Below are 72,089 nucleotides of genomic sequence, written 5' to 3'. Positions count from 1 at the left end.
GTTTATCTTGAAGAAATTTTTTCTGGGATTGGTATTTCGTTGTGCATACTTTGATTAGCGCATGATCCGCAACAGTTTGTTCTAGTAGTGACTGAAATCTTTATTGCTCAAGTGGACTAATTGTAAATGAATGTGGAGACATCAAGCTTTGGAATAAGATTTCATGTGATGCATCGCAAATGTCATTAATAATCAAGTGCAAATTAATCAACTGCTTACATCAAAATCATTGGCAATTATGTTGTAAGCCGTCTGTGAAACAATAGTTGGAGAATAAACAGCAAATTAAGAAGACTCAATCAGACTAACTCTAAAATCACAACATGACAACTAACACATTCATCCAAAAATTGAGGCGCACCCTTAGAAGCTGGCTGAGTGTGATGGTTGTCAGGTTATGATTTTTGTAGTTAGTCTGACCAAATCAGTTTCCAATTGGTAAACCCCATAATGAATACACAACCAACAACCCTCAACATGGCCAAACAAGTGCATTATTTCAAATAATATATCATGAACAATGGGTACTAAATTTGACTTATAAACAAATAAAATAACACCCAAAATGACATTTGTTAATTAAATAAGCCACCATCAACAATTCATAAATATGTGCAACCATCCACATAAATCATTAATTCAAAGCAACTACTTGGGTGAAAATAGCGCAAGCATTAATAGATCCTCATGGTAGAAATTTGATAAGGAGCATCAAGCATACTTGGAAAAAAATAATTAAAATGAATCCTAAAGATAGACTCAGGTCTGCCTGACTCAACTACCTTACTGTTAATGATTCTAGATACGACAGTGTAGACCTGTCGTCCAGATGATTGCAGCTGTCTTTCCATATCTGTGCTTGCGAAGGAAATCCTTTTACTTGTCGAACACCGAATGGCATCCGGACGGTATTGCCACGTCGTCCAGACGGATGCACTTGAATGCTGGATTCTTCTGGAACTCTGAAGAGAGTTCGGACGCGTTGCTACTACGTCAGTACGGATGCAAGCTTTAGCAGTTCGAATTTTTTAGACACTGATGGGCGTCCGGACGCATGTATGAGCTGTCCGGATGGAAGCTTGGGATCTAACTTCTCTGACTTGGAATCTGCAGAATCTTCTTTGAACTTGTTGAAGTACATATCTAAAATGAAGACTCTGAAATAAACGACATCCCTGATTATGTATCAACATTACATACAAGTGATTTTGTCAAACAGAATGCAACCAATTACAAACTAACAAACTTTCCCTTTAGCCATTCTGGGACAAAAATCACTTGACCGGTTAAAAATACAATCCTGGTCAAAAACAAAAAATACTCCCCATTTTTGTCTCAAAATGACAAAGGGTAAAATAGAGTATAGAAAAACCACAAATACTCTCCCTTAAAGTCTCAACTGGACAAGGGTAAACAGAGTATAAATAAAATCCAGAGTTTAAAAAATATTACAATAATCCAATAAAATCAATTGTCTCAAAATAAATCAAAAACAACAAAACAAAACATAAAATCAATCCTCATCAGGATGATGATGCTTTAGGCACTCCTGGATATCAAGCTGGCACTGCTCAACTCGAGTGCTGGTAGAACGGACCTCTCGCTGGATGGAGCTGATATCTCTCTGCACCATACTAAAAGCAGCAAATAGCTGAGTGAATCCTGCATCATACTGAGGAGGAGGGGCAGTCTGAGATGATGAGGCTCTTGTAGGTATCTCAACTTGGACTGGAGGTGGCTAAGGCGCTTCATCGTGACCTTCGAACTGCTGTTGGGCATTAGACTTCATGAGAGTCTGGCTGCCAAGAGGGTTCTGAATCAGCATCATTGGCTCGGTGGAGACATTTATCCTGGACTGAACAATGAGCTTCGTGATCAAGCATGCAAAAGGAAGCCTAGTAGTGTGCTCATCTCTGGACTTGAGCATAATAGAGAGGATGTGCTTGCATAAGTAAAAAGGCAACCTCATAACCAGGGCATAAAGGAATTGAGCCCTCTTCAAAATAAGCTCACTTCTGTGGACAGTAGGCCAGAAATTGTGTAAGACAATTTGAAAAATTAAATGGACTTCTAATTTAACAGTGTTTGTGAACAATGTGCAACAAAATATTAAATGCGGAATTAAATGAGGCAAATATTTTGTTGACGAAGTGGAAACTCAATTAAGAGAAAAACCACTCCGGGGCAGCCAAACCCAGGATATCCACTATTCAGAAGACAAAGCTAGTTACAAAGTAGTAGCACTCACATACCCCTGATGCAGTGGTCGTACCTTGAACTCTAACCTGTAACCCAACACGAACGCCTCCCAACCAGGTCTCCTACCTAAAAGGGTCTTCAATGAAATCCTTTACCTTAGGGCCAACCCCTAAGATAGACTTCACAGCTGATCAAATCACACACTGGCAAAGCTAGAGAGCTAGCAGATCTTCAATATCTCCCTAAACACCCTCTCTAAGCTGTGGAGAATTCACCACCGAATTCTATGTTGAAAGCATGCCTCAAGCCTCTTATTTATAGGCTTTGGAAACCCAAAATTGAGTAAAAAATGGAGTCTGAGGCACGCGCGTCTGGACGGGATCCAGGGCCGTCCGGACGGGCCAAGTTTTTCTTGTCCGGAAGATAATTCTGAAATTTTCTACAGGGCCGTCCGGACAGGCAAATCTTTCTGTCCGGACGAGTATAATGGACGTTAGGACATTCAATTTACAGATCGTTAGCTTTCCAATGACGCCAATTTCGTTCCAATCCGATATTTGAGTAAAATGTTATGTCCAAAATACCGGAGGGTGTCCGGACGGCTTGACTGAGCATCCAGACGGTCAACTGCAATCGCCTTTCCAAAGTAGCACTGAAAGCTTCCATAACAAGGCCACGTCCAGACGGTGTTGCCCTAACATCCAGACGGTTGCACTTCAGCTGTACGTAATTACCATAATAAGGCTTGGAGCGTCCGGACCCTGAAGGCTGATGTCCGGACGGTTGAACTGGTGCACGTAATTTCTATATTTGAAGCTTGATCGTCTGGACCATGAAGACTGACGTCCGGACAGTTGAACTTAGAGTGAACGACTTGCCTTATGGAGGACATCGTCCGGACGGGATCACACATCGTTCGGACGGTAGCAGCCGTCTTCCCATAACTGTGTCTTGAGGCAGAAACCCTAATACTTGTCAAACACTGAATGGCGTCCGGACGGTATAACCACGTCGTCCAGACGGATGCGCTGGAACACTGGGATCTTCTCGAACTCTGAAGAGCGTCAGGACGATTTGCCATTACGTCCGGACGGATGCAACCTTGAACTGTTCGAAGCTTCTAGACACTGATGGGCGTCCGGACAGAAAGATCTTGTCGTCCGGATGGATTATGCTTTGATAGATGAGCGTCCGGAAGGAATACCACGTCGTCCGAACGAATATTGCTGACTGATGAGCGTCCGGACGGTAGACCACGTCGTTCGAACGGCTGACAGGGAACCGGAATAAACTTCCTTGAAAACTTCACAGAATCTTCTTGAAGAACATAGCTGAAGAGTAGACTCTGGATAAAGCAGCATCCCTGTGAAAGTAGCAACATTACATAGAAGTGATTTTGTCCAACAGAATGTAGCCAACACAAAAACTAACACAATTTTTGCGAGCAGGCGGTGTGGGGGAGAAAAAGCACCTATCTTGATGTGAGCATGAGCTCGCTCATGACCCTGTGGATGAGCATGAAAGTACTCCCTCAGCTGCTCCAAGGTAGGGGCTCCATGTCCTCTGAGAATGGACTGGCTGAAATGGGCAGGACTGGAACATCAATAAGATCATTGATCACCTGAGGATCAATCTGAAGCAAGTGGCCTTGAACATAAGTATGAAGAATGATCCCCTGGTCCTCATCTAGAACCACCTCCATGTACCCATAAAACTGCCTCACCAACTTGGGATAGACTGTGTAAGCACAGTTGTACAGGTATCCCCAATGATTGTCTCTTATCAGCTCAGCAATAAAATCTAGGGGTGCTACCATAACATCTGCTCTGAGCACATTCCTCTCTGGAATAGCCTGCCTGTTTTCTATTTTTACCAAGGAGGCAGCGCGACCTTTTTCTGTCCTCTGTTGGACCCTGCGCTAAGAATTGTCTCCAGATAAATGTTGTAAGAATAACCCAAAAAGATTGCCAAAAATAACACCAATGAAATTAGATACTGTTAATCCAAAAAAAAAAATCCGGCATTATAACAGTAGTAATTTGGACTTTCCAACAAAAAAAATACAGTTAAGTAATAATATCCCAACATAGTCCAAATACATGATATAACAATTATTCCAACCTCAATAGCAGAGAAAAAAAATCAATAATGTGCAATATCTAACTCAATACATATCTTAAACATTTAATAGTTAAAAGAACTGAAAAGAATGCAAAAGATAGAGCAAAATACTCGAAATGGAGAGATAAAGCACAAAGGGACAAAATTGGATGAGAACTCGTTAGAAAACACGAGAAAAAGAAATCCAAAATATCAAAAGAACAAGGAAAAATCGTGAGAAAAAAAATGGAATGCGACAGCTAGGGAGAAAGAGATGCGATTTAAAACCTGTAGGTTAACCGTCCGGACGCACGCTGCTATGTCATCCTTCGGTAGAACTGCGCGCGGCCAAACGTGACACTTGATTGTCCGGCCGTCTGAACCGTACCCGTCCAGACGCTTCACACAGAAAATTTGAAACTGGAGGAAAATTTGCAAAAAAAATATTTTTTTTTCCTAAAAATAGCTTCAAAACACGCATGTATAATCAACTGATAAAGCAGTCAAATAGCATTTCAAAAATATGCAAGGATATAATTGAGAGTTAAGTTTTCAATAAGCACAAATTTCTCTATAGATAGAAAATTTAAATAGATTACTCAACTCATGCAATGCGTGCGTGTGTGTAAAAGCTTTCTTAATAAGGTATGAAGTTTGCTGATATAACTTAAAGCAACTGAATTTTCTAAATAAGAGAGAAAATTAATTGAGAGATCAGTCAAAAGTCAAACCTTATTTTACTAGAGCTTAGCCACCCTCATCTAATACACATCCCCTAAGATGCAGCACTTTTTTTTTACTTCGTCCTTTAGTGACCGTCTATTTCCATAATGATTTGGTCACCGATTGTTTCTTTAAGGACAAGTTTAAGAACTGATTTATAGCACAATAAGCAATAGATCTTTTTATTTATTCATATTTCTTGATTTTTGAATGCTTTTTATCACTTGGTGCTGCAACTTAGAAAGAATGCCGAAATTTTTAGGGTCTAGGTTCAACTAGTGAGTTGGTTAATTTGACCGTCTTAGCAAAAAAATCTCTCTCATCAGAATTTTCAGAAGCTAAAAGTCAAAGAGAAAAAAAAAAATATATATATATATATATATATACACTTTAGGGGAGCCTTGAATAGTGCACAAAATCATCGCATGAAAAAGGTAACTATCCAGCATTAAGATGCACATGAAAACTTGGCAGATATTAGGCATAAACTCTCAATTATATGAAAGCATAGTCAATCAATGCATAATGAACTGAGATATCAGGCAGAAATACATGCAATATCTGAAAAAGCTATCAAAAGAAAAATAAAATTCTTTGCATATTCTTCCCTTTTTTTTTTTCTTTTTCTTTTTTTATATAAAAAAAAGAAACAAAAACAACAAAAACATGCTCTAAGAAAAAGAACCAAAAATTAAACAGAGCATGTGTGGCAAGATCAAACTTGTCCTCAATGAGAGAGGTTTAGAATTACAAAGACAGAAAGAAAAACAGCCGTCCGATGTGCTTTTTCTGTCATCCCCAAAAAGTACCTACAGTAGTTTCTCAAGAACAACAAGAGAAATAGGGGGATACAACAATAGTGGTTCCTAGACTGCAAGACAAATAAAATATGTCATGGAGAAAATAATGTAATCAAACCTAATGCTCTAGGATTAGGAACCAAATCTTAGGCATGTGAACCCTCATCATCTAGGTGAGTCCATTCCACCTCAAAGGGTGAATGTATTCATCCTTTCTAACCCATGCCTGTCTTCCCTGTGGTGGTTGATGATAGGACTTCATCTGGTGATCCATCCACTGTATCATACTCTGCATCCATATAGGTAGCTCCCTATGGTATTGATCATCCTTAAGCTTCTGCGGCTTCTTCATGAAGTGTCTTGATTTGTTAGTCTTGGGTTTGCCATTCTGATTGGCAGGTACAAATCGATGTTGATGCCGCTGATGCTGAGGAGCCTGATGCCATAGGGCCTGATGTTGAGGAGCCTGATGCCATAGAGCTTGATACTGAGGAGCCTGCTACCATGGAGCCTGATGCTGAGCCAGAGGTCTAGTGCCGAATGTAGCTTGTCTTGGCACCTCTTTCTTGATTGTTGATCTCTAAGCTTTGAGAAGGGAGCACTAAGGTCGAATGTGCCCACTTAACCCACAGTGGTGGCATATAGGAGGCCGTCTAATTGTGGGGAGCTTCTGAGTGGCCTTTGCAGTAGCCGAAATATCTCCACAAATAGCTTCCTTTTGTTTATCCCTCATAGTGGTTGGAGGCTCGGGGACTGTGGGCTTGAAAAAAACAGTCATAGAAGTAGAGGGGATATCAAAGGAAGAAGCTACATACTCGAGTCCGGTCTTGTCTGTTAGGCTCTTCTGGATTGACAGCATATGTGTTAACTTCTCATCGGTGACCCTCTTCAACTGTAGCTGTGTCTCTAGTAGCTTCTCCTCTAGATCTTGTATCTTGAGCAACAATGAACTCTTCTTAGTCTGTAAACTGTTCAGTTCATGGATGTGCTGCTTACAAGTCTCCCTCAACTTTTCAAACTCTACACAGAAGATTTTATAGGCCTCTTTGAGTTCTTCCCTGTCTTCATCATTGTGCTCGGAGTAGTAAGAATCCTCCTCATCTTCATGTGAAGCCACAAAGGTTAGAAATTGATCTTGAGTAGGAATTTCTTCTTCTTCAAACTCATCACTGAGAGTCGCATTGTAAGCCTTTCCTTTTCCCTGCTTGAGATTCCCACAGTTGGCCCGTATGTGCCCAAAGCCTGAGCATTCAAAACATCTAGGGGCCTCTTGGGTCTTTCTTCTCAGCTTCTTCAGGTTCAGACTCTCTGGGGGCCTTCTTCAGTCTTTCGGAGAATTTCTTCTTGAATTTGTCATTCTTCATTAATCTTCTGATGTTTTTGGCCTGCATTGCCACTGCATCTTCTTCATTCTCTGAGTCTTCCTCATATGAGACTTTGGCTTTCTTCTTAGATGCCTTGAGGGCAATAGTCTTCATCTTCTTGACTAAAGGCAAGAAAAGCTCATAGGTTTCAAGAGATCCCACAAGCTCTTCAATCTTCATCTCTTCTAAATCATTGCTTTCTTCAATGGTAGTCACCTTGATTTTAAAATGCTCAAGCAAAGATCTTATAATTTTTCGGATGAGCTTTACATCTGAGATGGACTTCCCAAGACTCACCATCGAGTTTCTTAGGTCGCACATCTTAGAGTCAAACTCTCCGAATGTTTCATCTTCATGCATCTTAATCTCTTCTGTTAGTATTATTGGCCTCATTCTGTTTGGACAACATCACTTGTGTGTATAGATGTTGTTTTATCAGGGATTCCACTATTCAGTGTGATGTCAGAAGATTCTCACTACTTTCAAGATAGAAGTTTTCGGTTCCCTGCCAACCGTCCGGACTATCGTGCCATCCCGTCCGGGCGCCCATCTGACCACTGTTCCATCCGTCCGGACGACGTGCCATACTGTCCGGATGCCAGTCAGACCAAGCATCATTTGTCCGGACGACGTGCATTTTCCGTTCGAACCTCTACTATATCGAGAAGCTACTGTTCCAGCCTGAATCCGTCCGGACGTCTCAGCAGCCCGTCTGGACGCCTTTCATTGATCGATCAGCTTCAGATTCTTTCCAAGTTCAAAATAAGGGAAGATTGATATACCCGTCCGGAAGCGCTCATATATAAGGCAAGAATCGCAATTCAAATATCACCGTTCGGACGTCAGTCAGCCTTGGTCCGGACGCGAGTGCAACTAATATGAAAATTGCCAATTCGACTTCAACCGTTCAGACGCCTACCCCTCATGGTCCGGACGCGCGCATAGTAGATATGGAAATTGCGTGTTGAAGTTCAGCTGTCCGGACGCTCATCCCCCATGGTCCAGATGCGCGAAACCTTATAAGGAAATTACTTGCAGCGGACGTGCGACCTTCCGGACTACAGTGTCTCACCGTCCGGACGCGGCTCTTAAACAGGAAAGATTTTCAGCGAAATTCTCAAAAAATCCTGTCGCACTAGTGTCCGTCCGAACGGCCCAGGTTCACCGTCCAGACGGCGTCCATACATATTACAGCAGTCGCCCATTCTGCACCTCAGCCTATAAATAGAGGCCCCTGGGCATTGAGAACTGCAAGAATTCGGTATTGAATTCCACAAGTGCTCAGAGAAGTTATTTTGAAGATTATTGAGCTGATCTAGTTTCCTCTGAAGCCATTGCAAGTGTGTTGTTGCTGTGCTACATCTGAAGTCTATCTTAGGGGTTGGCCCTAAGGTAAATGATTCCATTGAAGACCCCTTCAGGTAGGAGACCTAGTTAGGAAGCGTTTGTGTTGGGTTACACGTTAGAGAGCAAGGTACGACCACTGCATCGGGTATATGTGAGTGTTACTATCTTGTATCTAGCTTTGTCTTCTGAATAGTGGATATTTTGGGTTTGGCTGCCCCGGAGTGGTTTTTCTCTTAACTGAGTTTCCACTTCGTTAACAAAAATTCTTGTGTCATTTATTTTCCGAATTGTTATTTTTGTTGACACGTTAAGCACACTCTTGCTATTTATTTTAGAAGTCAATTTCAATTTCTGTTTTTCATCTTCAAATGTAGAAATCAACATTTGAAGTTTGACAGATTTAACAAGTTTTGTGCCTTCATATGTTGTTTCTAAGATTTGCCATGCTTCTAGAGCAGTTCCATAGTTTGAAATTTTTGTAAATTCAGACGGTGAAAGAGCTTGACATAGAGCATGGAGGGCTTTATCATTGGCAAGTCATGTGTTTTTTTTTTTCAGTAACAAGCTCAATATTTGTATCCTCTGGTTGAGTCCAACCTGTTTCAACAATTTTGCAACAATCAATAGATTTTAAAAAGAAACGCATACGAGCTTTACAATAGCCATAGTTCGTGCCATCAAAGGCAGGAACAGTCATAAGATTTTATGACATGGCAAGATAAAATAAAAGTCAAACAGATAAACACTCAAGAAATAAATCTAAACAGAGTGTACCAAGCTTTGATTCCAATTGAAAAATAAAGATGACTTCTAATTTAACCGTGTGCCTGTACAATGTGTAGCAAAATAATGTAAATACGGAATTTAAATAACACAAATATTTTGTTAACGAAGTGGAAACTCAGTTAAGAGAAAAACCACTCCGGGGCAGCCAAACCCAGGAAATCCACTATCAGAAGACAAAGCTAGTACATAGACAATAACACTCACATACCCGATGCATTGATCGTATCTAACACTTCGACACGTAACCCAACGTGAAAGCCTCCCAACCAAGTCTCCTACTTGAAGAGGTCTACTATGGATTCCTTTACCTTAGAGCTCTACCCTAAGATAAACTTCAATTGAGGAGTACAGCAACAACACAACGGCAACGGCTTGAGACCAAACGGATCAGTACAATAACTCCTAAAATATACTTTCTAACCTCTAAAGAATCTAATACCAAATTCTGTAAATAATACATGCCTAGAGGCCCTCTATATATAGGCTGAAGAAGACCAAAATCAACTCTGATTCGGATTTATCTAAGCGGCATCCGGACGCAAGCTAAGGTCGTCCAGACAGTTAGCTGTGCAACCGGCTTTCCAAAAAGTGCTAATTTTCTTTCTTGAATAAGGCCGCGTCCGGACGGTTGCACTTCAGCTGTACGCAATTTCCATAATAAGGACTGGCGTCCGGATGGTTTTGGCCTGACTTCTGAATGGTTTTGTCCTTACGTCCGGACGGTTGCAATTCTTCTCCATGTCTTGCCTTATCAAGGATAGCGTTCGGATGGTGTAGACCTCCCATCTGGACGATTGCAATTGTCTTCCCATTTCTATGTCTACGAATGAAATCCTTTTACTAGTCGGACACTGAATGGCGTCCGGACGGTATTGCCACGTCATCTGGACGGATGCATTTGAATGTTGGATTCTTCTGGAAATTTGGACACGTTGATGCGATGTCCGGACAAATGCAAGCTTGAATTGTTCGAATCTTCTAGACGCTGATGGGCGTCCGGACGCATGTATGAGCCGTTCGGATGGAAGCTTGGGATACGGCATCTCTAACTTGGAATCTACACAGAATCTTCTTTGAACTTCTTGAAGTACATATCTGAAACAAACGACATCCCTGATTATGTAGCAACATTACATACAAGTGATTTTGTTAAACAGAATGTAGTCAATCACAAACTAACACAACTGATAATAAAACTCATAATGCATGTTTTGTATTTCATCTTGGATAAATGTTTTGTTTGACATTTGAAATTAATGCCATTCCTTTATCTTTTTTTTTTTAGCTAGGTATTAAATGTGATTTTACAATATAACATGTAGACTATGTGTGACTCCGAAATTTGCATCATTGTCAAGGTAGACCTGCCAACTACAACAAGAATAAAGTAAAGAAAACATATTCAAACATTGCCAACCTAAAAGAAGCGGTAGAAGCAACCTGTAATGGAAAGATGCTTTCAAAAGGGAAATGTTACCAACCTATATCAGCTTGCAATTGAGGGAAACACATACCTTGCCAAAAGGCACTTGTAAAAGTGCCTCATATAGTTCTTATCTGTTCTAGAAATGAGGAATCTCATGGGTCCAGCACCACAGGTACAATTCAACTCAAGCTCCATGACTATTGTTAACAACAAGTTGATGCTAATAAAACAATGACTATTTAAAATAGGAGTCCAACAATAAACCAAATTATACATAGAAAAATAGCAGTGCCATTTGTGCATGCACCATGGCATTCACAACAAGCTATAACAACAGTGCACCATACAAAACAACAGTGTCCAAAAGAGTGCAGAAATAGAATTACAAGCCTGACCATAAATTATATAACAAAACACATACAATATGATAATATTACCATAGTCATGCCCAGCCACAAGTTAATTTGGAGGGTGTATACTATCCCACTTCAACTGCGCAATCTTGTCCCTCATGTTGGCCATGGCAAGAGCAGCTTCATTTGAGAAGTCGTAGTGATTACTGTAACCACCACCATTGCCAAGCTCCACAGGAGGAGATAAATAAAAAATGCATCAGTGCGATCAACCAGGTGGATGAAGTTGTGCAGGGTGCAACATGTGTTAACAATAAGGGGTTGGCGACAAACTTTGTACCTTGGCATGCTTCATAATACATGGAAAAAAAAAATTCAACACACCAAAACAACATTCAATTACCATTTGTAAAGACAAATGACGATGGTTGAACAACTCCTTGAACCCCCTTGGGTCCCCACTAGCCCGAAAATCTTGTCAATTAAATCTTTCTCTCCGATAGGGAGGAAGATAACCATTTGTGTATAGGAAACCAGAATCAACCAAGTAAAACTACCCTGCGTTTAAAGAAACAAATTCAGGATACGTGTTAGTAGGTGTGAAGAGAACATATATATTGGAAATAATATGTGTCAGAGGTGTGAAGAGAAGAAATCAAACCATCCAGGGCGGTAGGAAATTCATTTTTTGGTCTAGTAACAGCATGGTAGAAGATCCTAGAGTCATTGGTTGTGCCCTCCCACCCGGTGTACACAAATGTGAACATCATATCAAAATCACAAGCACATGTGACATTTTGAGAAACAATAGACTTTTTTCCCTTAAAATCATTATGTTTCTTCGCAGGGACCTAGGCCTTTATGTGAGTACCATCAATGGCACCACACATTTCTATCAAGTAGGTAGATTAGTCATAAAAAAATCAGTTACGCTCCATATGTTAATGTGATAAATAACCGCTGGTAATTACCAAGAATAACTTTAAAAAGATAAGGCGATGGTTGGGGGATTCATACCTCAAACCAAGGAAAGTATTTTGGATTATTTTGAACGAATGGGTGCACACTGCTAACATGCGTGGGCCTTATGAGACTTTTTCCTAGGTTGCATAAAGGCTGCATGAGCCTCTTGAAGTGACAACAAATAATCTCGGTTGAATGTTGGAATCGGTCCACTGCTACTCTCATCCCTTGGTATTGCCCAGCTATTAGGCAGAATATGGCTAGTGCTTCCTCTACCCTAACGTACTGAGTGTCTTCTAAATACAATTCCCTTAGTGTATTGGTTAGGGAGAGAAAGGCATCCCTCTACATATGAAAAAGCTCGTAGCAAGTGCCTGGGTGACCACTCAACAGTTCTTGGACAAAAGCATCACCCTGCAATATTGACATGTGTTGGGATACCCTGTCAATATCTTATGCTTCTTCAAACATGTCCTCTATTTAAAGAAGAAACAAGAACATTTCTCCAAACCAGTAGTCGTCATCGAACACAATAGGTACCATAAAAAACAAAATTCGAGCCTTGTGTTCCATCCATCCTGATTTACAGCCATCGTGAAGCAAAGACATACAAAAGGAACAACAAAAATGGTCTATTAGTTTAGTATGCACGTTTGACTTATTTTACCTATATATTTATCTCTATTATCAAGTTTGTTAACAAGCTTGATTTAACCAAATTGTATATGAGTTGTATTCATGTGATCTAAAATGATCAGTTGATAATTTTTCTATAAAGGTCGATTCATCTATTAAATGTGTAGTAAATTTAAATGTAAACTTTTTTTTAAAAAAAATAAAAAAATATCATTAAATTTTGTTAAGTTTCACACAGGCACGACAAATAGAAAATGCATATGCTTTATACAAGTTCTAAACTTTGTCGTATGTTTTAGCTTTTATCATTTTTTCTATGTTCGTGCTTTTAGTGATTTTTAGCCTTCCTTGTCAAGCTGGGTTGAAGTCTTCATAAAATACATCAATTTAAGCATGGTCATGTTCAAAACTACTAGAGGGTATTAGACAAAAAGCTTGTTTAATTTAGCTATCAATTCATTACTTTCATTTCCTTTAGTCCACTTAAAACCATGATTTTGCTATTATCAAGTTTGGTGGGAAACGTGTATAATGGCTGATTAAAGTAATCAATTTTAGCATCATAGTTACGTAGCTAACAAAATCTTGTATATGAAACAATTAAGCAAATTATTCAGGGTGTTTTGTAGATAACATGTTAAACAATTTTTTGTTTTCAAGGAATTTATTTATTTATTTTCTTTCTCTCATTCTTTTTAATGGTAAAGGTGCGATTTCACAAAAATCTTTTTCCTACAAGCCCATCCTAATTAACACTATATGTTAGAATAGTTTCTGGTACAATGCGAATGGCACTTTCTTCGATATTTTCACGCTCCTACAATCAGTGCAAATCAACTAAAATGAAGATACCCGATCCGGGGTCTCACTCCGATGCCTAGGTCAGTCTCTGAGAGAAAAGTATGCTCAATGCACAATAATTTAGTCTTAGTTTTATACCTAGTATAAGGATCTATTTATGGACTAAGAGGTGGAGTCAAATCTGTATTAGGTCTTCTACTCCAACTTAACTTAAGAGAGCCGTCAGAGCTTGATTTGGAGTTGGATTCCTTATCAAACCTGGATTGAGATTCTAACCCATTCATCTTGGAGTAAGATTCGGTCCCGAATCTTTAGGGATTAGATTTGGACCAGGACTCCTATCCCAATTCAATTGGGAGTATGACTGTTGACCAAATTCTTCAAGAAGTCCTAATTGGACCCATATTGTGACTCCTACCCCAATTCAGCTTGGAGTAGGGTTCTAATCTGGATTCCATGAGATAAGATCTGAGTTCGGGGAACATGCTTGTCCTGAGGCTTGGCTGCAAAGGTTGAATCTTGGTCCTGGCATGTGTCCACTCTCAGGACTCAATCTGGATGTGTCGCCTGTCATGTATTCTCAGAAATAACCTTTTTTGAGAATGATTCGTTTGAGTGTCCATCTCCCGGATAAGCACATCCAGGAGTCTTTGCTGTCATGGCTTAAGGTCCATAATTCCCCTTAGGCTGGTACTACCTTGGAGGCCCATGATTCTTCAGATGGTCCTGTCTGAGTGGGATTATTCCTAACAGTTACCCCCTAATTTCCTTATCCGAGACATACTCAGATAATGAGAATTTTGTGTCTCAAAAAATCCGAACCTTGGCTTCTTCTCAAACTTGAACAGTCTTTAGCTTCTGACCCTTGAATGTCTCAAGTCTGAAGTTGCCGAGGGTGGTGCTCCTTAGTGAACTTTGTAATATTATCCTGGTAATGAATAAAATAGCTTCTTTATGTAATATCTTATGAAATTATGTAATGCCTTTGTGATTTCTGCAATCAAACTTGTTACCACGCAACATAATACATGTACCTCCAACGGTCAAATCTGACTTGTAAGCCTTTACCTTGTAAGCCTTTACCTATAAACCTGTAACCTGAAAACCAAGGGTTACCTGAAAATCGAGGGTTGTCTCCCTTCCTCCAGGGATGTCTCTATGCCTTCTTATTTTTTCTCAGGGTTTTCTCCCTATCTTCGAGGATGGCCCAATGCCTCTTGAAACCCTGCAAACCTATAAACTCGAAACCTTAAAACCGGGGGTTGTCTCCTTTCCTTCTGGCTAGGCTTCTTACCTTATTGTTTTTATTAGGGTTTTCTCCTTGCCTTTTTTTTTTTAATAAGGTTGTCTCCCTGCATTGTTTTCTCTGCAGGATTTTCTTCCTAGATTTGCCTTAGGGTTTTCTTTCTGTCTTGCTTTTGATAAGGTTGTCTCATTGCCTTATTTTCTCTGGAAGGTTTTCTCCTTGACTTTGCCTTAGGATTTTCTCTCTGTCTTGTTTTCTCTGCAGGGTTGTCTCCCTGGATTTGCCTTAGGGTTTTCTCCCTTTATTTTTTTCTCTGCATGGTTGTCTCTCTGGCTTGTTTTCTTTGCAGGGTTTTCTCTCTGTCTTGTCTTTGATAGGGTTGTCTCCCTGCCTTGTTTTCTCCCTGGATTTGCTTTAGGGATTTCTCCCTTTATTGTTTTCTCTACATGGTTGTCTCTTTGTCTTGTTTTCTCTGCAGGGTTTTCTCACTGGATTTGTTTTAGGGTTATCTCTCTGTCTTGTTTTCTCTACAGGGTTGTCTCCCTGGATTTTCCTTAGGGCTTTCTCCCTTTATTGTTTTCTCTGCATGGTTGTCTCTCTAGCTTGTTTTCTCTATAGGGTTTTCTCCCTGTCTTGTTTTTGACAGGGTTGTCTCCTTACCTTGTTTTCTCTCCAGGGTTTTCTCCCTGGATTTGCCTTAGGGTTTTCTCCCTGACTTTTTTCTCTACAGTGTTGTCTCCTTGGGGTTTTCTCCCTGTCTTGTTTTCTCTGCAAGGTTGTCTGCTTGGATTCAGGGGTGGCTCCATGCCTTATTGTTTTTCTTCAAGGTTGTCTCCTTGTTCTCATTTCTGTAAAAGAAACGGCACCAATGGGTCCACAGTCTCCAGACTGGGGACACTCCAATGCTTAAGTCAGCTTTATTCTTTTATTCAAAATATCAATATTTCCAAAATCTAGAGAATTTTCTGTCTACATTTAAATAGATCTGGATTATTGGAAAACAATAACATAGTTGATGAAAACATAAACGAAGAAAAGACAATACGTGGAGGTACTACAGGTAGTATCTTTTCAGGTGCTCTACTGATTGGAGATGGCAAGTACCTTGCCTGTGACTCTTGTCGACCATTACTACCAAATTTCAGCTATAAGTTCCTGGTTCTTCGGTTCTCTACGACATTGACTCATGTTTCTCTTTCTTCTTCGGTCATCTCTCCTTTCAACACACTTCCAAGGATCATTCTCCTAATCCCTATCATCTTGTTGAGAACGGTCTCGTGGATAGTAATCTCGAGGCTGATGGTCTCGGGGTTGGTGGTCCCGACAATTCTGGGGTCAATTATCCCTGTCATTTCTTGGCTGATTCCTCTACTCTCCCATAAATCAAACCAGCTTGCCATTCTTGATGAACTTCTCGATTAACAACCTTAGGGCTATACACCCTTCGATTTAATGACCTGCTTGTGCATGGTATTCACAATATTTGTCTTCATTCTTGTAAGGAGGATTATCTGGTATCTTCGACGGTCGACCAAACTTCATATTTTTATATGCCGGCATTGAGAGGTGTAAAGTCGTAGTGCTTTAAATTCTTTGCCAGCCTCTGCTCTTCCCAGATAACTTTTCTGGACTCTTTTCTCTTCTTTTTTAGGACTATCTCCTATGGTAGCCTTGAACTGGCCATAGCCTTTAAAGTCTCTTCTTGGTTGATAAACTTTTCTAACCTATACATTAGACCTTGTAGAGTGCTTTCTTGCTTCTAGGACAACTTCTTCATCAAGGGATCTTCGAGTGAAATGCTCTGATAAAGGGCCGCCAAATCCATATCCTCGTTTGGATCTTCAACGGCCATCTATTCCCTGTTGAACCAGGCTATGAACTCTTTAAAAGTTTCATTGCTACGTTGTTGTAGCGTTAATTGGTATCCCGAGGGCCTCTTTCGTGTCGGCAAAGCCAAAAATTGTTTCAAGAATATCCCGTCTAAATCCTCGAATTTAACGACAAACTTAGGAGGCAGCTTCTTGAACCAGTCCCGGGCATTCCCAGGGAGAGTAAAAGGGAAGGCCTAGCATGCCACTTCATCGGGTGTCCTGTGAAGATCTAGATAAGCTTGGAAATTCTCCAAGTGATCAAAAGGATCTCCATCTCTAGGATAACTCAGGATCTGAAGGACTTTGAACTTCTCGAGTAGCCGGAAGTTTGGTACCCATTAAGAGCTTGTCCATTACTATGGCTTTGCTTTTGTCCTTCCTTCCCATCTATTGAGCCATGTAAGTTCACATTTTTCTTCAAATTAGCTGTGACGTCCCACATCGCCTGGGAATGAGGATGTGCTTATATGTATAAATGTACCCTTTATGACACAACGCGTTTTAAAGCCGTGATGGCCATGAACCGATCAGAACTCCGCAGTTAAGCGTGCTGCTGCGAGAGCAATCTCAGAATGGGTGACCTCCTGGGAAGTCTGGTTTAGGGAGCCAAAAGCGGACAATATTGTGTCATTGGGGGTGGGTCGTTACATTAGCAACAATTTTGCTTAGATCTCCTGCATCTTCCCATTGGTCCCTGTGAAAATTGGCCCTTCTATTCCTTTGTTCTTGACAATTATCCTCCTAAAAATTGTCTTCTTGGCCGTTGGTATGGCTATTGCGCTCCTCTTCTTCATGCTCATCCCAATTCATCTTGAGATCGGATTATTCAGGATTCTGAGTAGCAACTCTGCATTCTACCGTCTTAGGGCCTTAATCTAGGCGTCCAACGCTGCTACGTGGTCCTAATCTCCACTGCCCAGGGGATGGAATGGTGGAGGCTGTGGTTTGTTCTAAACTTTTGGAGGTGGGTTAGGCTGAATGATCGTCTCTGGCTCGGTTCTTCTCTGCCGGTTGACTTGGCTGCTAGAACGTGTGTTCATTGCCATGATTTTTATTATTATTATTATTATTATTATTCTTTCCTGAGAAATAAATAATCGTTCCCACAGATGGAGCCAAACTATTAGAACAGTTTTCGATATGATGTGAACGACAAGTTATTTGATGAGTGTCAAATATTGTATATTTGGACCCCTTAATTTACATTTGTTAAACCTTTACCTTTGTTATTTTCTAACTTTTTTTGTTAGTTTTGGTGTTTCAGTGTTTGCAGGACATTGAGATAAAATTGTGGTATTTTTGTGGGATTTGCAAAGAAGCAGGAAAAGAAGTTTTCAGACCCATTCAAGCACGGGTGTTAGGGTTGACGTGGCAGTAATGTTGTAGAAACAAGGAAAGCTAAAGCACCTGGAGGGCCCTTGAGGGCATCAGCGCGATGTCGCTCGTGCGACTATTAGGGTTGACGTGGCAGATGCAAATTCCCTTGCTCCCGGTGGCTGCAAACACTCCAAACCTTAGCATTTTTTTCTCTTATTATTGAAGGGTAGAGGTGCCATTTTTTAAAATATGGTTCCAAACCCTAGCATTCTTTTCTCTTATTAGGGTTTTGAGGGGTAGAGGTGCCATTTGAAAATATGCGGTTTGTCCTAATGTTTTGCTGTAAAAACCCCATGATAGGCACCACTTTTTCATATAGTACATTGTATATACACATTTTTCAGAGCATGTTTTTAGCTCTGTTCTTTCTTTTTGCAATTTATTTATTTATTTTATATCTTTTCCATCTCTTTAGTTTCTTTTCTTTTATGTTTAATTTAGTTTAATTTCTGTCATTCTACCTTTTCCATTTCTTTTATTTTCTGTCTTAGTTTTATTTCATGTTTTCATTACAAGTTTGTTCGGTGTTTTTAGTCATGAGAGGCTAAAATCCTCAACTAAGGTTGAGACTGAAACCTCATCAAAAGACTTCGTTTCCTTCCAAATTGGCAGCAGAGATTGAAGAGAAACACATGTGTGTACGTGCGGCGCCTTAGAGATAGAGAGATATGTTTTTGTCTTGACCTAGTAGTACCCAAAAACCCTAGGAGCTTACTATATATATGTGTGTTGTCTTTGCTTGGAGGTGGTGGGCTGTGAACGTGTGCAGCAGCAGACTTCTTGTTTTCTTTACACGTTTTCTCTTATACTTTGAGTTTGAAAGTCTCTTTACATTATTTCTTTATTGCATTATTTTCTTTTTGTCTTTCAGTTTTTATGTTTTCAATTGAAGCTAGCGTTTTGTTTTTAGTCATGAGAGGCTAAAATCTTCAATTAAGGTTGAAGATGAAACCTCGTCATTGATAATGCACATTCTAGTTATTTTATTTCTATAATCCCCCTTTTTTTTTTATCAAAATATTGTTGAAGTCCAAATTCAATTAATTGATGTATATCTTTTGATTGAATAATTACTTATTTAAAGTTTGATATTCGATGCGTTTCAATCGATGGATACATCGAATCATTCAATTGAAAGAGGATATCCATTGTGATTTGTTTGTCAAAACAAATACATTGGATGATTTAATTTTAGTTGGTTATTCGTTGTGATTTAGTTAATGGTTGGATTCATTGAATGATTTGATATGCATTTTTATAGAACTTTGAATAATCAATAAGGCATAATTTTTTATCAGGTGTATGAATAAAATGCAAGAATGTGTTGTTTGATATGGCGAGGTGGATTCTAAAACCTTTTTTTTTTTTTTTTAATTGTTCTTATTTAGTTTTAATTTAGTTTATTATTTTGCTTGATAAAAATCCCAAAAATTCGGCACTAGGTTAAAATATGATTAATTTAATTAGAAATTGATTTTTGCAATGCAATTCCTTGTGAATTCGACCTCGCACTTGCACACACGATATTGCAAACCACTCGTGCTCTTGCGAATATAATTAAAACTCACAACATTATTCAATGTTCTTCACGCTCTCACGATCAGTACAAAACAACTAAAATTAAAAGACTCTGCCAAGGGTCTCACTCTGATTCCTAAGTCAATCTTGAGAGAAAAGTATGCTCAATGTACAAGAATTTAGTCTTAGGTTTATACATGGTATAAGGGCCTATTTATAGGCTAAGAGGTGGAGTCAAACCTGAATTTGGTCTTCTGCTCCAACTTGACCTAGAAGTGTCGTCAGAGCTAGATTTGGAGTTGGAATCCTTATCAAACCTGAATTTGGATTCTTTCCCAATTCGTCTTGGAGTATGATTCAGTCCCAAATCTTTAGGGATTAGATTTGGACCGGGAATCCTATCCCAATCAATTGGGAGTAGGGTTGTTGACCAGATTCTTCAAGGAGTCTTAATTGGACCCGAATTGTACTCCTACCCCAATTTGGCTTGGAGTAGGGTTCTAATCCGGATTCCATAGTGTTGGTTATTATTTATTGGCTTTTGAAAAATAAATTGACTTCTAATTTAACCGTGTGTGTGTGTAACGTGTAACAAAATATAAAAATTTTGGAATTAAATGAGACAGATATTTTATTAACGAAGTGGAAACTCAATTCAGAGAAAAACAACTCTGAGGAAGCTAAACCTAGAAAATCTACTATTAAGAAGACAAAGTTAGTACAAAGACAGTAACACTCACATACTCATATGCAACGATTGTATCTTGCACTCTAACACATAACCCAACGTGAACGCCTCCCAATCAAGTCACCTACTTGAAGGGGTCTTCAATGGATTCCTTTACCTTAGGGCTCCTCCCTAAGATAGACTTCAAAACGAGCACAGCAACAGTCTACCGGCAACAGCTTGAGAGCTAGCAGATCTTCACAATATCTCCCTAAACACCCTCTTTAAGCAATAAAGAATTTAATACCGAATTCTATTGAGAATACATGCTTAGAGGCCTCTATTTATAGGCTAAGAAGACCTAAATCGAGTCTATCTCTGATTTCTCTATGCAACCGGCTTTCCATAACGCGCTTCACGCGTTTCCATATTAAGGACATCGTCTGGATGATTGCACTTTGTCTGCACGTAATTTCCTTATCAAGGATCTCAGTGTCCGAACGGTGTTGCCCCGGCGTCCCGAAGGGTGCAAGCTGTCTTCCCACTCCGTGTCTGTGAAGGAAAGTTGGAAACTTCTCAAACTCTGAAGAGCATCTGGACATGTTGCCATGACGTCTAGACGGATGCAACCTTAAACTGTTCGAAGCTTCTCGACCCTAAAGGGCGTCCGGACGCATGACTGAGCCATCCAGATGAAAACATGGGATTCGATTCTCTGAGTTGGAATCTGCACAGAATCTTCCTTGAATAGTTGAAATAGTTTTTCTGAAATTCTTTTGAAGAATTTGAAATATACGGCATCCCTAATTATGAAAGCAACAATACCTGATAGTGATTTGTCAAACATAATGCAACCAACACAAACTAACAGCTTTATTCTATTGACAAAAACGCTTCCATATAGGGACTCTGAATTTATATTGCATAATAATTAATCAAGAATGGAAAGGGCTGAACAAGTCAAGATCTGCATTGTTCTCTCATAGAAGAAAAGATTTTGTTGAAGAAAATATTCTGAAGACTTTACAGAATCAGAAAAGTTGGTTTCCCAGTAGCCTGTCAGGACAGCCAAAAGCAGCGTCCAGATGCCAATCACAGAAAGTCAGTGTTCGATACCTGTCCGAACAGCCCAGTGAACGCAAGCCACAGAGAGCTCCTGTTTGCTACTTGTCCAGACGATTGAGCGAATGCGAACCATAGAGAGCACCTGTTTGCAAGGATGTCCGGACACAAAAGTGAAGACTACTGACAGAGAAGATTTTCCCTACAACCGTCTGGACACTAGGTCAAGCCGTCCGGACTCCCGTCAGTAAAATATGAAGTTGTTGTTGCCCGTCCGGACGCTCAATGTCCTGTTCGGACACCGCCGCCTAGAAATTCATTCCTAACTAGTTTTAGGATTTCTAGAACCTATTTAAATGGGCCTTTTAGGCAGTGTTATTGTTAGAATTCCTGTAGAGAATTCCAGTGTGCTAAGAGAAGATTATTTAGGAATAAACGTTATATATATTTCTCTTAGAGTTTTATTTATGTTGTAACCGTTCAACCGTTGAAGTCTAACTAGAAAGGAGCTCTAGTTAAGGAAGTCAATTGAAGAACTCTCTAGACGGGTCTGGGAGAGAGGCGTTCAAGTATAGTTACTTGTTAGAGTTCAAGGCATGACTACTGTAAAGAGTTGTGAATATGAACTTCTTGTAACTAGCTATTTCTTTTGTTAGTTGATTTTCTTGGGTTTGGCTGCCTCAGAGTGGTTTTTCTCTTTGGTGCTGGTAGCCGACTAACCGGCTACGTGGATTTTAAATTTATAAGTTTACCACTCGCAATAGTACGTATCGATTGTACTATAGTAAGGGTGATCGAACCACAGAGATTATGGGTTGTTTTGCGTAATAGGATATCTAAAGAGTGTATTTAACTTAACTTAAGAGTAAAAATAAAAGCAAAGGTTGTAGAATTGAAGCTACAACAATAAAGTGAAGAAATGCGGAAAATGAAAACAAACTTAAATGAAAATTTAGGGTGTTGATCTTATTCACTCCTCAACCGTTAAAATGCTTAAAGTCTATATGGATCTTCCTAACATGCATGATATGAGCGCATAATGGACGTCAACCATTACGACGACTTCGTCATGAAAACACTTTTGTTAAGACGTAGTTACAAAGCACCCAGTTTTACATTAATCAACTCTACGTAAAGATTAGTCTATAATTGAAAAACGTTTACACTACGAAAGGTGTGGAGTGATTAATGCTCCATAGCTTACTACTCTACAACACATCCTAATAAGCATACACAATACATGCAAACCCTAACTAGGCCACAATGATAAGGTATCTAGTTTCACACCAATCCATTTCAGATAAAGTTTAAACTACAATTGAAAAACATTTTAGACTACCAAAGGTGTGAAATGATTGGTGCTCCCTAGCATACTCTATAAGGTGACTCTAATGAGAAAACACACATCATGTCAAAAAGAACCATTGCAAAAGACATCATTCTCTTTCAAGAACGTTGATTTTACTCAAGAAATCTAAGAAAACTCATAGACAAGTTTGATTCTTTTTCATGAATAAATAGATTGGAATCTTGAAAACAAAACCTTTTAGCATGGGTTTTGAGATTCTCTAGCCCTTCACAATCATCAAACACATATAGAAAATCCTAAGAACTTCAAGAACACTTCATGGTTTTTGGAGAGGATTTTGATCAAACCCTAAGAACTAATTTAGCTAGACATAATTGAATCTAATTTAAGCATGAAAATTAATGAAAACAGTAAAGGAACTAGAAGAAAATGAACTAAAACAGTAGATTAAAACTTAAGAAATTCGGATTACAAGAAAGATAAGAAAAGAAAATACAAAACTAAACTAGAACATGGATTTTAAAGGAAGAACAACAAAGGAATTAAGCTCTCTGGATTTCGGTCCAGAGAGTTGCATCAAAGTAAACTAAAAACACAAAGAATTATAGTGATACACTTGAGAAAATTCGAAACCCCCAAAAGATGCATGTCTAAACCTAAATCCCTAATCTCATATATATAGAGAATTGGATTTACAAAAGACCATCAAGAGTTAATTCTAGCCACACAAACAGAGCTGGTCGGCGTCCATTTCTGTCCATAAAATCCAACTTATGATTTGAATTACATAAAGAATTCAAAAGATCTTGAAATATCTAATCTTCTGGAAGACGAAGAATTTGATCGATTGATTATAAAGTCGATCGATCGCATTTCGCTCGATCGCAGTCAGGGCTGTCCTGGTTCAATCGATCGCATTTCACTCGATTAATTTTATCTTCGACTGATGAACTTCAATCGAATTTCCTTGGTCAATTCTTCAACTAACAGGAACAATCTCGAACTCTGGAAATGATTAAAATACCCTTGATGTATTTTCAGGTCTAATTCAAATGTGTTGAATTAGATTTCAACTAAGACCTGAAAATAAGACAAAACACAAAACTACAACAAAACATTATATATACACACAAACTAGGTCTAACAAATGCAAATTAAGGGGTCTTGAATCAAATAATTCAAGACTTATCAGGTTCAAAGAGTTTCCACTTCGTAACCAAATATCTATGTTTTGTCTTTTTACTGCTTTTATATTCGGTTATCTGTTTGGTTGTGGTTATCTAGGAGTCTAAATTTATTTTCACATGGGATGAGAACTGAGTTCTTAGGACATGCTTGACTTGAGCCTTGGCTGGGGAGGTTGAATCTTGGTTGCGAGATGTGTCCACTCCCGGGACTCAATCTAGATGTGCTGCCTGTCATGTATTCCCAAAAATAACCTTTTGTGGGATTGATTCGTTTGAGTGTCCCTCTCCCTGATAAGCACATCCGGAAGTCTTGTTGTCTTGGCTTGGGGCCCACAATTCTCCTTAGATCGGTACTGCCTTGGTGGCCCATGATTCTTCAGATGGGCCAGTCTTAGTGGGACTATTCCCAACACTATATCTAACATATACCTTCCATATAACATTGATGCATACAACTTAAGGAAAAGTCAATTTTTTCAGGCGTTACGTATGTCTTGCTATGGGTTAATTATGCAAGGGTATCTTACATGTGAGAGGACATACAAACAAGAGGTATTTTAAAATTGTATAAAGTGTTTTTATAAACCATAAGATGAAAACTCGAGATATAGTTTATATATCAAATTTTTGTTAGAATTGTTTGATTTCTTTTTTCTTTACAACAAATACTTATTTTAGTTCAAATCCATCACACTCATTTGTCAACTGAGTCAAAGCTTCACCTGCTATCCAAAAGACTCAAGGACAGTAACATAAAAGAGCAAAAAAATATGTCCAAGGCAAGGACTAGTAAAAAAACAAAATATATCCTCAAACAAAAAATTAAGGCCCTATTATCAATTAGACTCACTTCTCTCTCTTATTCTACATGATCCTTTAGTTGCCTTGAGGCATAGGCCACAACTTTGCCTTGCTACATAAGCACACATACTAGCCCCTTACGTGATACATTTGTATAAACAACATACCCAACAGATTCCATGGGTAGCATAAGTATAGTCACAAGTCTTCGATTTAGCTCTTGGAAGCTTGCTTCAAATTCTTCACTCCATTCGTATTAGGCATTCTTCCTTGTGAGAGAAATTAGTGACCTTGACAATGTGGAGAATCCCTTCAATGAATCTCCGATAGTATCTGGCTAGAACCAAGAAGCTACGGATCTCCCGAACATTCATCGGCCGTTCCCATTCAACAACAGGCTTTACCTTTGGTAGATCAATTGCAAGTCCGTTCTTGTTCACAACATGACCCAAGAAAGACACTTCATCTAACCAAAACTCACATTTCTTGAGCTTGGAAAACAACTTCTTTTCCCTTAGCACTTCCATCATTGTCTTCAAGAGCTCCTCATGTTCGACATGATTAGCCGAGTAGACTAATAAGTCATTGATGAACACAACCACAAAAGAGTCTAAGTACTCATGGAATACCCAAGTCATCAAATCCACGAATACAAATGGTGCATTAGCCAACCCGAATGGCATCACCAAAAATTCATAGTGGCCATACTGTGTTCGGATCGCTGTCTTCGGCACATCTTTTTCTCACACCTTGAGTTGACGGTATCCCGAAAGAAGATCAATCTTCAAGAATACCGAAGCTCCCTTGAGTTGATGGAACAAGTCGTTGATCCTTGGTAAATGATACTTGTTCTCAATTGTTACTTTATTCAACTTACAGTAATCTATGCATAGTCGCATAGACCCATCATTCTTCTTCACAAATACAATTCTATGGGAACCATATCGCACAATGCCTTGTAAATAGGCTGAGTCTCTGGTACCAAATCAATGGTGAACTCAATTTCCTGATCAGGAGGCAATCCTGTGACTTCTGCGAAAACATCCAAATAGTGATGTACTACCAGAATGTCTTCAAACTTTGACTTAACTTCAGGCTTGGCTAGAACATAAGCCAAATATGTTTGTGCACCTCTCTAACACTTTTAATCGCTTGAACAACATAAAGAAGTGGCAGAGTAGCTCGTATGTGAGACCCGCAAAACTTAAACTCTTTAATGCCATTAAGCCGAAACGTCACTTCCTTCTTACGGCAATCTATATTATCTTTATACTTTGATAGACAATGCATTCTCAGAATGACATCAAAGCCCAACATGCTAAACACTGCGAACTTCGCTGGCAAAGTCTTCCCTTCTATAACAATGTGACAGTTATCTACACATTTCCTACAAGTTACTGCACTACCAACAGGAATGGCCTCACATATCTTTTTTTCTAGTGGTTCAGTGCTCAATTTGTATAGCATTACAAACGTGGATGAAATAAAAGAATGAGTAGCACCTGAATCAAACAAAATGCTAGCAATACTCACAAATAAAGGTATAGTACCTGTGACGACATCGGTAGCATTATCATCAATTTCGACATTACCCAATGTGAGTGAGTAGACTCTGGCTTGTGTGGGTTGCCTAGGCTGATAGTTGCTCGCTTGAGTCCCCTGACTTCTAGTGACTGCCATGGGACATCGCCTGGCAAAGCGGCTAGATTTGTCACACCGATAACATACTCCAAATATGACCATGCACTCCCTAGAGTGTGCTCTCTCGCACTTGTTGCACTATGAAACACTGACACTGACTCGACTCATAGAGGCATTCCTTCTTTTGAAGACTCGAGACTACTACTAGAGGACTCTCTTTGACGGCGCTGGAGGAGGAGATGCTCCAATTGACATCGACTGCTTCCTATTCACATAGTCAGCAGTCGCTTCTTTGATCCCTTGCTCAACAATAGTGGCAGTGTGCACCATTTTAGTGTAACTGGTGATGTGAAGGAAAGCAATCATCTCTTTGATTCTCAGCGTAAGCCGCTGAGAAACCTTTCAACTTTAGTTTACTCATCAGGGATGAGGTATGAAGCATACCTTGACAACTTTAGAAACTCAGCCGAATACTGTTTGACTGATATGCAACAGACGACAAAGGTTTCTCTACAATAACTAGGACGCACATCACCATGGTCCTAGGGCCATAAGCTAGGCTTGCCCGCATGGAATGATCCATATAAGATTTTCTTGTAGGAGCCGAATCGACAAACATGACTTGAGATTGCTTTTTTTGTTGAATTGTTAAGGCGCAGTGAATATGGCAGAGAAATCAATTCATTTGTTTCACCTACGCCCATTATTAGAGCATTCCTAGTAGCCTCACCAAATTTTACTAGCCAAAATAACTAAAAATCACTTTTCTCTATTCTAGTGAGCCACTTTTTTAAAGCACCCTCAGCAGTCTCATCATTTTAACTATTCACTATCACTATTTATTTAAATAATACTTTTTCAGATTTCTTTATTTTTCTCTATTTAATCTTTTTTAAATGTTTGTATTTTCCTAACGGCCATATTTTTTTAAAATTGTTTTGTTTTTCGAAAAAGTTTTATTGTTTATTTTGATAAAATGTATTAATGGTCAAGGCCACATTTAAAAATCTATTTAAATAATTGATATTCGAAAATAATTTCCAGCATTTGAAAAGCTCCCAAATTTTTTTTTATATTGACGACATAAATTTTTAAATGGTTGGATTGTAAAGAAACGAAAAATAAAAAAATAAAAAAAATAAAAAAAAAAATAAAAAAAAAAAAAAAGAAAAGAAAAAGAAAAGAAAAGAAAAGAAGAGAGAGAGAGAGAAATTACATTTTTTTTTTTTTTATGTTTTTTAGTGATTTGGTGAGTAAATAGTACTCACCAAAGTTGATGAGTTCTGTTCACTCACCAAATTTTTTTGATTAAATTGGTAAGGCTGCTGAGAGTAGTTTTGTGTATTTTCACCAAATTGCCTTAGCCTTCAATTTGTGTAGTTAGGTTAGTTTGCGTTAATTACGTGTTTTTATTCGAAACCCCTCGGGTTGGGCATCTCGACTTCAGGGCTGGATTTGTTAGCAGCCGTTTTATAGGGATTAAGATTCTCTACAATTATTTGTTTGAATTTGAGAAAATTTTGGTAGGTGATTGTGAAAAACCACTTATGAAACCCACCTAACCAAATAAAAATTGAGCTGCTCAACGACTTATCCGGTCAAGTAAGTCCCATAAGTGGCCTCTCATAATCACCTGCCCGAATTCTCTCAAGTTTGAGCAAATAATTGTAGAGGATTTTGATCCGTTTTGTAGAGGACAATTGAAGAAGACCAAATTGGAGAGATGAGATAAATGAGGGTAATTTCTATTTTTATGTAATCTTCATGGAGAAGCAACACAACAGAAGCTTGTAAACTCTAGAGAAATTGGAGTGATGAGATAAATACGGTTTAATATGGATGAGGCCGAGGTTAATAATGGAAAGAAAAAGTTCAACACCGAAACTGTTGGATCCATGTGTTTCAAAACATAGGTCCCACGATAGAGACTCGAATTTGAGGTCTGATGGTGCAGGTGAGGGTGGTCTTCAGTGGAAAGTGATAGAATATAATTGGGACGCGCTAACCATTGAGGTCTATTGATTTGGACTTTAATATTTTAGACAATCACGTGGTTTGAAACCAAACAACACTTTTGGTTTGTCAATGAATCATGTTTTGAATCATTCTCTACCGACTTATCTGCTGTAAACGGGCAGTGTTGTGCCATCACAAAGAGAGACAGGGAGATGATTCTTCCATATAGCTTCAACATCAGCCTTTATTTACAAAGTGGTAAGTACCAACCGGATTAAGCAAAAAACCCAGAATACAGATGCTTGATACAATATCATTTAAAGCTTAAAGAAGACTGACACCACATTATATCATTATAGGAAGAAAACAAAATCTACAACAGTTTCTCAATAAATAACAGTTACACCGTACTCGAGACCAAACTAACATCTTAGCCTTCACCACATCCATCAGGTTCTAATCCAGGTCTCTTCCCCTTTCTTCTTTTTTTCACCTCACTTTGGTGTGTTTTAATAGGGAAAAAAAAAAAAAAAAGAACAATAGAGAATAATGATTTCCAGCTTTGGTACAAACACGAAAAGTCCAAATTATGAGAATCAGAGAACAGTACCATAGGTCCTGGTTACCACTCACTCATTTCACCACTTGAGCAACAACAGAAAGGTTCAATGCTAGATTTCATCAATTCCAGAGAACAGTAAAACTCATCAGTCGTCCAACTTTGTGATGACCTGATTGGAATTGGCATTCATATCTGCCATTTCAGTTTGTTTCTCAGCAGAATCACTAGCAAGGGAAGGCTCAGCCTTCAATGCATTTGGCATTTGGTTAATGCTATTACCAGCTGAATTCACTACGCCCCCTTCGACACCAGAGACCTGCATGGTATCCCCATTGGCACAATTATTCTTGTCATCCGTTTCTGGGACGCAATCTTCTTCCTTGCGGAAGACACCATCTAGGCTTGTGACTTCCACCACATTCTGTTGATCCTCAAAATCTGGATTGACTTTGGCAACTTCAGCTGTTATATCATCACCAGCAGCCCCATCAACCGACTCAATAACCATCTTATTTTCCTCAACAACTATTTCGGAAACTCCATTAGGGTTATCTCTACCTGAATGGGAAAGCTGACTATCAGTACCTTCAGAACTATAACCTTGTACTGGTGTTGTCTTCTCTCCCACCGCAGCATCAGGCATATTAGAAGGCAAGCTTTCAGCCATGCACAGCTGCGCGTTCTCATTCTGGGCATCAACATCCATTTGCTGGCCTGCATTTTCATCCTCTGCAGCCTTAGCCAACTCAAGAGCATGATTCTTGGCTGCAATTTCCTCTTGCTTTTGTGCTTGTATTCTGTATTCATCCATGAGGTGTTGTATCCTATCTACCTCTGCCACAAGATCCCCATACCGCCTCTGCAAAGTTCGTTCAAGCTCCTTTTGCTTCTGAACTTCCTCCCACAAACTATTTATCCGGTGTGAAGCTGCTAATTGCTCTTGCTTTTGTAAAGCTTTGAAGCACTCAAGTTCCGTTGCAGCGGTGTCCATCAGCTTGAGGGTTGCTTCAACCTTTGGCCAGATAGCCGTTTTAGCCCGTGTCTGAACAATCATAACACCAATAGTTTAGTAATCTATGAGTTTGACATTAAGTACCATGTCTGTAAAGCAAAAGGCCTATGAGCTAATTTACATATCATTAATGGGAGATAATCCCATGACCTTGATTAAGATATTATATATGAGTTTTGGCACAATATTGTAATAAACTGTTTTCACTTTTTTCCCCGTTGGCACATTGTCCTCAGAGAATAATATTACATACGTTGAAATAGACATTTCTGCCCCAGAGAGTGATAAATTGACAGAAAAAAATTATTGAAACAGAGGACGTCACCGCAAATATACGCACCCATGCATCTACATTTATGTTAAGTTACAATAAAGTTCCAAGGTTTTCAGGGAACCATTTGAAACATATTTCGGCCACAAGTTCACAGCATACAACTACTACAACTGAAACCCTATTTTACCTTTGATGCAAAAACTGCAATAGATTCCTTTTTTTCACTCTTCCGATAAAAGAGAGCATGAGTTAGAATGGGAACATATGAAATTAGCAACTAGTTATAGAAAGAAAATACATTCATTAAGAATTGGCACTAGTATAAAATTATAAAGATTGCCAGTAACAAAGATTTAGCGGCTATCTTACAGGCAACAGCATACCTCATAACCATGTGTGAGAACTTTGACCTTATTCTCAAGGTTTTCTGCCTTAGCTTTATCACCATCCATCTTCTTTTTCACATTTTCAAATTCCTTCTGCAAGGCTGAAAGTTTCTCCATGTTTCCAGCAACACTTGAGAGACCATAAGCATTACGGGTAGGGAAGTACATCAGATCATTTAGGCAAGTTTTGTGTGCTTCAACAAATTCATCAAGGGATTCATTTTCGTGCCCCATTGCCAGACGAAGATACTGAGCCTCTTCCTCTATCATATAATCAGCCTGCTAACAACAATGTTTCTTAGAAGTTTGAGATTTGATCATCACTACATATGTTCATAAGGTGAGGAGTCAAGATAAACTAGAAAGAGTCATCAGGTAAGCATTTTGCAAGCTCAACTGCATAGCATAAGATGAATCTGAAACTGATGCAAAAGGAATATACTCACCTATCTATCTAACAACTGAGTTATCAGAACTTTTCTACACAAACTTCCAAAGTGTGATCAATACATGTTTTGGAGACACCCAAAAGAATATCGAATACAGGTATATTTCATCAAATACACATCTTATCATATAAGAGAGAGATGTCCAATACATTTCCATACGGCTCCTTTGTAGAAGCATCTGTGCTAGATGCTTTTACTAATCCAAACATAAATGATGTTGGTTTCAATTCTAAATCTCGGAAGATGGGGATAGTACCACTGACTCAAACAATGTGCTTCAATTAAAACCAAATACATAAAAACAATGACCAAAAAAAAGAAAAAAAAAATGACCAGAGAAGCAATGATGAAAACAAGAATGTACAATAATATAGCTGAGCTTAAGTCATACCTCTTTCACCTCATCTTCTTCAAAATCATCTATCTCAGGGACATAATCAGAACCATTTGCAGAGCGTTTGATACTTTTCTTTTTCTCCTTGTTCATTTTTTTGTCAAGTGGATACTTTGCGTTATCATGCTCTAGTAAGGTTAAAAGCTCCTTTCTTATCATTTCATCAGCCTGCTCAATGGAAGTAGGAGGAACAAAGGAGCTCTTGTCTTCATCTGCTCTAATTAGAGAATTTCTAATTAGATCCAATGAAGCAACAGGAGGTCTAGGGAGCTCCCTCTGCAGTACTTTCGATCTCTTCCTAAGTAATGCCTGCTGTCTTGCCTCTTCCTCAGCCTTTTCTCTGGCTATCCTATCAGACATATCTTCTTCAATCTTCTCCTCTGGTTCTTCTTTATCTTCTGGAACTGGTTGCATAACTATCCGGTACTCATTCTTTGACTGTGGAAGATTGCCTAGGCCTGAGCGCAAGTTCCTTCTCAAATCAGCTTGTCTTCTTTGATCAAGTTTTGCATTATCATGCATATCCATATCTTCATTAATATGGAGCTCATCCCTGATGGGAGTTCCCTTGGGCGTCATATTAAAAGAATAGCCATCTCTTGATGGTGTCATGCCAGATCTAGGAGTATGACCAACACCTCCAGGAGTTGCTGAAGGAGTCAACATAGGATTTGGTGTTTGGATCTCCCTTTTCTTAGGAGTGACCCCTGAAAAATCAGAAGGGTGCAACTCTGGATTCTCTCCCCCTAATAATGGTGTTTGAGACTCCCTCAACCTGGCCAGATTTTCTGCTTCCATCATAATAGCATCACCCTTACCAGCAGGCGTTCTTTGTGGAGTTCGTAAAGGTGTCATTCCTTGATGTGGTGTCTGGGCATAATTTGCAAGAAGAGCACGTGTTGCACCACTCCCTTCAGCAAGTTCCTCACTCCCAGCAAGAAGATCACTAGCATAACCCATCTTTGCAATTTCCTCCAATTCATGGTCTGAAATCTGGGGTGCAGGAAGCATAAGTTTTGACCTCTTCCTAACTGTTTCTGGATCATTCAACTTGTTAGCTTGCAGTATAGCTGATGGAGCATCCTGCCTCTGTGCAATTTTATTCTTAGCAACATCTTGCTTTCTTAATTGTGTTTCCACATCCATTCTTCTTTTCCCTTCAAGTTCTTCAATTGTGGTCGGGAACTTGGGCTGCTCCACTGGTCTATCCTCATCGGTAACATCAAAAAAGCCTGAAGGAGGCTTCTTCTCAAAGGGAATCTCTGCATTGTAGTCTATTCCCTTTCTCTTCCTCTTGCGTTGCCTATTGTCAATTCCAGCAGCCTTCAGTTCTCTCCTTTTCTGTAAAGAAGCAAGCCTCCTGGCCTCCTCAAGCTGTTTCTCCCTGGCTTTCCTCTTTGCCTTCTTACCTTTGGTGTTGGCTAACCGAGCCCGTGCCTCAGAAAGCATTTCCTTCTCATCCTCATCCATATCCACAGGATCTGGACGTGCAGGCTTTGACTCAGGGTTCGGGTCAATCTCTCCAGGACGCAATTTCCGAGGGTCGTCACCTGGTTCATAGTTCTCATCCTTAGCACAAGCTGCATCAAGGAGTTTCTCGTACCGCTCAAGGCACTGGGATGGAGTACGGCCAACAATTGGGGCAATCGTTCTCCACTGCGTGGGCATGAGTTTTGCAAGATGGAGTAGCTTCTCATCCTCCTCTCTGGTCCACTCAGTCTACAATAATCATGGAGATCAAAATATCAGTTCCTATATGTTCCAAAAAGGAATTGAGAAAATTATAATACAATCCGGCAAGTAAAAACAACTCTAAAATCATAAAATACAATCAAACAAGCAGCTACAATAAATGCACAATGAAGAAATACACAGGTACAAGGCCCCATAGATCAATTTGCTGTTGAGATAACACACAAATCTCACATTTGAACAAACTTTGATGTAGTTAGAAACGATAAGTTCATGACATTGCCATGCTTTTACTGACAAGTACCATTTCTTTAGGTGCGAGGTGATGGAGTCATCATAGCCACACCTATGGGAAGTAATGCTTCTCCACAGCTGCGGGAGGTTCCATGGTAAGCTGTGCTTTGTATTCGAATCATAGTTATATCATTTTGGGTACCTGGATATTATTTGATTCTTGGGCATGGTCCTTTAGTTTCCACTAGACTTGAGCTCACGTAGAAATCAGTTCTCAATATTTTAATTTTTTAATTTGTTCAAGGGGGTATTCGAGTTGGTTATGCATTGAAGCTAAATCTTATTGAGTTTATATTTGAGGTTGGTGTTTCGGTTCTGCAGGTTTTTGAGAGAAGTAGGCGCTCTGTTCATTCAGTAGTTCTCATCAAAGTTGCAATGAGCTGGCTGTTGGACACCACAGAGTCTATTTCAAGCAGAGGGTGCAAAGGAGTTCTTGAAATCCTCTAGGGTGGGGAGCAGAGCTTTTATCGTTCAACATTGTGTGAACAAATTTGATCGCTTCTTGCTAGGCAGTTGTGGCGTATGGAGGGGGACGGAGAGGCTTGGTGGTCATCCCAAAAGGTAGAGGCGGCAGGGGGTGGTCGGGCTTTGCTCAAGAATTGGGAAGTTCAAAGATTTTTTCCAGCCACCCCACAGCGGTGGAAACAGAGCTGTGCAAGCCGAGGAAGCTTTCCATGGGTACCCAACGCATAGTATGGTGGTGCGACCACCTGTGACCGTGATGGGTGTGTCGAGAGAAGCGGTTCCTCTTCTTGTCGAATTCTGCCAGCTAATTATGTTGCTGTTGTGTCGGATGTACGAGGTGCAACAGTTGGGCATATAGTACTGAAGCATATTCCATATTTTACACTGAAGGGGAATGTTGTACAGTTTGTGGTGCAGAGGGAGAGGGTGTAAGAGGCTCAAGGGGCGTCAGGGAAGCTAGCCTCCGTGATGTGTGAGGCCAGCTGGAACATTTCAGAGACAAGTTTGATCGTATTATTGATCGTTTGGATTTGGGTTTGGATCCCTCTAGATCAGAGCTTGAGGTTAGTCCAATGGGGATTGTTGTTGTGGGCCCAAAAGGCAAGGAGCTATCCGATGCTTTAGAATCCAAGTTGATGGGCCAATTGAAGGATGCAGGGTTTACGGGTAAAGGCCCATGTGAGCTTCGGGTCAAACACCAAATCTGGCCCAAAGCTAAACCCACCCTTAAGTGGAGGGTAAAATCACAGGCTGGGGTTTCGAGAGTGGGCTTGGGTGTTGGTGTGGGCTTCACTGATGCAGGCCCAAGCTTCGGCTCTAGTTCCATCTTGCCCAACTCACCTTTGTTCGCTCCACTGGTTAGTCCTGTTGTTTCTGCCACCTAGATGAGAGATTGGGAGGGTTTTCGGGGGGACAATGGAGCGAGACCACTTACGTACGACGTTTTGCAAATCTCACCAGTGGGTAAACAGTCGCAGCCTTTCGTCCACTCTTCAAGCTCAGATTGTGCCAGTGAATAGACAAAGAATGTCGAGTCTAGCTCTGGGTTCCATGCTGCTGGGTTTGATGCAGATGCTGCCAGATTGGGAAGACTATCGGGCTCTAATAGGCCTAGGGATCTTAGTATAAAAGTTGTCGCTAATGCTGAAGTTATGGGTATGGGTAGATTGGCTGCAGTATATGAGGTCTTTGTGTCATAATAGCCCAAAATGCTTAATCGAGACTTGTATGGCATTACGGCAGGGACTAAGCACACATATAGGGCATTGGTGGTAAAAAGTGGTAAAAGGGTTTTGATTTCGGGCTTTGACTTGTTCCCGCTGAAAAAAGCTTCTGAGAAGCTTGGGGGAGGTGGATTAAAGGTTGGTAAGGGGAAAGAACACTCGATCCAATTTAAGGAGAGCAGGCATGATTCAAGTTTAGGAGATCCCAGCTCTTCAAGTGTTTATGAGTCATCTGCCCTGGCTGGGCCAGGTCTGTGTTGTGTGGAAGAGAAGAATCTACCTTGCTTGGAATTGGAATTGTACTCTTGGGAGGAACCCATTCTATGTAAGCCTTTGAACTGTCGTGTCCTTGGTGCGAATGCAAATTTTGATTGTAAAAGGACAACAATTTCAGGTTGGGTCCTGCAGAAGGTGAAGGACTTCCGCAATTATGTGGGTTTATCATCTGAGAGGTTTGAAGAGGACCTTAAGGCTTTGCTTGCAGCCAATGAAGCTAGTCATCAGTAGGAGGAGTGGGCCTCCAATAACAAACCAGACAACAATGGTAAAAGAGAACTATAAAGGTTGTCTCGATCTATCAATTATGATTCTAAAGGCGACAGGAACCAATCAGTTTTTTATGAAGCTTAAGTTGTTATCTTGGAATGTAAGAGGGTTGAATGAGAGGGGACGTGTCTTAGAGTAAAAAATTTGCACTGCGAATGGAAGGCAGATGTTATTTGTCTTCAAGTAACTAAACTTGAGCATATGTCCAGTAGCGTTGTGCGGAACTTGTGGGGTTGCAACCATACAGATTGGTGTTATTTAGATTAAGGGGGGGCATCAGGTGGAATTTTGCTCATGTGGGACAAGAAGGTGGAAAATTTTGAAGTGTGTGTGGGGAAGTACATTGTTGCTTACTCATTTAGAAATATTCGAGATCAATTTTCTTGGATTTCTCCGGGTGTTTATGGGCCTAACACTGCTTGAGATATGGGCTTATTATGGGATGAATTGTTTAGTTTGCTTAGTTGGTGGAGCTTGTTGTGGTGCATTGGTGGAGACTTCAATGTCACTTGTTTTCCTAGTGAGAGAACGGATGAAGCCTGTCGTTATCTAGCTATGGTGGAGTTCTCAGATTTTATTTTTATCAGGGGCTTATGGATATTCCTCTTATAGGCAGTTCTTTTACATGGTCAAACAACCGGGATCCACCCACTTGGTCAAGGATGGATTGATAGATTTCTCGTTTCTTTTGATTGAGAAGCCTAGTTCCTTGAATTGTCCCATAAGAGATTTCCTAGACTGTGCTTAAATCATTTTCCAATTCTTCTTGATTGCCGAGGTTTTCACAGAGGCAGAAGGAACTTCAATTTTGAGAACAAGTGGTTAAAATCAAAGGGTTTCGTGGATAGGGTCAAACAGTGGTGGTCATATCGCTTTCAAGGGTCTCTGAGTTTTATTTTGGCTCACATACTAAAAGTACACAAAGTTCTTCCATCAAGTGGCCAACTCAAATAAAAGAAATAATTCCATTGAATCCTTGTTGATTAATGATGTTGTCTCTTCAGATCATACCAAGATCAAAGAACACATTGTGCATTTTTATGATAGCATGTTTATTGAAGACTTTAGATGGCAACCTAAACTGGACTATCTTTCTTTTGACTATATTGGCCAGGATGCGGCTTGCTAGTTGGAGAGAACCTTTGAGGAAGATTAGGTCCTTGAGGTGGTGAAAAATCTAAACAATGTCAAGGCCACAAGCCCTAACAAGTTTGCTATCGCATTCTTCCAAGCTTGTTGGAATGTTCTTAAAGAATAAATTATGAATGTCCTCCATGATTTCATGTTAGGGGCAAGTTTGAAAGAAGTCTTAATGCTTCATTCATTGCTTTCATTTTGAAGAAATCAGGGGCTATTGATATTAAGGGCGAGTGTTGCAACCATATTGAGAAGCTCCAATGTGATTTCTTATAGGGGGTTAGGTGGAAGAGTTCAAATATCACCTGGTGAGATGATCCAAAGTTTGTATGCTGATCTTTGAGGGAGGGTTGGGAATTAGGAATTTGTTGAGGTTCAATCATGCTCTCTTAGTAAATGGCTTTGGCGCTATGGGCATGAGAGAGAGACTTGGTGAAGAGTGGTGGTGGACTCTAAATATGGAAGTGCATGGGAGGGTAGTGCTGCAATGAGCTTATCAGGGCGTATGGGGTGGGTTTATGGAAGAATATTAGGAGTGGTTGGGGTAAGTTTTGTAGTCATCAAATTTTAGGTGGGATATGGTTGAAAGGTTAGGTTCTGACATAATCTTTGGTGTGGGGATATGGCCCTTTAGGAAGCTTTTCCAATTTTATTTGGTAATGCTTGCACAAAAGATGTTTCTGTTGCAACTCACGTGTAATTTTCTGGAATTTCTATTATGTGGAACATGAGTTTTGCTAGAGTGGCTCATGATTGGGAGATGAAAGCCTTTGCCTCGTTCTTCATGGAATTTTATTCAATGAGAATGAGACGGGAAGGGGAGGACAAGCTGTGGTGGATCCCTTCCAAAAGAGAGTTGTTTGATGTCAAATCTTTCTACAGTGTCATGTGTTGTAATGATGGTTTCATTTTCCATTGGAAAGTGTTTGGTGAACTAAGGTTCCGTTGAGGGTGACCTTTTTTGGTAGGTTGGCAGCCATAAGAAAGATCCTTACCATGAACAATCTCCAAAAACGACACATTTTTGTGGTTGATTGGTGTTGTGTGTAAAAAGAATGGGGAGTCCGTGGACCCTCTTTTGCATCATTGTTATGCTACATGTGCCATTTGGAATGTTTTCTTCAATCGATTTGGGTTGTCTTGGGTCATGCCTCGATGGGTAGTCGATTTGTATGTTTGTTTGTGGACTGCTAGCAACACGGTGCCTTCGTGCCTTTTGTGATGTCTATGGAGAAATATGAATAATAGAAGTTGATACAATCAAATAATAAAAAGAAACAAAATAAAAGATATGGGCTACTTCGAGAGAGCCTTGATCTCCAATACAACTAATAAGGTCTATGTTTGATTATAATTCAACATGTTTATTCATTGGGTAGGATTACATTTAAATAGATGACGGCTAGGTCATAAGACATAACCATTAGGTCTAGCCGTCATAACACAATGCAGGAAAATAAACTAAGAAGGAAATAACTAATGGAAAATACATTCCTTATTAAACTAAATACTTAAGGAAATAAAATATGGAGAATTAAACTCCTTATTCCAGCTGGCTTGGGGTTGCTTGGTGGTTACGGTAGTGCCACCTAGACCTAGGAAAATCTGAACGTATCAGAAGTTTAGAAGACCATGAAAGGACTTTGGAGGAAATTCAGTCTTTATTTTTCAACAAATTAACTTTTGTTTCTCATGATTTTCTCTTCTTTTTTTTCCCCTACTAGCTACGTGACTTATCTTGTATACTTCATGTGAACCTTGGGGCGCTTTACACTTTTAATAATACTTCGATTACTTTTTTTAAAAAAAAAAAGGCTTTCGTCCTATTAGCTTAGTGGGGGAAGCTACAAAAAAATAAATAAATAAATAAAATAAAAATAAAAATTGATAGGGAAGAGATCAATTTTATAGAAAAAGTGTAAGTCGCCCCTTAGTACACTGGAAGTATACAGGAAAAACACCTATCTAGAAATAGAAAAGGGAGTGAGAAAGTCAGAAAAAGAAATATACAAATGATGGACATAAGCTAAAGTCCAACGATACAAAGAGTGATAGAGCAAAGAAAGGATCTCTTCCAAGGATCTTTCCAAGTCTTCAAAACTCCTATTGTTTCTTTCCCACCATAAGCTCCAAAAGATACAAATAGGCGTCATTTTCCAAACAGCAGCACTCCTTGATCTACCAGATGACCACCAACATGCAAGCAAGTCAATAACCCGTCTAGGTATAACCCAAGACATCCCGAAACGACTAAAGAGAGAATTTCACAAAACAGAAGACACGTCGCAGTGGAGAAGAAGATGATCAATAGTTTCCTCGGTCTTCTTACACATGCAGCATCGGTTGATCACGATAACATGCCGTTTCCTAAGGTTGTCCTGGGTGAGTATCTTACCGAACGCCACAGTCCACACAAAGAAAGCAGCCCTAGGAAGAGCTTGAGTACGCCAAACACTTTTCCAAGGAAAGTGACTGCTACCAGCGCTAGTTAAGGAGTAAAAGAAAGACTTGACTTTGAAAACTCCTTTTTTGGAGGGGACCCACCACAAACTGTCTTCATTGTCTCGGTTCACTTTGACTGAGTGAAGCAATTGAAAGAAAGAAACAAACAAATACATCCACCTCCCAATCATGAGCCTCCCTGTTGAAGCTCACATTCCACTGGAATGAGTCACCCAACAGCTCCAGATTATCCGCAACAACAGCGTCCTTAACACGAGCAATGCTAAATAAAGCTAGAAAGGCTACTTTGAGGGTTGTGTCTCCACACCACAAATCATGCCAAAAACTAATCTTGGAGCCATCCCCACAACAAATCTAGTGGAACGAGCGAACGAAATCCAGCCTTTCCTAATGTTTTTCCATACCCCCACCCCAAAGGCACTTGTCGGCTCGAGAGAGCACCAACCGCCCCTAAGGCTGCCATATTTAGAGTCCACCACGACTCTCCACCAAGCATCTCGCTCAGACCCATAACGTCATAGCCATTTGCCTAGAAGGGCTCGATTGAAAGTCCACAAGTTTCTAATACCCAATCTCCCCTTAGAGATCAGAGAGCAAACCTTGTCCTATTTGACCAAGTGATCTTTGAATTCTTCGCCTATCCCTCCCAAAAGAAAGTCTCTTTGAAGCTTCTCAATATGGTTAGCCACACGAATAGGAAAGGAGAAGAGAGACAAGAAATATGTAGGGAGGTTGGAGAGTGTACTCTTGATGAGGGTAACCCTAGCACCCTTGGACAAATACAGCATTTGCCAACTGGCCAAACGACGCTCCATATTAACCACGATATCATCCCAGGTAGATGTAGCCTCATGGCGCGTCCCAAGCGGCATGCCAAGATACTTCAAGGGAAGAGAGGAAGTCGCGCAACCCAAGATAGAAGCCAACTCGACAACATTGTCCACATTGCCAATAGGGACCAAGAGAGATTTCGCCAAATTGACCTTTAAACCAGAGACAGCTTCAAAACAAACTAGGAATACATGCAGGTAACGAAGATAGTCAGGATTAGCCTCACTGAAGACCAAGATGTCATCTGCAAACAACAAGTGAGAAATGTTGATCACGGTAGGCCTAGAACCCACCGAAAAGCCTGAGGTGCAACCACAATCAAAAGCACCAGAGAACATTTTGCTCAAAAAGCTCCATGACAACTATAAACAGGAGGGGAGAAAGCGGATCACCCTGTCTCAGCCCTCCAGAACTATTGAAGAAGCCAGTCGATGAACCATTGACCAAAACAGAGTGATGCGCTGAAGAGATGCAATGAGAAATCCAAGAGACCTATTTATCCCCAAAGCCGCATCTATTCAGCATGTACAATAAGAACTTCCAATTGACGTGGTCGAAACCCTTCCTAATATCCAGTTTGCAAAGGACCCTGGGATACCAGACTTGATACGACTATCCAAGCATTCATTAGCTATGAGGACCGAGTCCAAAATATGTCTACCTTTGACAAAAGAGTTCTGAGGCTCTAAAATAATCTTCTCCAAAATACGGCTCATTCTATTAGCGAGAACTTTAGCAATGATCTTGTAAATACCACTCACCAAGCTAATAGGCCGAAAGTTCACGAGATCGGTTGCCCTGGGGGATTTGGGGATTAAAGCAATGAAAGAGGTGTTGAGGCTTTTCACAAATTTGCTATGAGCATGAAAATCTGTGAAGACCCCCATGACATCAGATTTGATCACATCCTAGCAGTCTTGGAAAAAAGCCAAGGGGAAGCCATCAGGACCAGGAGCCTTGTCTCGATTCATAGATTTCACCACCTCTAAGACCTCCCTTTCCTCAAAAGGAAGCTCCAACAGAGCGGCCTCCTCCAAGGATAAGGAGTTGAAAGCAATGCCATCCAACTTGGGCCTCCAGTTGTATTGCTCAGAAAAAAGAGACTCATAGAATTGAACAATCTGGTCTCTCATGGCCGGATGATCAAAAGTGACTGAGCCATTAACAGACAAGAATTCTATGGAGTTGGATCTTCTGTTCGAGTTAGCGATCTGATGAAAGAACTTAGTGCATTTGTCGCCCGCTTTAAGCCAAAGGACCCTGGATTTTTGTCTCTAGCTAATTTCTCCTTGTAGAATAATTCTTTCCAGATCACTAGCAATCGAGTTTCTCCTCAAAAGATCTTTGGAGTCTAAGCCTCTCTCTTCCTTAAGTCTGTCAAGCGCGCACAATTCTTCAAGACTAGCCAGTTTAAGGGATTCCACATTTCCAAACACCTGTTTGTTCCAAGATTTGAGATCAACCTTTAAAGCCTTCAATTTTTGAGCAAGGACAAAGCTAGGGGATCCTTGAAAGGAGTAAGACTCCCACCAAAGCCTCACCCTCTCCATGAAGCTGTCTTCTTGAAGCCACATATTCTCAAACTTAAAAGGTCTTTTCCCTCTAAGAATGCCACCGCAAACAAGGAGGATGGGGAAGTGGTCAGAGCACAAGCAGGGAACCCTCTTTTGGATGAGACCAGGATATTTAGCTTCCCAATCCAGAGACTAGAAATCTGTCAAGCCTAGACCGAGAGGAGAGATTGGACCAAGTGAACGACCCTCCTGCAAGGGGAAGATCCATGAGACCATGTTATAAGATAAAGGCCGAGAATTCCGTCATCGCAGAAGAAATACGAGCGGCTCCTAAACGCTCACAGGGAAAGCGAATGACATTGAAATCACCACCAATGCACCAAGGGAGATCCCACAAACTGAGCAAACCAGGCAATTCATCCCATAAACTCCTACGAAGAGGATCAAGGTTAGGGCCATAAACCCCAGTAAAAGCCCAAGCGAAGTTATCTGCACAATTTCTAAAGCTAAAAGCCACAACGTATTCCCCCACATGCGCCTCAAATTTTTCCACAACCCTCCTATCCCACATCAATAAGATACCACCAGAAGCCCCGCTAGAAGGAAGACAACACCAATCCACAAACTGACAACCCCACAAGCTTGTCACAATACAGTTAGAGATAAGTTCTAAGTTGGTTTCTTCCAAACAAATGATGTCAACCTTCCACTATCTATGGCGGTTCTTGATTTCCAACCGCTTGCTTCTTTGATTCAGCCCTCTAACATTCCAAGAGATCAACCTTGGATTCATGAGGAACCACTAAGAGCCCCCCTCTTGTTCCGGCCACGAGAGACACTGTCGCTATGAGTATCATAGTTGATAGAGCAAAAGAGACCATTAATTTCACTAACACCTTTTTTATCCACCTTCGAACTGGAGCACTTCCCTTGATCTTCATGCTTAGACAGCAAATCTGAAAACAGGGGCATAATATTATAATTAGAACCATCACAAGAGAGGCCCACAGAGTACCAGGAATCCTCTAACATCGGCAAAAGCCAGTCCGGAGAGCTCTTCCAAATCTTCCGCTTGGGCTTGGATGGAGGGTAGCAAGCCAGAGGGGTGGGATAGACCTCAACGGGGAAATCCAACTCTAAGCCACCAGCCACCGAGAGGGAGGGAGAGGGGGGGGAGGGGGAGGGGGTGGGGGGGGAGAGGGGGGGGTGGGCTGCCTCCTCAGGGATCAGGGCAAGAGGGAGAGGGTTAGGGCCAGGTAAAGCAGTAGCAGCACCGAAAAACCCAAAGGGGAGGGGGAGAGCCATCAAAGGCAAGTGAGAATCCTTGACCAAGGGTGGTGACCTGAGCTGGAGCCTGAGAGACACGGCCATCAGTGCCTCGAACGGAGAGAAGAGGTGATGTAGACGCGCCAAAGGGAAGACCACCGGAGAAGCAAGGGGAGGCAACACTGAGGGGACCGGTGCTAAACAGGGAGCACAACTGGCTGGGGACGCCAAACCGAAGAGAGGTTCTGGAGAAGGAATTTCCAGAGAAGAGCCGTCTGAGCCTGGAAGAGAAGAGTCCGGCCAAGGTGACTTGGGCGCACGACCGGCTGGGGGCAGAGAAGTTGAAGATGGTTTTGGAAAAGATTATCTCCAAGCCTCAGAATGCCTTCATCAGAGGTAGACATATTCTAGACTCCATACTCATTGCTAATGAATGCCTTGACAGCCGGATCAAATCTGGGGAACTAGTTGTGCTTTGCAAATTAGATATTGTAATGGCTTATGATCATGCCAATTGTGATTTTTTGCTGTATTTCCTAAGGAGATGCGGCTTTGGGAGGAATTGAATAATTGGATAGCACATTGTATTTCTTGACAACTTGATCTTGTTGACCCAGGCACAAAACATGCACCATTTCACAAGTGTTTTTTAATTTTGGAGAATGGCACTCCGACGGGATTGTTTAGTAGTTCACATGGCTTGGAATAGATGCATGAACCTTTGTTGTTTGTTACCATTATGGAGGAATCAAGTAAAATGATCTCAACTACAGCGAACATGGGGTTTTTTGTCATGCTTGTCTATGGGATCTAGAAATATTGGTGTGCTTACCATATCCCACTTTTTGTTTGCAAATGACACCATGATTTTCTGCAAGGCAAAACTTGATCACCTTCGTTACTTGTGTTGTATGTTCTTATGTTTCGAAGCTGTCTTAGGTTTGAGGATTAATATGCTCAACCAAAATCAGTCTCTATTCGCAATGTTAATAATGTTCATGAGCTGGCTAGTATAATGTTCATGAGCTCCCATAATACTAGCCAGCTCATGAACATTAGTCTCTTTTCTCTTTGTCTATGAAGTATCTAGGTCTTCCATCAGGAGTATCTTTTAAGAACAAATCGATTTGGGATGGCATTGTAGATAAGATAGAGCGTTGTTTGACTAGTTGCAAGATGATGTACTTGTCAAAGGGTGTAAGGATTATTTTGATTAAGAGCACTCAATCTAGTCTGCCCACTTATTTTGTCTCTTTTTCCTCTCCTTGCTAGTGTGGCCAATTGCATAGAGAAGTTACAATGAGACTTCTAGTTGGGTGGTGTTACTTATTCGAAAAAGAGACTTCTTGTTGGCCGGTGTTGGTGAGTTCAAATTTCACTTGGTTAAGATCTGCTCGCCGAACTCTTAAGGGTTATGTGACAAGCTATAAAGTTAGTACCACATTGGTTCTTTACTCGGTTCGATTCAGCTTTATAAGCAATTTTAGGGGGCTCCAAATGAATTTGACTAGTCATTTTGGAATGATAATACAGATGTGACTAGCGTTTTTTCTGAGTCATTACAAATGGTATCAGAGTAACCTGGTAACTCTATGTGGCGCTGAAGCGCAGTATGACATGGGCCCTAACGAGAACGTAAGGGATTTAAATAGGAGAGATTGTGGCACCCTAGAAAGTTAGTCTCACAATGGTTCCTTACTAGGTGAGATGTGAGACCAGACTTCATAAGTGATTCTAGGAAGCTCTAAATGTAACTTGAATAGTCATTTGGAGTGATAGTGTATATGTAGCTAGCGTTTCCCCAAGTCTAACTAGGGGTTCAAAATTTACTTTAATTCAACAAAGCTCTATTTGGAAAGTGGTTATGGTGCTATGTACATGAGAGAGAGGCTCTGTAAAGGGTGGTTGTGAATTTTAAATATGGCAGCTCGTGGGGAGGTGGTATGCGAACAATGTCCAAGGGATGCATGGGGTGGGTCTATGGAAAAACATCAGGAGGTTCTAAGGGTGAGTTTTGTAGTCATACTAGATGTGAAGTAACAACTCCAAGACTAGATTTAGACATGAGTTGTGGCATGGAGATCAAATCCTTAGGTAGCCTTATTGGAATTATTTAGATTTGCTCATTTTAAGGATGCTTCTGCAGCCGATCATTTGGAATTTTCCAATAATCGTCATCAGTGGAACATTAAGTTTACAAGAGCAACGCATGATTCAAGCTTTGTTGGGTCCCTTCCAAGAGAGTTTTATTCGATGTCAAATCATCCTACAATGTCTTAATTCCCCAGGATAGTAATCCTTTCCCTAGAAGGAGTATTTGGCAGAATAAGGTTCTATTGAGAGTAACGTTATTTGCTTAGACGGCAACGTTGGGGAAGATTCTCACTATAGATAACCTGAGGAGGCGGTATAATATGGTGGTAGATTGGTGTTACATTTGTAAAAAGTGGGGAATCCGTTGAACATCTCTTGCTCCATTGTTAGATTGCTTGTACTTTATGGAATACCATTTTTAGCCTCTTTGGGATAGATGAAGAGTTGTAGATCTCTTCCCTTGTTGGAGAGGGCAGTTTGGCCGTTTTCATTGTGTAGCAATGTGGCAGATTGTTTCGACTTGATTAAATATGGTGGATATGGAAAAAAATAAATAAAATAAAAATCGTAATTTTGAAGACAGTGAGAGGACAATGGTAGACTTAAAGACCTTTTTTTTTCTCAATACCCTCTACTATTGACTGCTTTCATTTTTCTAGCTTTCATGATTTTCTAGATATTTATTATTTTTCTTGTTAGGGGTTTCTCTTATATACTTCCTGTGTATTTGGATTGTGCCTTTGTGTTTTTTATTAAATTCTATTTACTTATCAAAAAAGAGATAACACATACAAAATAAAACCAATTCCAAATCTCATGTGTGGATAAGTGGCTAAACGCTCCCGAAAAGCAAGTTTAAAGACAAAAATGTTTTAAAATTATAGTCCAACTTTGATGCAAGGCCAAATCAATACCCTCAATAGGCCGCTTTTGTTGCTACTAAGTCCAAATCATACCCTTAGTAGGCCGCTTTTGTTGCTACTGAGTCTTAGTTTTGAGTTTCTTTATGTTAGGAAGATGCTGGATTCAATTTTTGCTCTTTTTTTTTATGAATAATAATTTATTAAAAAGCGTAAAGCGCCTCTAAGTAAACAAGTAATTTACACAAAGGCTCCAACCCAAGCCCTCAAACCCAAATCCCACAAAACAGCGAAACCCAAAACCCCTCAATGCCCTCAGCGCTAGACAGCCTGAGACTTGCCTTTACCCCGGCTAGAGGAAGCACCCTTCGCCTAGTAATTAATGGAGCATTCTAAATTTAGAAGCTCCCTTCTGCCTTTAACCTTCTAAGGGGTGGGCACTAGGTTAAAGGTCCCTCTACCCTCAAATCAGAAGCCCAAGGACCTCTTGAATCCAACCCAGAGATAACTAAAGGAGCGGATGGAAGGACCAAACCTGAAGTTACCGTGCTCAAACCCATGATTGCCAGCAACCGGGGGTTAAGAAATCCATGCCTAAGAAAACTTATCGCCAGTTTTTTTTTTTTTTTTTTTTTGGGGGGGGGGGGGGGGGGGGGGGGGGGTGGGGCATCATTGTGCCATGCCATCACAAGAGAGGAAGAGGCCAAAATATGAGATTCCGGCATTATCTAAAGGGGAACCGACGATGAGCTTGCATCTACGGTGCCACCAGGGCCCTTCAAAATCACTATCGTGGGAAGAACCTCCAACAAAGCCTCTGTCAAAGTCTCCAACGTCCCTAGGACCAGACCAACTGCTGATGTAATCTCCAATAAATCCTCCGACAACACCATCGATGACACTAGAGCCGAGTCAGGCCTAACCCTAATACTGGGGCTAGGCTTACGAGGTCTTAGACTTACAATTGGGCTTGTGTGCTCGCCAAAAGCCCCATTGGGCACATGACTCAGCCCAAATTTCAGCCCAAACCGCACCAACCCAACCCAAAACGATGCCCTAAACAGTCTCCAATGAGTACACCCAAGGGTTGATCAAGTGTTTGCATAGATGTCTCCTCAACCCAAAGAAGGAGGTCCTCTCATGGCTTCGAAGAGAGCCATAACCTTGCTCAACTTCCCAAAAAATCTACTTGATCCCTGCCCGTCACGACCTTCCGGCAACAAAATGAACCCTGTTCGACATCCCACAACTTGAGCAGCCACCTCCAAAAAACTCCCGGCCTTGTTGCCTCCCCTCTTGATGGTGACGACATTAGAAGCATCCAGGGTTGTTTTGATGAACTCCTCAGCTCCAGTACTCTAAAGCACCTCTTCAACTGTCTCGATCAACCAAGCTTCACACCTCGGGCCCAAGGAGACAACCCCAGCAAAACCTTTCCTCCTTTCCTCTGGCTGGAGCTTCAGCTTACCTATCTCCACCAAAAAGGAGGACTTGGCCTCCACAAAGAAGCGGTTCTCTATACCCAACCTCATGCACCCTACCCAAAAGAAGAATGCTTCATCGCCGAAGAAGAAGAACACCCAGACCCAACCCCTAGCAGCGAAGAAACCTTCCCAATCTAAACAGAACGGACCAAAGTCGCTCCTCCACTGCAAAAGCTCAAACCTTGCAAATCGGCCAAGCATTGATATGACGAAACTAAGCAAAACCCTAGCATGACGCGCTTACACGCACCACCGCTAGGGTAGAAAGAGAAAATGATAGCCGAGAGTAGAGGAGAGAGAAGAGAGCTTTTTTAGTCCTAGCATAAGATGCTGGATTCAAATTACTAATGTTTCCTTTAAATTTAAGAGCCAAGGGTATTATTGTAAATTTTAGAATTCTGGATATGGCTGAACTTTTGAGCCATAGGGTCTTATTTTAGTTTTGTAATGTTATTGACTTATTATTTGTGAGTTTACAAGTTATGTAGTTAAGGCTTGGTAGCCAAAACCCAAGAAGTAGTTGTGTGTACTATGTATAGCCAAGGATTGTGTAACTTTATGAGAATTTTCAGCAAAGATTGCTCTTGAGGATTGTGTGATGCAACCCTATCAAATATGCGATGCCAAGGAACCATATTTCTCAAGCTCAAGTAAATCCATTCTTTCACATTCATACTTTCCTTTGAATTTTCTAGCATTTCCTATCAAACTTCAGCCAAGACTCGATCAAAATTTGGACCTATTCTTACCCTGAAATCCTCTAAATCTTTAAAATCCTAAGCCACCTATCCTTCAAAAAGCTCCCAAACAACAATAAAAAAAAAAATCGCCATTCCCAGGTTACTGTTCAGCTCAGGAACAACCAGCCAAACCCTATGTTTTCATCTTGGTTTTATCTCTAAATCATACCCTTCCTTTGCACCATTAGAAATCCTATATTCTCTAATATTTTCCAGCCTTTTCCCACAAAAACCCTAGCCCTAGCTATCCCAAAACCCTGAAAAAACCTTAGCTGCCAAATAAACCCTAAGTATCCTAAAGGTCCTATATTGCTGCTGTCCTATGTAGGATTTTGATATCAGATCCGAAAATACTGTCCCAAATTTTTGGTGAATTGTGACGAATAGCCAAATTATCATGTAATGAGGATAAAGAGGTATTGTTTGATTATGGGCTTCTCAAATTAGATGATTTGGAAAAGGATGATGTTAATATCTCTCTTCTTTTGGCTCTAAGGCGTATTCTTACTACATCTAAATAAGAGGATGGAGATGGCAGGAATAGCTCTATACTCCCCACTTTGGTTTGTTGTGTAGATCAAGCTAAAAAACTTATTATTGACTGTGGAAGATGTTGAAAAGTCATGTCAACATCCACCATTAAACACCTCAAGCTTCCAGCCAAACCACATTCGCAACCATTCATTGTGGTTGGATACAGTATATATCAAACGGTAACTAAGTCTTGTTCCTATTAGATGTGGTGCAATTTGTTTTTCTATAGACTACTCACACATCTTACTTGGTCAGGTTAAAATATTCCAATGTTCAGCATTGTGCAAGGGAAAATATATACTTTCTTCTTCAACAGTAAGGAAATTGTTTTGAAGCCCATGAGTGCAGAGAAGATGAAAAATTATCTAGCACTACCAAAGACTGCTGCTGAAAAGATGCCAAGTGATGTAGCTGAAAACTAAATCAGCAAGAACAGAAAGAGAGAAAATGTACGCTGAGGGCCGAATACCAAACTAGCAAGATGGAAGTCCAAGACAGGACTTAAACTTGCTTGGCAAAGAGAAATTTCATCCAGGGAGCAAAGAATTAGAGGTTAAAAATGTTTGGATCATCAATGAATTTGATGAATCAGCTGCTGACTAGCCCCCTATAGTGCATATAGTGGAGAAGCCTAATTCCATAGTGCTTCATATGGATTGAGCTAAGGCTATGTCACCTACGATTGATCCTATAATAGATTTTTTTTTTCCTCTCTCTTGAAGAATGTACTGCTCCATTTGGATGTTAACTTATCACCGTGGTTGCCTCCAAGAAAGAAGAGCAAACAACTTGAACTTCAGATGTATACTATGGTAAAGATGCAATTGATGATATGTGAAATTTAATTGTCAAACGCTTAAAAGCTCATCCTTCTCCAACTAGGGGAGAATCAAGCAGACAGATTATATGAATATGGGGCCAATTTGCCTCTATTGGTGTTTATGGAGGGAATGGAACAATAAGAGCTTTGAGGATTTGGAAAGTACCTTGGAGGAGATTTTATCCTCGTTTTACCAAACGTTGTACTTTTGGACTTCAGCTTATGTGCACCCTTTGTCGTTTAGTTTCGATAACTTTCTTGCTCGCTTTTCTCATTCTATTTAGGTGTTTCCTTTGTATATTCCCATTGTACTAAGTTGTACCTTACGCTTTTAATGAGATTGATTTCTTACTTATCAACAAAAAAAAAAAAAAAAAAATGGGCTGTACTATTGGTCCATTGGGTCATATTTTGGTTGGTTATGTTACTTGAGTTTTTATTTAGGTTTAGGCATTATGACTCCTATACAAATGGATGTAACGGTTTCTTCTTCTTTTTTTTATAAGTAAGAGCATTGTAATAAAAAGCGAAAGGCACCCCTAAAGTACACTGGAAGTATACACAAGGACACCAAAGACAAGCAAGAAAAAGGATGACAGGACAAAGACTAAAAAAAAAAAAAAAACCACTACCCACAAGGCAGCCTAAACACCCAACAACACTACTTTCTATTGCCTTTGCCATGACTAGACCCCTCATAATTAATAGAACAGTTCAAATTATACAGTTCCCTCCGGCCTTTAGGCTTAGAAACAGAGCCTGCCTTTGAAAGAGGGAAAGGGACCCAAGATAACCCATCCAGCATCTGAGGGAAAGACCACGCGCCCATTAGAAACATAGCAATAGCTGCATCATCCCTAGCCTTCTGATCCTGAGGATAAACAACATCACCCACCCACGGATAATCATCACCCTCCTAATGGATGTAACGGTTTCTAATCAATGAATAATGGGTTTATGAAATTTTTCAGCAAACACGACTCTTGAGGATTGTGAAATGTAAACTCTATCCAAAGTGCGATGCTGAGAAACCATAGATGTGATGCTTAGGTTTACCTTTAAATTCTTAAGCAATTTCCCATCAAATTCCAGCCAAGACCAGATCTAAATTTGAACCCACCCTTTCCCTAATCTTTAAAACCCAAAATCACCCACCCTCAAACAGTTTCCCAACATAACCACAAAAGGCCAAAACATCCTCAGATGTTACTCACAGCCCAGGATCATCCACCCAAATCCAAGTTTTCGCCTTTGTTTCATCTCCAAATCCTACCCTTCCTTACACCACTAGAAACCCCAAAATTCACTAGAATTTTGAAGCATTTTCCCACCAAAACACTATCCTAGCTATCCCAAAAACCTACCAACCTCTTCTGCCAAATAAAACCTCACTAGCCTAAATTTCTGCATGTTTAATATTTTTTTTATACATAATTGAAATATCATTAAAAAGCAAAGGGCGCAATCTAGGTACACAGGAAATATGCAAGAAAAAAGCTTTAGCTAGAAGGAGAAAAAAGAACAAGAAAGTCATGAAAACTAAGCAAACAAGGAAAGACAGACACAATTGTCCAAAGGTATAAAAGAAAAAAGACTTAAGTTCCACTACTGTCCTTTCGTGGTCCTAAAACTTATATTATTTCTTTCCTTCCAAAGACACACAAAAGACAAGAAGGCACCATCTTTCACATTGCTGCAAGCTGAATGCTACCAAAAGTCCCCCTCCAAAAGCAAAGTATACTTTTCGTCTAGGCATACCCCAACACAGCTCAATACGACTGAAATTATGATTCCATAAGGCACAAGCAACCTCACAATGGAGAAGAAGATGATCCGCATGTTACTTTTTTTTTAACCAAAAACATTAAACATACTCAAAACACAATATACTCAAGACCCAAACACAAATCGAATACACAGCACCAAGAAAATCAAATAACTCATCACATTGTACTCTTTTCCAGACGGAGTTACAGCACAAGAAATAAGAACACATGCAAAGCAAACAATCATAATCCTATTCTCTCCCTCACTCTTGTCAACCAAACTGACTCTGACTTTCTACAATAACATCACCATGAACATAAATCAACGTAACCCAAAAAACAAACATATGCGGGATTTGAATTTTCTCGAACCTTTTCCCTGAATTTTCTGAGCAACCAAACAAAAGAAAAAAAGAAAACAGTAAATACCTTTTTAATGGAGGGGTCGAGCCACTCGTACCAGCGAGCCTTGCACTGCTTAGCGGACTTGCGAACGAGGAGAGAGGAGATCCGCGCCCACTGGTTCTTCCCATATTTCATGACCGCCGCCTTGAGGATCTCATCCTCGGTGTTCTTCCACACGCCTCCCTTTATCATTATCCTCATCTTGATGCCTTTTTTTAATTGCTCCTCTCCTTCTCTAGTGTTCTAGGGTTTTGAAGAAGAAGAAGAAGAAGATGAAGACGGTAGATGGAAATGGAAAAAGAGGGGGAAAAGATAAGAGAAGCAATGATCGTACGAAACTCTGTTTCAGAATGGGGACACAGTCCGGAGTAACAAACAAATCCTACACTCGAAAGCACGCAGGAAAGCACGAGGCTTTGCTCCTAAATAGAATGAGCAATCAAGGCCCACAAGAAACAGATCGAAAACCCTAGCTCTTGTTTCCGCTTTCGGTTTGAGCTGCAAGGTGTAGCCGTCAGTCTCTCAATTTTCATTCTGTGTTTGGTTGCTGGGAAAGCGTAGGAAATGTAAGAGAAAAATCCGAAGAGTCGATTTCATTCTGTGTCTATTTCGACCTGATTGTTAGCTTTCTTCGGAGCTGCGATTTTCCGTAGAAAATCTTAGAAAATATATCGTCTGGGTGCTTATTTAAAATTACATGATTTTATAAAATAAATTATAATTTTAAAGGTTGAATACTAATTTTACATGCTTCTTTGTTTTAACGTAAATAATTTTTGTCGTAAAATAGATTTATGGAAGTCATTTTTCAGGAAAATATTTTTTGCTAAAACCATTTTCGATGTTTGGCGCATATGAAAAATCACAAATAATTTTTATATTTTCATTTAATCATATTAACTTATAAAAATCAATTTTTATTCGCAACATACAAATATTAATATAAATAATATAAAAATCACTAGTGACGAGATTTCATTGACCAGTAAGATTCCGACCACTTTCACCAAATTCTGACTACTATTGCCGAATTCCAGGATAAAGGCCAGAATTCGAACAATTTCCTCAGAATCTGGATTGGACGGATTCCCGTGAAGGTGGCCGGAATCTGGCCATTTGTGCTGGAATCCGGCACAGAACGACCGTTCTGGCCGGAATCCAAATGTTCTAGCAAGATCCCGACTAGATGGTTGAAATTCGACCATTCTGGTCATCAGAATCAGGCTGACCGGATTTTGGCGAAGGTGGTCGGAATCTAGCGATAGTGACCAGACGTTGTTGGATTTCGACTTTAGCCAGATTTTGGTGATGGTCGACTGCTTGAACGTGAAGGTCGACGACGTCGTTTAAAAGATAGTCGAATGTGTTTGCCATCTAGGGAAAATGATATACGCTTTTAAAAAGCGTGAAACATTTTCTGAAATTTACTAACAATTTTTTGTCAAACGGAAACCACTTTCCGGTTGACTATTATTTTCACTCCCACCAAACACCAGAAAATGCCGAAATCATTTTCTAGAATTATTTTACACCGAAATAAACAGAGCATAAATAACATTTTTAAAATAAATAGTATTTTACTTAAGAGCACTCACAATGGTTTATGTAAATTTTTATACAAAATAGTAAACTAAAACCCATTTTTGCTAACTTAGCTAACCACATTTCAAGTTTTACTCCAATAGCTTATCTAAACTCATTCTCTATTTTATTAAAATAATAAATTTTAGAATATTTTATTCATTTTAATTAAAAACTCTTCTCTACCCAAAAAACACCAAATAAAACTCTCATTTCTATACTCTAGCAGCATAATCACCAACCTATTCACTATCATCACCAACACAGTATCATTGAAAAACCATCACAATAAATCAAATAACAATCATGAATCACAGGATTTGAGAAGCAGGTATCATTTTTTAGGATTGAATAAGCTATGAGCCAAATATTACTTCAAACTGAAAAACTTTGCAAAAATAAAATAGAATAAAAATAAAAATTGTATTTTGCTTGATGAAATAAACCAGCAGCACATTGGCTTTATATATTGGAGATGAACATCTCCCTTTTCTCTTACAGTACATTGAATTTTTCTTTTTATTGTCCTTTTTTTCAAATGTTCTTATTTTTTTTTTCTTCAAAGTGACATTTTTCTTACGGTCATATTTTATAATGGTTGTTTCATTAAAACGGTCATTTTTCTAATGCAATAATTTTTTAACTATCATTAAATTTCATTATTATCTTGCACCATGCTATAGAAAGAATTGCAATCATGGAACTGTTTATATTGTAGAGACCAAGTTTGATTAACACTAATATCAACAATGAATTTGGAAAAAATTGTAAATGCCAATACGGGGTTTTTTTTTTTTTTTTGAAGAAGTAAAAAATAATTACTAATTAATTATAATCACAACCGTGAGAAAAGAAGGAAAAAAATAAATAAATAATAAGGAAAAGAGAAAGAAGCTGAAAGGCCCAAAAGAAATATTACAAAAAATATGCATTTATGTATATTGTAACTCAACAAATCCAAGACAAATCTATTTTACATTTTTAGTAGAAAAAATGATTATTGTACAACTTTAACAACTTTTTTTTAAAACTAACCATTGAATCTGTTTTCCTATATTTGGGACCTAAATATTCAATTGTTGATCTTAAAAAAAGTTATTAAAGTTGTATAAAAATTGGATTAAAGTTGTTAACGTATCATATCTCTTTTAGTAGAAAATGAGATTGAGAGTTTTTTTATGATTTTGCTTAGCTATTGTAACTAAAAGTGCGAGATAGATAATCCATTAGGAATGCTCTTAAAAATATATAAAAAGTAGGAATGAAGTCCAAATAGTAATTTTTATTTGGAGGTATGAATTTACAGTTTCGTCCTTAATCTTTCTTCATAATAGTTAAAATAGGAAGGGTTATTTTGTCTTTCAGCATTTGCTTGGACTGTAAAATTACTCTTTTTACCTCAATTGACCCTCGGTGAGTTAAAAAATCTTTTGGGTATTGTTGTCTTTTACATCAAAATTACTGTTGTGCCCTTTACTTTGGTAAGAAGTGGTTTGTTTTTTAAGAGATGTTTTGGTCTTTTCATTGGTGTGTTAGTTTTATGTTTTTGTCCCTTCAAAAGATAAGGTGGGCTTTTTTTTCTTTTTTCTTTTTTCTTTTCATATATGAAATTAATTTTGGTAGATTTTTTATCTGGGGGGATTTTTCGGCTATTTGTTTTCCCTGAATTTTTTTTTGGTCCAGTGTGCATTTACCGTTTAGGCCTTATTAGTTTTCACATGAATCAATTTTTTTTTTTTTTTTTTTTTTCTGGTTTCTTCAGTATTTCCCCCTTTTTTCTCTACCCCTCTTTCTTTCTTCTTTCCGCATGTTCACTCCTCTCTCGACCAAAAATGTGTTTTACTCTGTTCAAATTCTTGTGCCAAAATTGTTTTGAATTTCCTTCTTTTCTAACGCCTACCATACCGAATGATGATTTCTTTTACCAAATATATCCACAAATCGCGGGTTTTGTTTCACATTTATGTATTCATCATTTTGCTTTCTATTTCTTTCTTCACAAATGCACCGAAGTCTTCATTGTTCAACTCATCAACATCCCTGTAGATGTAGGAGATGAAACCCATAAGATTCTATTGAAGAGATTTTATGAGCCGTGCCCTAGAGCGCAAGAGTTAGAGCCTTGTGCAAGAGCACAGGAGCCAATGTAGGGCTCATGTGTTAGAGTGATCCAGTGAAATTTTCCAGCTAGCTAACTTGACGTATCTCCCTTTGCTAACCCAAATTATTCATTAGTGGTTGAGTTCAAATTGTATGTGTGAGCTATTTGGATTTTTATTTTGGTTGTTTCCTAGCATTCGACAATCTTTAGCAACTCTTATATATGATAATCTTTTTTTTTAATCACCTCATCATAAATAAATGTATTATTTATATGTTTTGTTCTACTTATTTTTTGAGGTTCACATAAAATTTGAAGTCTTCAATTGTTATCGACGATATAATCATCATTGCCTTTGTTACGTTTTAAGGTAAATTTACTTAAAGGAAAACTACATTTTTTCAATCTTGCCTCCAAAGTGAAAAAATTTACAATGCACCCCAACCAAGTTTTAAAAATTTGTAATATAGCCTATCTGTTACTTAAGTCCATCCTTTTTTATGGAAATAGACCCATGTGTGATGCATGTGGGGTTTTTAGAGTAATTTTTCTCGAAATATCCCTTAAAAAAATCATTTTTTTTTCTATTAAAAAAAATGACTAAAATAATAATAAAAAAATCCCAAACCCTTGGGGGGTGACCCAACCACCCACATTTGGCCACATGGGGGTGGCCGAACCACCCCTATTTGACTGACCTGGGGGTGGCAAACCACCCCTATGGCCCAAGAAATTGCACCATTAGAGTGGGACTCACAACATGGTTGGATCCTGTGCCATGGTTTGAGATCTCGCATGATCCGAGGAGAAATAGACTCAAAGAGGTTGGTGGATCCGTATTGGAAGACGAAGCCTCAACATGCTGAGTTGGCAGAACCAGAGAGCCAATTTTGGCCAAAGGTCTGAAGACATGTGACGGTGACATACCGGGCAAACTCGAATCACTCAAATCGGATCCTGATGGGCTACCCGAGTTTAGGTACAGACACGAAGCGGCCGCACCGAATCCCGTACCCACACCGACACTAGCCGATCTCTTGAGAGGTTGTTGTGCATGTGCGTCGTCGCTTAAGTCTTTGGTCATGGACGAGCATTTGGGCTTGAGGGTGGAGTTCCAGTGGTTCTTGATGGTGTTATTGGGGCGAGCAATGGTGGCCCACTTGTTGCCGAACCTGGCATGGGCCCTGTGATGGTCTTGTCCTCCTCCGAGAAGGGTCGGTGCTCCATCTTCGGGGAAAGTTGGTTGCACCAACGTAGACGGCAACACTTGCTGGATCGACCAGGGATCGACTTGCTTATCAAAGACTAGTTTCTTGGGCCATAGGTTGGGACGAGTCGTTTTTTTTTTGTTTTTTTTTTATATGATTTTTTAAGGGATATTTTGGGAAAAATTGCTCTAAAAAACCCATGTGCATCACACATGGGTCTATTTCAGTAAAAAAGGATGGACTTAAGTAATGGATAGGCTACATTGCAAAATTAGGAAACTTTGTTGGGGTCCATGACAAATTTTTTCACTTTAGAGGCAAAATTGAAAAAGCGGTGAAACATTGGGGAGGTAAAGTGTAGTTTTCCATTTACTTAATCGATTTTTCCCTTACCTTATTGTCGTGCCATCTAATTTCAAAAAATTCATACAACACATGCCAATATATTTCTTTCTCCATTTTCAGTGTACTTTAATTATGTTAGGTATCTTTTGATCACTAATGCATAAATTTTGTCATGCTACATATTATTTGTATGGGATTATATTGACTGGCAAAATGTCTATTCTATCTTTTCAATTGATTTGCACAACATCAAACTTTCTCTACAAACCAAAAAATTGTAGTTGCACATCCATGCAATATGTTAGTTTCTACATCAACTGACCCAAGTAAGATTATATATATATATATACATATATGTGTATGTATGTATATATATATGTATGTATGTATATATATGTATGTATGTATAATATATATACATACATATCTATACATACATATATGTATGTATACATACATACATATATATATATGTATGTATGTATACATACATATATATATATATATATATATATATATATATATATATATATATATATATATATATATATATATATATATATATATATATATGTATACATACATACATATATATATACATACATATATATATATGTATGTATGTATACATACATATATATATATATATATATATATATATATATATATATATATATATATATATATATATGTATATATATATATACAACCCATTCCCAAATATTACTTACAGTAGTGCTCTTGCCTCTGAATACAACCCATTCCTTGATCCTTCTCATAAACCAAGAATGCAATTCATTAAAGCTGAAAAACCCTCAGCTTCTATTCGCCTACCCTATTTCCAGCACCTATTTTTTGTTGAGATAGGAATGGCTCCCATTAAAGATCCCAGCCAGTTGGCTCTTGCTTACTTTCCCCCTCGTTTTCATTGGGTTCCTGAACACCCCCTCAAAGATATTGTCTATTACACCACTATTTTGGTTGAAACAAAATCGGCCCATTTCAAACCGATTCCTGACCAAAAAACTGGTAAGACTCTCTACATGAGCGTCTACTTTGATAAGATCCTCCTTCTCAAAGATTGGGGGTGGACATCCTTCCCAACCCAGAATGCTTGCCAATTCTGAGTTGTCTTATTCTTATTATGATTATATTGATGCCTGGTTCAGATTTATGCTTTACCAAAACTCTACTAATAACCATTCAAGGTTTATTAATTTTGATAAAAAGTTCACTGGGATACTCCCTCTCTAGTTCTCAAAATGGTGGGGACAGTCCCTCTGCAGCTCACCAAAGCTTTTGGAACCTTCAAAGACTATTACAACACTGATGCTTATGGAAAGAAATTCCCCACCATAATGCATTTTGCTATAAAATTCAAGATTTCTTGGATTTTAAAATGGAATTATATTAAAGATGGTGATACCATTGATCGCCATTGGTTTGTTAAATGGTGGGACAAATTCCCCCAAACTGATGCTATTATTCAGACTGTTTACAAGGATTTTGCTAAGAGGTTCTCATCAGAAAAGAGTACTTCCCCAGCAGTTTCTATTACGGTCCCATTAATCACTACTACTGGACTTGTTACACCTTCTGTGACGACCCTCTTTTTTTTTTCTTTTTTTCTTTTTTTTTTTTTAAAAAAAAAAAAAAAACATACAATGAATCATCACAGTGGCATGACTACGTGTCACTCAGCCAACTCATAATACACATTCCTTAACATGTACCTGATATATCAGAGTTACATAATATATACAGTGGAATACGAAATCTAACTGCGGAAGTCAACATTATAATCATAAGCTGTTCATTACACAAAAGAGCCTGTTAATGTCTATCTGCTTAAGGATTAAGCATAAGTTATGCATACAAAAGAATGGCTACCTCTACGTGTCACAAGTCACACTAGCCATATACAAAATACGCAAAGGGGACTTAAGCATAAAATTATGCATACAAAAGAATGGCTACATCTACGTGTTATAAGTCACACTAGCCATATACAAAATACACAAAAGGGACTATCCAAGTCCGACACTTCTACGACTCAAGCGACGTGCTTAGTCGTAGTACTCCACATAGTGTGCAACAGAGTCCTCCTCCGCATCATCAATACCTGCATCCAAAGAAGCTTCACCTATACGGTTGTGGTAGTAGCCACATCCGTATAGGTGAAAGTGTGAGTTCACCACCTCAGTAAGAAGTGTCGAGGCCTCAGTTGTATAAAACTAACTAAGTATACACTATACACAAACATAATTACATACAGGGTTCAACAGTGTCATTCACAAATCATTAAGTTCACACCACAACACATTATCAGGTACAAGTCACGTTGTTCTTCACACACTTATATATTATCACGGTTTCTACTAATAATATTCCACGCATACCATAAAAATATTTCACACATCTCACAAGTGCTAGCACTTTAATGCTAGGCTTACTATCAACACCGCCCGTAAAGCTATGATCCGTAGGGCACACATCTCACGTGAACTAGCACTTCAATGCTAGGCTTACCACATATCTCACTAGTGCTAGCACTTCAATGCTAGGCTTACCACATATCTCACTAATGCTAGCACTTCAATGCTAGGCTTACCATCAACACTGCCCGTAAAGCTACGACCCGCAGGGCATTCATCTCACGTGAACTAGCACTTCAATGCCAGACTTACCACACATCTCAGCCAAGAGCTGCTACCCTCTGGCCTACCACTCATCTCAGCCAAGAGCTGCTACACTATGGCCTACCACTGTGCCAGACACTACAACACTGGACTTACCATCTATCAACTACCGAGTTCTCATAAATCCAAATTACCTTATCATACCCCTATTGTTACACATGTATATCCAAACAATTTTTTCATCTACACGCATCCACAATTCCACCCTATATATATATTCAACATCATGTCATTCAATCCCCAATAATTCCCGCATATTAATCTCAACCATCTCAACATAATTCTTAATTCAATAATTTACAACTCAATCATCAATACATATCTTCATCTAAATTCCATAACCATATACAACTAAGATTCGTCAACATCCATTTATCCGTACAATTACAATTCAATATATTTCAACTCAATCATGAATAATTTTCTCAATAAATTCCATAATCATAAACAACCAAGATTCATCAACATCCATTTATCCATACAATTACAAACCAATATATCCCATATCAATCATAAACAATTTTCTCAATAAGTTCCATAATCATAAACAACCAAGATTCATCAACATCCATTTATCCATACAATTACAAACCAATATATCCCATATCAATCATAAACAATTTTCTCAATAAGTTCCATAATCATAAATAACCAAGATTCCTCAATATCCATTTATCCACACAATTACAAATCAATATATCTCAAGTCAATCATAAACAATTTTCTCAATAAATTTCATAATCATAAATATAACCAATCATTATCAATATCAACTTATCATTTTAATTCTCAATCCAATAACTCACAATTCAATTACATATATCTTCACCAACAAATTCTATAATCATAAACGCAAACAAATGCAACAATACATAAATCTAAGTTCCTAGGATTCCTCAGTGAGTAGAATACTCACCTTCTTGCAAAATCCGTGGCTTCGCGGGATTATCCTCACTCAAACCTGCGCAATGTGTAGCTGCATTAGATTGCACCTTACATTAGCACTCATACTCCTAAACTCGTGCTTCTCTTTGTACATGTTTAAAAGTTGAGCTCATAAAGTTTTAAGGTTCCATTCAACCTTTTATTATCTACAATTACTAACCCATAAAATTATAGGGTTTACTTTATTATCCATTAACTAACTAAACATGTACATAGAAATATTCTTAGGTTTACAATTAAAATATCCAATTTATACAAATTACTAACTTTAGGACCCAGCCCCACAAATACCTATTTTTTTTTTCTTTTCTTTTCTTTTTTGAAACCCATAGATAACTTAGGATTAGTTAACACCCTAATGCGATTAATCGACTAATTAATAATCTAAGGTTTAAACACTTAAAAGTCTCAAATTTAACTCAACTCATCAAATTTAGGGTTTATGCCTACACCTCAACAATTAATAAAATTAGAGTTTTAAATCCTTTAATCCAACAACCCATGGCTTAAATAGTGTATAGGAATTCACTATACACAAAAGCCTCAAACTAATTTTAACAATTTAGTCTAACACTCAAAATTGACCTAACTTAGACAAAAATTAAGGATTACGAAATTACCTCAAAATAATCGGTCAAAACGTAGATCCACACGTGTAGATCACGTTTCCGAAATTAGACTTGAGATTTGAGGTCTAGATCTTCACGGATTTGAGAAAATCTTGGACTCTCCCCCTTTTCCCCCTTTTCTTTCTTTTCTCCCTGCTGGTTTACAGAGAAGGGCCGAGTGCCCTTCTCATTTCTTTTCTTTTTCTTTTAAGTGAGGCGCCTGGCGCCTCACTTTCTCTCTTTTTTTTTTTAATATTTTTTTTTTCTTTTGAGGAGGGCCGAATGGCCCTCCTCTTATTCACGTGGGGCGCAGGTGCGCCCCACCTGAATCCAAATGAAGGGCCGTACGGCCCTTCATTTGTGTGTGTATATATATATATATATATATATATATATATATATATATATATATATATATATATATATATTTAAACATATATTTATATTTATTATATTTTATTTCCATTTATTTATTTTCCTTTTCTATTTCTTTATTTTCTATTTTATGTTTTCTTTGCATTATAATAACATTACATTAACTTCTATCAATTATTTACCTAAATTTTGTATTTTAATTTCTACAAAATATCTCGGATGTTACACCTTCACACTTCCTTCCTCCTTCAGAAGAAAAGAAGGTTGTTGCTGAAAAGGTTCCAGATGACAAGTCTGCTGCTGCCTCATCCTCTTCATCTAAAAAGAAGAAGAAGAAAGGCCTTTCCAAGAATGATATGAGAATGTTCCAGCAATTTCTCAAATCATACAAGGAAGAAAATAATGTTGAAGACAGCGAAGATGAAGACAATGATAACTCTTCAGAATTCTCCCTGGATACTACTGGCTTGTGTGGAGAAAACCGCCACCTATTCGGGCATGACCCAATTACTACTCAGGATGCTCTAAATGCCTTAGACGAAATCCCAGGCATTGAAGATATTCCAGAACTCAATTATTAACCCCTGTGGGTCCCTTACTGATGATTCACGCTTCATACAGCATCATTGAGCTCCACCGAAAGTTCATTTGTCTTTTGCGGAATTATTGGTTGCATTTGTAGCTGGCCGACAACTTTATTGACTGCTACAGTATTGCCACAGTTCCGTCGCATTCTGATCTACAGTCTTGTTTATTTACTATTATACCCCTTGTAATTGGCCTATTTAAAGGACCAAAGCCTTCGGGGTAAGGCAGAAGCTTTTAGACAAGAAAATTTTGTTTTCCTGATCTGCTATCTCCTGCTTTCTCATTCTCCTATTGTGATCTTCCAATCTCCTCCTTTGTAATATCCCCTGTTAATTCTGTAAGTATTTCATTTTGAAATAAATTACAATTTGATAATTCTGTTAAATTTGATAAAATTTATTTTGTCATTTTATTATCATTACTTGCATCCCCAGTTGGCAGGTTCATACCGCCTTCCCCTTCTCCCTCATACACACACACACAACAACTTTCTCAGGTCTCTAAAGAGGGCCTAGAGCTAACGGAAGAGCACGGGATAAAGGAGGTCTCTTATATACATACATAAATTGAAAATGATGAGTTAAAAGATGAAAATCTTAAAAAACTCATGAAAACAATGAAGTATGATTTTGGAAAAACTGTTAAAACCAAAATCTCTCTTGATGAAACTTTGGAAAGATTTTCAATACAAAAATCCAAAGCTATTACTATCTCAGACTTGCAGCATGAGATAAGTAATATCAAGAAAGACATTGTTGATTTGAAAAATGATATGCATCATATTAAAACTGATAATCAATACTTAAAAATTCAATTATTAATAACCAATCTTCATAAAAAATTCCAGATTGAAAATGAGGATTTAAAAATTAAAGACATCACTGGTAACCTACATGAGCATTCTAATGATCCTGAATCCAGCAATGCAACTGTCTGTTGGCCAAGTAAAATCTTTAGAAAGCATAAGCGTTCTAAAACTGTTAAGACTTCTAAAGGAAGATGTTTTAATTGTGGTAAAAAAGGACATTATGCTGATAAATGTCCAAACCCACCTAATAAATTAAAAAATAAAATTAATTCTTTAAAAATTGATGAAGATGACAGGAATGATCTTTTCAGGATTTTACAATCCCAGGATTACTCCGACTCTTACTCATCTTATATATATATATATATATATATATATATATATATATATATATATATATATATATATATATATATATATATATATATATATATATATATATATATATTTATATATATATATTTATATACCTATATAATACCTTGCTGAATTAAATGAGATATATGTAATAATTAATTGCTATGTAATATTAGAAAAGGGTGATAGAAAGAGTACAACAAGGAAAAGATTATAGTGCATTATTTGAGGAACTTCCAAGAAAAAGTTTATAAGAAAACAAAATAGACATACGCAGAGAAAGTGCGTCTTGGGAAACAAACTATAAGGAGTGAGCAAATGCTTACAACCCCGATTGCAACGGATTTAGAAGAAGTAACCGATCGTTTCCATGTTCCACTTACTACGGAAAAAGAAAACCATGGAGATGCATCTGGAGGAAAAAGAAAGCGATGCTTTGAGATATGTGCAAATAAATAGGAATGAATTCTTAGGAAAGCTACAAAATTTTCTCCGACCAAAATTATGGATTCAACTATTGATCATCCGATGCTGGTTTTGGTATAGTGATAAATGAAAGTTATGACAGGAGTTTAGGTCAATGCTATTCTGTAGCCCTTAATATCGACTTCTTAACATCTCATCCTTAATTTGTTTTGATTGATATTTTAGATGACCATGATTACCACAATGCGAGAAGAAATTCCAACAATCAAATCAACACATGTGGTCCACTAAAAAAATAAAATAAAATTGGTATTGTGCATTATCCAAGGAGCAAAGAGAAGAGATTCGTAGGAAACAGAAAGAAGCATATGCACAGAAAAAGTCTCATGCAAACGATGCTGTTTAGAATAAGCAAATAGTTGCAACCTTAACCAGAAATGCTCTGTAGATGGATTTGTTCATTATGATGGTACACCTAATATTGAAAAAACAACAAATGATGATGGATGTCACGAGGTAGAAGAGCTATATGGCCTGAATCCTATGCAAGAAGCAGCTTAATTCCAATCACATTGCCGATCGGATTAACAGGTATGGCGCCAACATCGAATAAATCAATCTTAAGATTACTGAGTATGCCATAGTTCTGTTATTTACCTATAGTGAAATCCTAAGAAATAGGCTTCTTCTCTTGCTTTTGTTGTGTGTGCTTCTATAAATTGTAGGCAGTAAATATCAGAGCTCCACAAATCTTACGTATGCATTACAAAATATATCCTTCGAGGCAGATAGTTTGCTCCGTGCACTATTGATCATCAAATGCATGGTTTAGATATAGTTGTTAATAAATAATGACTTCTAATTTAATCAAGTGTGTGTGTTTGTATGCAACCAAATATCTTAAATGCGGAATTTAAATAAGACAAGATATATGTTACGAAGTGAAAACTCTGTGAAGAGAAAAACCACTCCGAGGCAGCCAAACCCAGAAACTCCACTATCCAAAAACAAATCTAGTTACAAGACACTCGTACTCACATACCCTTATGCAGTAGTTATACCTTTAACTCTGACACGAAGCCCATCGTGAACTCTTCCCAACCAGATCTTCTACCTGAAGGGGTTTTTGATGGATTCCTTCACCTTAGGGTCGAACCCTAAGATAGACTTCACACGAACAACGAGCACAAACCAGCAACGGCTTGAGAGCTAGCGGATCTTCGATTCTCCCTAAACACCCTCTCAAAGCACTATGGAATTCGATACTGAATTCATACAATTTACAAGCTTAGAGCCCTCTATTTATAGGCTTAAAGAAACCCTAAATCTGCTCAAAATCGGACTCTGACTATGGACCATCTAGACAGAAGTTAGCCTCGTCCGGACGGTCTTCTGCGACCGCCTTTCAGAAACAGAGCAATTCTGGAGGCCGTCAGGACTCTACTCTCTTTTCGTCCGGAGGGTGGGCCTTCTGGACATCTCTATTGGCCGTCTGGGTATTCAAGTTGTAGGATTTTTTATTTGCTTTCCAACAACACCAATTTTGTCTAAGTCCGATACTCGAGCAGAGAGTTATGATAAAAACACTGAGACTTATGGAAAAATCTTCCTGGGAACCTGAAAAGCGTCCGGACGGTTACTGTTTCCTGATCCGTGTCTGAACATGAAATCCAACTCCGAGTAGAAATTGGAGAAGCTTGACCTAGCGTCCGGGCGGTGTTGCCCTTCCGTCCGGACGTCTTCAACGCTGAAGCTTCTAGACATTGTAGGGCGTCCGGATGCCTTCAAAGGTCCGTTCGGACTGTTGCATAGAAATCGACTGTTCTGACTTAAAAATTGCATGGAATCTTCATGGACATCTTCTTAGAAACTTGTGACCATACACATGGCATGAAATGAGACACTGTCCATATTACTTGAAGACTCTGAATAGAACCGATAATCCTGTTAAAAAGCAACCGTTAGATAAAGTGTTTTTGTCAACCAGAATGTTGCCAATATAAAATACTAACAAACTCTCCCTTTGGCCATTCTGGGACAAAAAAACACTTGACCGGTTTGGAAATACATTCCTGGTCCAAAACAAAAAATAATCCCCCTTTTTGTCTCAAAAGGACAAAGGGTAAACAGAGTATAAGAGAAAAACCATAATTACTAAAATTCAAAACAACAAGAATAATAGTAAAGTGTCTCATCAAAAACTCAAATTATCATAAGAGGAAACCAAAAAACCACAAGATATCACATTTTCTGAATTTAAGTCACTTCGGCTTCTTGGTCCTGATGTCGGGGAACCATAGACTGAAAATTTTCAGTCACTTGAGTCTTCTAGCTCGAAACTTATCATCCACAGAAAGAAATCCTTTAGAAAAGTGGTCTACAAGATGATAAAGAAGATTCACCACTGAACTCTAGTTGGTGCAGATCTTAGAGGAAAAGGTCACGGAAGACTCTGTATGAGCAGGGGGAATGAACTCATCTAAAATTTGAGATCTCTGGAACATATGATTTCAGCACTGGTCTGTTTTCCAAAGAGCCCTTTGTCTGACACTATGCTAGAAGCCACCGGACAATATATTCCTGAAAATATTTAAACAAAAATCTATCCAAAAATAACACCACAAGGAAATATTAGATCCTGTTAGTTTAAAAAAGAATGTGGTATTATGATGGCTATCAATTGGATGCATAAAGAAATACAAAGTAGATATAGCAATCCAAAAGACACAGATTAGTAATATCCATCCAGCATAAAGACAGAAAAAGATATTCATGCACAATCTCTCAAATCATAATCAATTAAAGATTCCAATATTCAAAAAAGAACCAAAGCTTACGAGAATAAGGAAAGTCAAAGGAAATACTTGGGAATGAGAAAAGATATGCAAATAATGCCAAAATCTAGGGATCAGTCTGAGAGAAAACACACACAACACAACATGATAGAACAGGCAAAAAGTAGTGTGTGTGTTTGGCAGAGAAAACAAAAAGCTCGCGTCCGGACGTGGTAAATACTCGTCCGGACGGCATGCTGTCAGATAGGAGATCGATAGAGCCGAGCACGTCCGGACGCAAGAGCATGTCCATCCGGACGCTTCACACTAGAAGCTAAAAAATAGAGGAAAATATGCATAATTTTTTTTCCTAACGTTAGCTTCAGAACACGCAAGTATAAATAACTAATGAAACAGTCAAATAGCATTTCAAAAATATACCAAGATATAATTGAGAGTTAAAAGTCAATAAGCACAAAAATTTCCCTGCAAATAGAAAATTTTCAATAGTAAACTTAACTTATGCAATGCGTGTGTGTGTGAAAGCTTTTTCAATAAGGTATGAAGTTCACTAATATGACTTAAAGCAACCAAATTTTCTAAATAAGAGAGAAAATCAATGTTAGATTAGTCAAAAGTCAAACCTTATTTTACTAGGGCCTAGCCACCCTTATCTGATACACTCCCCTTAAGCTGCACCATTTTTTCTTTTACATCGTCCTTTAGTGACCGTCTATTTTCGCAATGATTTGGTCACTGACTGTTTCTATAGGGACAAGTTTAAGAACAAATTTATAGCACAAAAGCAATGGATCTTTTTATTTATCCATATTTATTCAGTTTTGAATGCTTTTTATCACTTGGTGCTGCAACTTAGAAAGAATGCCAGAATTTATGGGTTCTAGGTTCAACTAGCGAGTAGGTCAATTTGACCATCTTAGCAAAAAAATCTCTCTCATTAGAATTTCCAGAAGCTAAAAGTCAGAGAGCAAAAATGTACCTTAGGGGAGCTTTGGATAGTGCACAATTTTTCATCGCATGAAAAAAGCAACTATCTAGTATTAAGATTGTTAGTATTTTGGCCTTATTCTATGTTTGGACAAAATCACTTATGTGTAATGATACGGTAAACAGGGATTCCACTTTCAGAGTGATGTCAGAAGATTCTGCCTGCGAGTCAGAAGAATTTCAAATTCCCTGTCAGCCGTCCGGACGATGTGTCATCCCGTCCGGACGCCCATCTATCTACTGTTGCATCCGTCCAGACGATGTGTCATTCCGTCCGAACATTAGACAGACAAGCATCATCTGTCCGGACGACGTGCTTCTTCCATCCGGACACCTACATCGTATCGAGAAGCTTCTGTGCCAGCTTGCTCCGTCCGGATGTTTCAGCAGCACGTCCGAACGCCTATTAGTTCTCGAACGGGTCACTGATTCTTTCCAAGTTTCAAGAAAGGGAAGATCAATTAACCGTCCGAACGGTGTGGTATCCCGTCCGGACGCGTATCTCTGTTAGGCAAGAATCGCAGTTCAAAATGGACCGTCCGGACGTCTGACAGCTGTGGTCCGGACGTCTCCCCCTCATGGTCCGGATGCACGCGCTTCAGATATGGAAATTGCGTGTTAAAGTTTAGCCGTCCGGACTCTCCTGCCCCATGGTCCGGACGCGCGAAGCCTGTTATGGAAATTACTTGCAGCGGACATGCATTCGTCCGGACGATCGAACCATCCCGTCCAGACGATGTTCTTATATAGGAAAGATTTCTCCGCGAAAATTTTGAAAAATCCTGTCTCACAGTTGTCCATCCGGATGGCCATGGTTCACCGTCCGGATGGCCCCCAGGCATATTTTGCCTGACGCCCATTCTGACCCCCAGCCTATAAATAGGGGCCCCTTAGCACTTAGAGCTGCAAGAATTCGGTGTGAATTCCATTAGAGCTCAGAGACGTGATATCTCTTATGAAGCCGTTTTTTAAGTGTGCTGTGCTGTAAACCGAAGTCTATCTTAGAGGTCGGCTCTAAGGTAAAGAGTTCCATTGAAGACCCCTTCAGGTAGGTGAACCTGGTTGGGAAGCGTTCGTGTTGGGTTACACGTCAGAGATCAAGGTACGACCACTGCATCGGTACATGTGAGTGTTACTGTCTTGTATCTAGCTTTGTCTTCTGAATAGTGGAATTCCTGGGTTTGGCTGCCTCGGAGTGGTTTTTCTCTTAACTGAGTTTCCACTTCGTCAACAAAAATCTTTGTCATTTACTTTCCGCTGTGCTTTAATTTTTGTTGACACTTGTTGCACACACTTTACTTTTAGAAGTCATTTCAATTTTTCAATTGGTATCAGAGCGGGTACACTCTGCTTAGGATTTATTTCCTGAGTGTGATCCTCATCTCTTTGTGACTTCTATTTTTTGATTACACCTTTTATCATGAATTCTTCTCAGTTATCTAATAAGGATTCTGATATTAAGCTTTTTAAGGTTTTTAATAAATTGAAGAATGCTCAACTTTCTAAAATTACACATAAAGAGCTTAAAAAGGTGAAGCAAGAAAAAGAGTCATTAATTATGCAATTGTCTGAATCACTTGCTTTGATTGACTCATTGAGATCTGAAAATACCATGCTATTTAACATTATTGATACACTTGAGAATAAATTAAAGGAATTTGAAAATCTCTTGGAAAAATTCTCAAGTGATAATTTGAAAAGCATGTTGTGTATTCATTCATATATTTCGAACAATCCAGGTTTAATTGTTGATGATTTGAGTGCTTCTACTTCACATATTTCTGACTTTGAATTAGATCCTGTTGATATTAAGCTTGTGATAGTAGATGCAGCTTGTTCAAAAAATTCTTGCTTAAAAAATTGTGTGAAGCCTAACTCCAAGGATTCGGGAACACAAGGTAAGTTTGTTCCTATGTGTCATCATTGTGGGAAGGTTGGTCATATCAGACCAAAGTGTTATCTGTTAAAACCCCACAGACCTTGGAAGAAGCATGAGGATTTCAAACAGGGCGTTATTGAGAAAACCTCTTCAGATAAATATGTCCCGCCCCATAGGAGGCATATATCTAAAAGAGGTAAGGACTTTATTGTTTGTGAAAATGCTAATCTTAAATTTGCAGAGCCCTTCAAGAAGCATTTAAGCAAACGAAGTCAGCCTACCTGCTATCATTGTGGTGTCTCTGGACACATCAGGCCACACTATCCTCAGATCCGACATCAGCAGCCTCGGATCAGGAAAACAGAGCAAAAGACAGGTAAGTCTAGCTCTAAACCTTCTAAGCCTCATCATGTTTTTCGGCAACAACGGCATTATCCTCAAAGAGATTCTCCCTCATGCTATCACTGTGGTAAGTATGGCCACATCAAAGCCGAATGCTTCAAAGTAAAGCCTCACAAGCCCAAGAAGAATTAGACCAATGAAGGGCTTGTCAACATGATGAAGAATGTCCTAGTCAGACTGATCAATTGGGACATGGCTCACACCCCTGCCTCACAGGTAAATAAGGTATGGGTAAGGAAGGATGAGACAATTCACCCCTTAAGGGGGAGTGGACTCACCTAGTAGGTGAGGTCTCCCATGCCTAGGATTTTGGTTCCTAAATCCTAGTGCATGTCAGGTATGTTTGCGTTGCATTGTTTATCTTGTCATGTCGTACTCATGCCTTGCATTCTGTTTGAGGAACCGTTTGTTTTATCCCCATATTTTCTCTTGTTGTCTTGAGAAACATCTGCAGATATTCTCTTTTGGGGATGACAGTTGAAGCACGTCGGGCGGCTACTTTTCTGTCTTGGTATTTCTTAAACCTCTCTCCATGAGGACAGGTTTGGTTTACCTTACATGCTAGGATTAGATGTCATTTTCTTTTCCATAAGCATGTCTTTGTTGTTTTTCAACAAAAAAAAAAAAGAAAAGAAAAGTTGGGGAGAATTTGCAGGATATTTTTTTTTTCTTGGCTTATTTAGATAGTGCATGTATTCTTGCCTGATATCTCAACTCGGTGTGCATTGATTAAATATGCTTAGATATAATTGAGAGTTTTGACTATATTGGCCAAGTGTTTTTTTTTTTTTTTTTTTTTTTTTTTTTTTTTTTTTCTGTTTATGCAAAAGTAGGATAGCTTCTTTCCTCATGCGATGGAAAAATGCATTATCCCAGGCCCCCCCTAAAGGTACATCTTTGCTTCTCTGACTCTTTGCTTTTGGAAATTTTGGATAAGAGAAGAAGTCCTTGATAAGATGACCAAATTGACCACAGGCTAGTTGAACCTAGCATCCATAAACTCTGGCACTCCTTACAGTTTGCAGTTCTATAAGATTCGAGCAGTATTTCATAAAAAGTTTTGTGCTTTAAATCTGTTTAATCACTACTTATGTGCTTAAATTCACCTTGCCCTCTATGAGCAAGTAAAATTTTATCTTGTCCTATATGGTACAAGTAAAACAAACTATGCGCTGTATCTTAGGGGGAGTGTATTAGATGAGGGTGTCTAGGCCCTACCAAGTTATAAGGTTTGACTTTTGGCTAATCTGTCTTTGATTTTTTCTCATGTCTAGAAAATCTAGTTGCTTCTTGTCATGTCTTGGAAAGTCTTACCTGGTGGGAAAAGAGTCTCCACACACACACGCATTGCTTGAGTTGAGTTGCTTATTAGATTTTTATATGATTAGGAAAAATTATTTGTGCTAATTGAAATCTCAACTTCCTTTTATATCTCTGTTTATTTTTTAGATGCGTTTTGATTGTGTTATCAGTTGATTATGCATGCGTATTCTGACACTGACTTGAGAAAATTTGATCTTTGTAAATTCTTCTCAGTTTTTCTGGTGTTTCAGTGTGGAGCGTCCGGACGGTATTCCTTGGCGTTCGGACTGGTGTAGCATGGTAGTCCGGATGGTATTCTCTGGAAGTCCGGACATGTGCAATGCCTCATCGTCCGGATAGGTCTTGTTGTACGTCCGGACTCACGTGCGCTGTCACCATCGTTCGGACGGGTAATTTATTTCGTCCGGACGAGCGTGACCATTACACACTTTCCCGAGGCCCACGAGTCCGGACGTCTTGAAAACTCTGTCCGGACGGGTGACCCACAGAGGCTATAAATAGCCCAGTTCGATCATTCTCTCCATACCCCACAAAATCTACTTTTTGGCTCTTTTGTGAGTAATTTTCTTTGAGGTGTTTGGAGGAATATCATCCTTTCTTGTCTTTTTGCATTCTCAATCACTTTTAAGGTATTTTTATCCTATTTTTTTTGAGTTCTTAAACTGTTAGAATTTCAATATTTGTTAGGAGTGATTTTGAGAGTTTGCATTGCATATACCTGTCATGTAGGGATTATTTGTAGGACTGTGATAATTTTTGTCTAAATTTTATGATAGTCCTTTTACTGCTGTTATTCTGCCAAAATTTTTGCTAACCTAACAAGAATTTTTTTTGAATTATTTGTTTTGGAATATACTTGTTGGTTTCCTTTTTGCAGAATCATGTCTGCCATCAGTTCTCAGCGCAGGGTCCGACTAAGGACAGAAGCGGAGCAGAACGAACTACAGGCAAAGATCATGGACTGAACTGTCATTGCTGAACGGAACGTGGTAGTCTGTGTTGACATCATGGTGCCTCCGTTGAGTAGTATCCATGAGACTATCCAGCATTATCAATGGACCTACCTCTACACTTGTGCCAGTGTTGTCCTCACCAGGCTAGTCAGGCTATTCTTTGCCAACCTGGAGGTGGCTGAAGATGATGTGCGTGGGACGGTACTATAGTCCACTGTTGATGGACACATCATTACTGTGGATCCCTAGATCATCAGTCAGTTTATCGGGGTACTAGTTCTTGATCTACCTACCAGTCCGTTCAATGAGGTGGTGCTTCCTCCCTCTATGGACGAGCTCTGAGAGTTTTTCCATATGGCTCCACA

General features: G+C 39.1%; 2 protein-coding genes and 1 pseudogene across 2 annotated transcripts; all 3 read right to left on the bottom strand.

Annotated features, from left to right (window-relative positions):
* Positions 1-25,452: 25,452 nt before the first annotated feature.
* LOC133856727 (uncharacterized) lies at positions 25,453-26,507 on the bottom strand. Its single transcript, XM_062291777.1, has 4 exons — positions 26,383-26,507; positions 26,087-26,238; positions 25,679-26,038; positions 25,453-25,568 (listed from the first exon to the last, which is right to left on the bottom strand). The coding sequence occupies exons 1-4, from the start codon at positions 26,505-26,507 to the stop codon at positions 25,453-25,455; spliced, it is 753 nt and encodes a 250-aa protein (XP_062147761.1).
* A 1,942-nt stretch (positions 26,508-28,449) lies between these two features.
* On the bottom strand, positions 28,450-52,001 carry LOC133857077 (cell division cycle 5-like protein). Its single transcript, XM_062292195.1, has 4 exons — positions 51,369-52,001; positions 31,208-32,929; positions 30,365-30,646; positions 28,450-29,737 (listed from the first exon to the last, which is right to left on the bottom strand). Exons 1-4 carry the CDS (start codon positions 51,543-51,545, stop codon positions 28,841-28,843), a joined length of 3,078 nt encoding a protein of 1,025 aa, XP_062148179.1. The 5' UTR covers positions 51,546-52,001; the 3' UTR covers positions 28,450-28,840.
* A 3,743-nt stretch (positions 52,002-55,744) lies between these two features.
* Positions 55,745-56,367, bottom strand: LOC133856726 (transcription factor MYB44-like; annotated as a pseudogene).
* Between the last annotated feature and the right edge of the window lie 15,722 nt (positions 56,368-72,089).

This window comes from Alnus glutinosa, chromosome 14 (genome assembly GCF_958979055.1).
Source record: "Alnus glutinosa chromosome 14, dhAlnGlut1.1, whole genome shotgun sequence".
NCBI lineage: Eukaryota > Viridiplantae > Streptophyta > Magnoliopsida > Fagales > Betulaceae > Alnus > Alnus glutinosa.
Note: the sequence above shows the minus strand (reverse complement) of the source record. Positions and strands in the feature narration are given on the sequence as shown.

Excerpts from the sequence above, each read along its gene's own strand:
- LOC133857077 (XM_062292195.1), bottom strand. The coding sequence starts at position 51,545 with ATGAGGATAATGATAAAGGGAGGCGTGTGGAAGAACACCGAGGATGAG. Across the intron at positions 30,647-31,207 it reads AAGAAGATGAGGTGAAAGAG|GCTGATTATATGATAGAGGA; the intron begins GTATGACTTAAG and ends TGTTGTTAGCAG. Across the intron at positions 29,738-30,364 it reads TTCTCACACATGGTTATGAG|ACACGGGCTAAAACGGCTAT; the intron begins GTATGCTGTTGC and ends ATGATTGTTCAG.
- LOC133856727 (XM_062291777.1), bottom strand. The coding sequence starts at position 26,507 with ATGGTGCACACTGCCACTATTGTTGAGCAAGGGATCAAAGAAGCGACT. Across the intron at positions 26,239-26,382 it reads CCGTCAAAGAGAGTCCTCTA|CCGCTTTGCCAGGCGATGTC; the intron begins GTAGTAGTCTCG and ends TGACAAATCTAG. Across the intron at positions 25,569-25,678 it reads TGTTGTTCAAGCGATTAAAA|AAGTCACAGGATTGCCTCCT; the intron begins GTGTTAGAGAGG and ends ATGTTTTCGCAG.